Raw genomic sequence first — 72,089 nt, 5'->3', positions numbered from 1 at the left:
GAAAGGGCACTAGTTAATAGGATCATAGATTTAGGGAATAAGAGGTATCTTAGGTGCTATTCAATCAAACCTCTACATTTTATAGGTGAGGAAACTGAATCTCAGAGCTGTTGACTGAAAGTCACACAAGTAGTAAATATCTAAAGTTGATTTGAACTCAGAGCTTCTTATTTTTAAAGAAATTTTAGTTTTTTCCCAAATTATATGTTAAGACAATTTTAAAACATTTTTAAAAGTTTTGAGTTCCAAATGTCTCTCTCTCTCTCTCTCTGAAGGTAAGCAATCAGATATAGGTTTCCATATTAGTCATTTAGCACAAGATGTATCAAATAAATTTAAAAAATGAAAGTGAAAAATAGGCATGCTTTAGTCTGTACTCATGTTTCATCATTAGTTCTCTGGGATTGTCTGAAATTGATGTATTGTTGAGAATAGCCAAGTCATTCATAGGTCTTCATTGTATAATATTCTTATTACTGTGTAAAACATTCTCTTGCTTCTGCTTATTTCACTTTGCATCAGTTCATGAATGTCTTTCCAGGCTTTTCTGAAATTATTCTGCTTATCATTCCATCAAAATCATATACCACAGTCTGTTTAGTCATTTCTTGATTGATGGGCATTCTCTCAATTTCTAATTCTTACTATCACAAAAAGAGGCAATAAATATTTTTGTACAAATATGTCCTTTTCCCCTTTTTGGATGTCTTTTGGATATAGACCCAGCAGTGATATTTCTGGATCAAAGGATATTCATAGTTTCATAGCCCTTTAGGGATGAACTTAGTCTACTTGACTCCAAGTCAAGTGGTAGAAGTATGAGGGCACTGGGCACCTGGGAGCTTCCCACAAAAAGAGAACACTTTTCCAAAGAGTTCTTTCCATTGTGAGGTGAGGGAGAGCAAAGACAGATTTTGACTGTTTTATAAATTAGCCTAGGGCTAGCCCTGCTGTGGATAACATATACTATATTAAAAATAGCCAACAGCCCTCAGCACTGATCTGCAAAGCTATATACACTAACTACTTTAATCAGATTGTACTTGTTTATGTCTCTACATTATCAACAACATTTACTGAGTTTTTGTTGTGTGCAGATAACTGGGTACCAAGAAGAGATACACTGGAAAAAAGAAGCTACATTTCTTGGTTCAGGAATTTATAATTTATGGTGGGTTTATGAATGTGTCATTTTTCCCCCCTAATACTTTAAATTCCTCAAAATCAGAGATCAATATCTTCCTTTAAGACATTTCCCTGTGGTGCCTATATATCTATAGTGGGCACTCAGTTCTTGATAGACTATCTGACAGCATGGTGCACTGGAAATATCACTGAATTTGGAGCGTAACCCAGAATTACTTTCCCAAATCATAAACTACCTTGTGTATATGAAGATTAAAAGACCCCTTGCTAGAGAGATTTTCAAGTGGACTATAGATGATAAACCTGTTCAAGTATGAGTGGACCCTGTAGTCTCATTCATCTTTGAGAATCTGTGACATATTGTAAACCAGGGTATGGATATGACAGCAATAGTTTTCTCTTGATTCCTTGGAATCCCTAGAGAACCCACCTGCATGGTATTTTGGAGAATCTATCCTCAGATTCTAGCGTGTGGGTGGATGATTGAAAGCAGTTAATGTTGGTTGGCTGACTGGGTGTGTCTCAGACAGCAAAGGGCACTACTAGGTTGGGGTGGGTGATGGGGTCCAATTCCAACCCCCTTCTGAAGTCCTCTTCTTAGCCCTTTACAATAAGAGGATAAGAATCCTGTTTCCATGACAACCAGGATTTTGTTCCTAGTGATGATAAGGTGTATTCAGACCCAGCAGCCAGCCATGTTCCCATGGCAATAGAAGACCCCAGTATGTTGCCATGGGAACAAGAGCTGGCTTTGAAAAGGGATAAAAGTGAGTTGGTTTCACATTGGGATGACAGCAAAAGTTAAAGTCAGAGAGGTAGGAGAATGCAAAGGAGCAAATGAGGGCATCAGTTGAACCAGTGGGAACCAGGATAGTGCCCTTTAAATTGGATCCATGAATCTCTTAAGCCAGGGCAAGCATTTTGATATTTTGACTCCCATGGTAAATGATTATTTTTATTATTTTGACATTTACTTATTTTCCTCTCCTTCCTCTTAAATGATTGGAAGTCTTTTGGTGGATTTTTGGGGGAGGTAGGACAAAGAGGACAAAAGCAATGCAAGAATTTGTATAAGAGTAGGGTCAGAGCCCTGTGATGATGGCCATGAGTCTTCTGTTCAGGATCTGGCTCTGGTATTTGTATGCACTCAGCCCAGGTATGCCAGAATTAGAGACCTACCCATTGAAAGTGGCTGCTATGTGCTATGTGCTCATCATCTGTACCAGGTGCTGCGGGAGATATGAAATAATAAAAAATAGCAATAAAGTTTACATTTACTTAGTGCCTTACAATTCTCAAAGTTTTTTCACATCCATTACCTCACCAAATCTTTACAATGACTCAATGAAGTAGATAGGACACTAGTTGTAGAGAGATTTCCTCATTACACAGGTTAGAGAAATGAGACTTAGGTTATATAGGTCATATACGCAGTATATATATATATATATATATATATATATATATATATATATATTCCTTTAGGGCTGGTCTCAGGCTTAAAGGTCACCTTTGATATTTACCAGCTGGGTGATCATGGACAAGTCATTTAATTTTCGAAAACTCAGTTCCTTCTTTTATGAAATGAAGACATCTTTACTGCCTATCCCATAAGGCTGTTGTGAGGTTCATAACATTAAAAATATGCTATTACCATTATGTGCCCAAGATTACATAGCTAGTAAGCAGCAGATCCTGTATTTGAGCTCAAGCCCCAAAGATTCCAAATCTACTACAAAAGGTAGACCTAGATCTCAATGAACTCATAAAGAGATAGAAAGGATAGGGGCAGAAAGAATAGAAAATTCAAATTTATTGTTTATTTTCTTTTCTAGCTCTAGGCATTATAACCTCTATGAAAAACGAATCAGCATTAATGTATCAATGAGAAAGGACTAGAGTCTCCTTCCCTCCCTCATAGTTAATATGAGTGCATTTAACAATTACCTTTAGTAGAATGGGAGAAAGAGGAGATAAAATGGACAGTTTTGATTATTTAAATTAAAACTTTTTGTACAAACAAATCTTATGTAGTAAAAGGTACAAGGGGACAAGGATAGCATAATTAGGAACATTTTTCAACTTTCTCTGATAAAGACTTCATTTTCAAATATATACATACATGTATACATGCATATGTATATAAATATATAACTATACACATATATAAAGAATGTTAATTCAAATTTATAAGATTAAGTAATTCTAATAGAAAAATAAGAAAAGGGTATTAACAGGTAGTTTTCAAAGGAAGGAATACAAGCTAACAGTAATTACATGAAAAAAATCTTCTAAATCACTTGAAATTTTAGAAATAAACCTTGATGGTTCACATCATACCTATAAAACTAGTAAAGATGACAAAAGAACAAAACGATAAATGTTAGATGGACTAAGGGAGAATAAGTAGGATAGCATACTGTTGGGGGAGTTATGAATTGGTCTAGGCTATTCTAGAAAGTATTTGGAACTACGCTCAGAAAGTTATCAAGGTTACCCTTGGATTAGCTCTACTTCTACGAGTTCTATAATCACAAAGAAATCAAAGAAATAAGAATGTATCTATATCTTTTCTTGGTTCAAAAAATTAGAAAGTGAGACATGCCCTCCTATTGGAGAATGGTTAAACAAATTGTAGTATACAAATATAATGAAATATTATTGTGCCATAAGAAATGATGAAATAGACCATTTCTGAGGAAACTGGGAAGAGCTTTATGACCTGTTATAGAGCAAAATGAGCAGAGCTAGAAGAACAATTTATTCAGTAACATTATAGAGAAAAACAACTTTGAAGGATTTTAGAACTCCAATCAAGGCAATGATAAACCATGAATCCAAAAGAATGAAAATTAAATAGCACTCTCCTCCTGACAAAGAAGTAGTGAATTTAAAACGTAGAAAGAGCCAAACATTTTATGGACATGGATTCATGTGAAAATACCTTTTGCTGGACTCTGTAGTTATGAACTAAGAGAATGCTTTTCTGTTGGGTATTTTTTTCTAAATTTCTTCATAGTAGATAGTGGGAAAGACAGATTAATTTTAAATAAATTGTTACTTGAAAAATAAATATGACATTATTTTTAAAACAGAAAAAATAAGACTGCCTCTAACTTTACCCCATAGGAAAGAGTCTAAGTGTAGATATTTCAGACTCAGTAGGATGATTCTATAGAGGACTAATGCAAGTAGTGGTATGGTGAAGGCGAATCCTTACAAGAATCTATAACTCATACCTAAGGTGGATAGCCTATTCTGCCAATGTCAAAAGATAGGTCTTCTAGACCTAGGGTTATAGGACATCATTTTTCCTTTTTTAACATTGTCAAAAATCTAGGTTTTCTTCTTGGCATCAAAGTTTCTTCATATATGGATTTTCTCATGATATACTGACACTGATCTGTAACCTTAGGCAAGTTATATCAGTTTGTTGGAAATTCATTTCTTCATCTGAAAATTACCATCATTTTTAACATCATATCAATTACTCCATGAAAAAGAATGGGGGGGGGGGTAATCCTTAGTTAGACAGCCAGACTAACTCAAAGAATAAGTTGTTAGTTACTTCAAAAAAATTTCTTCAGGTAGATGGGGCAGTGGACTGGAATCAAATCCACCGTCACAAACTTACTGGTTGTCACAACCTCTGCTTGCTTCATTTTCCTCAATGATAAAATGAAAATAATAATAGAGCTGGTATGAGGATCAGATGAGGTAATATTTGTAAAGGTATTAGCACAGGGAACTGGCATAGAATAGGTTCTATATAAACATGTATTTCCTTCTCTTCTTCCCTTTGTTAATGGTACAATGGTAACATGGCAGATCTTTAGTAGAGTGACCTAGGAATCTGTGTTCAGGCCATCACTATTTAACATTTATCAGTGACTTAGATAAAAGCAATAATTCTCAAATTTTCAGGAAGGACAGCTAAAACAAAGGGTGATAATGAGGATCTAAATGGATCTTGAAATCATTGGGTTGAATCCCATAAAATGAAATTCAGAAGGTATAAATGTGAAACATATCTGCAAAAAAATCACCTACAAAAGTTCAAGAGAGGTAGAGCAATCTTAAGTATCTGTTCTGAAAACAATGTGGGGGGATCATAAGTTCACTTATGAGATTTCAGGGTGTTGTAGCAATTAAGAAACAAATGCAATTGTGGATTGTATTAAGAGAGATAGAGCTTCCAAAAATAGAAAAATGACCCATTGCACTGCCCTTATCATGCCTGGTCTGCTGTCTTATATTCTGTTCTACAACCACATTTTCAGAAGCCCATTGTTAAGTCCAGAGTTTATCTCCAAGGATAGTGAAGGAACTTGAATCTGTGTCCTATATGGATCAGTTGAAGGAACTGGAGATATTTGGCCTTGTGATGAGAAAGTTCAGGGAGACATGATAACTATGCTTAAGGTTTTGAAGGGTTAGCACATGGAAAAAGAATTTGTTCTTTTAGACCCCAGAGAGCAGAGTCAAGAGCTAAGTTTCCTTCCAAATCTCAAATTCTGTCATTTGATGACATTTATATAATGTTTAAAGTTTTACAAGAGGCTTTTCTCACCAACTCTGTGAGGCAGTATTATGGGGTGGCCTCAACTCCCCACTTCCCATTGCAATGTCAAAATTAATCACTGCTACATTTTAGTTCTCTCTCTAACTACCCTCTGGGTTAGCAGTTGGTACCTTGTAGCTATTGCAGAATGGGAAAGAGGTAAATGAGTAACCTGACCCCCAAACCCCAATTCCAAACTTGATGTAATAATGTTTACCAAATGGAACTTGAATTGAGAGTGGAAAGTTTCCATTATTCAATAGTATGGGACCCCCTGGATTCAGAAATCTAATCTTATAGAGCAGAGGTGTCTAATATTTTAGTGCTTCTGGGTCACATCACCCAACAAAACCTTATCAAGGGCCCCATATAGAATTTAATATTTATTTATGCCTACAATGTAGTCCATATTACCAATGAGTATAATAGTAAAGTATAATAATTTAACAAAGTATAATAAAATATAATAAAGCAAAATAATAAAATTAGTGTAATAAAACATTTACAATTTAAACAAAAAAATGTGCCTTTTGTCTTTTTTAAATTTTTTTCTTATTTTTCCAATTACATGTATAGTTTTCAACATTCATTTTCTATAAGATTTCAAGTTCAACATTTTTCTTCCTCCCACTCCTCCTTCCCACTATGACAGTGATGAATAGATTATACATGTAAAATCATATTAAACATATTTCCAGATTGTGAAAGAAGAATCAGAACAAAAGGGGAAAAAACCATGAGAGGAAAAAAAAATTAAAGTAAAAAAAAATCATGTTTTGGTCTGCATTCAGATTCCATAGGTCTTTCTCTGAATGTGTATAGCCTCTTCCATCATGTCTTTTAGAACTGTCTTTGATCATTGAATTGCTGAGAAGACCTAAGTCTACCATAGTTGACCATCACACATTGTTGCTGAAGAACATGTCATTTTTAATATGAATACTAAGCTTGCTTTTTCTATACCAGTGCATCTATATCTGGTTTGACAGAAGTTGTAGTGATGCAAAGAATATTTTCAAGAAGCTTGTATGAAATTTTTGTTCTATTTTTACCTTTTATATGCATTATATGAAAAAAAAAAGTTATTTGAAAATATACATACTTCCCAAAAGAGACATCATGAACAGGGCATCTTCATGTAATACTGGATATTCTTTTTTTTAAGAAAGATTTTTATAGGGGGCAGCTAGGTGGCACAGTGGATATAGCACTGGCCTTGGTGTCAGGAGTATCTGGGTTCAAATCGGTCTCAGACACTTAATAATTACCTAGCCATGTGGCCTTGGGCAAGCCACTTAATCCCATTTGCCTCGCAAAAAAAAAATCATTTATTTTGAGTGTTACAAATTTTCCCCCATTCTTGCTTCCCTCCCCCCCACCCCCCACAGAAGGCAGTCTGTTAGTCTTTACATTGGTTCCATGTTATACATTGATCCAAATTGAGTGTGATGAGAGAAAAATCATATCCTTAAGGAAGAAAAATAAAGTATAAAATAGTAACATTACAGAAGATAACTTTTTTCCTAATTTGATGGTCTTTGGTCTTTGTTCAAACTCCACAATTCTTTCTCTGGATACAGATGGTATTCTCCATTGCAGACAGCCCACAATTGTCGCTGGCTTTTGCACTGAAGGGATGAGCAAGTCCATCAAGTTTGATCATCACCCCCATGTTGCTGTTAGGGTGTACAATGTTTTTCTGGTTCTGCTCATCTAGCTCAGCATCAGTTCATGTAAATCCTTCCAGGCTGCCCTGAATTCCCATCCCTCCTGGTTTCTAATAGAACAATAATGTTCCATGACATACATATACACCACAGTTTGTTAAGCCATTCCCCAATTGAAGGACATTCACTTAATTTCCAATTTTTCTTGCTGCCACAAACAGGGCTGCTATAAATATTTTTGTGCAAGTGATATTTTTACCCTTTTTCCTAATCTCTTCAGGGTATAGACCCAATACTGGATATTCTTCTTTAGGCAAGTACAACTTATGAAAGTCTACTAAAGACACTTGAATGTATTTTTCTTTAAGTTACACATCTGATTGGAACTCTATACATTCTATATGCAAGTTTATAGATAACATGTTGATATCAACTGAGTATGGAGTAGCAAACAATACATAAATATCGATTTTTCACTAAAGGAAAATAACAATAAAATCTGTTGAAATTAAGAGTCATATGTTTTAAAATAAAGATACTAAATCCTATATGCATATCTTTTGTAAAAAGACAAAAAACTGTCAGTCTTTAATACTGTACAAAGTTAGTTACATGTAAAGTTGAGTCATGTTAGTTGAGGGTTAAGCTGGACTATGAAGTTGCAACATTGTCATATGTGCTGACCCCTTCCTCTTCTGGTACATGAATGGACTTTTGAGGATCATACTCAATCTCGGACCTTGAATTGGACATACATGTAGACCAGACTGAGGATTTAAATCTTGACTAATATAATGTCATCAGCATCCCTTCCTTACAAATTACTCTGCTGGCAAGGCTGAAAAGCACATCTATAAGACTTGTATCACATCCAAAGAAGTGAGTACTGAGAAATCAATGTAACCAGTAGTATATGAGCTAATTTTACCAGAATCTAGTCAGTCCTCTTTCATTTCACTCTTGAACCCTTTGGCTTTTTGAGTTAAGAGCTTGGTTTCTCCCCTCCTACTCTTCTTTTCTGGCTAAGGATAAGATTGACAGCTCTTGTCGGAGGTCCAGGTCGTCTTTTCCCTCCTAATGATGCAGTGGAGTTCTGAGCCATCTATCCTAGTCTTGATTAATATCCTGGATCTGCTTGGCCTTGGTAGTATAGAGATCTGACTTGGCAGCCTCTTTCTCTCTCTCCCCTTCTCCTCCCCCTCCTCCTCTTACTCTTCCCCTCAGAGTTAAGAAATCCATATGTTCACATCCAAGCAGGCCTCACTAGATTTAGGACATGTATCAATCATAATCCATTGTAATCCTCTCTACAGAAATAATTATGTTCTCATTTAGAATTATTGCTACGGATTCTATTTTCATTATATAGGAGTAATTTCTGATAGATTTGTATATTTATTATTGAACTACAAATCCTTCTACTGCATATTCACTGATGATACTATTAAACACCATTCTCCTCTATCTAGAGCAAAATGGTACAGTTATTTTGTAAAGCACATCTTTACTGGATCACTAAACCCAAAACCAAAATATTCTAGGCATTCTGCCAACCCACCAGATTCGGAAATGCTGCAGACCCAAGAACTAGAAGAGGTTGGAAGGGACTCCCCCTTTTTAGTAGATTCAATCAATAGTACTAGTGGATAGTAAAAGTACTATTGTTCCCCTTTTATGGTTGAAAAAGTTGAGGCTCAAACAGGATAAATGTCTTGTTCATTATCATACAGCTAATAACATTGGCACTGAGATTTGAATTCCAGCTCATTTCATTTTTAATAGCTTTAATTTACTGCCAGAGGCCACCCCTAAAATATATAGTATCCCCAAGAGGAATTTCATAAATCTAAGCAATAAGGGACAAGCTTGTCTCCCATATCAATCCCTAAATTTTACTACACCAAACACCTTAGCAGCCTCATTTTCTTTTGTCCAAATTAACTTTGAATAATGCTGTGATTCATGGTTTCTGTTGGAGTTCCAAAATATATAACTAGGGAATCACTCCTGAGAGGAGTGCTGATTGCTAATACCTTTAATATGCCTACTTCTGACTTGTGAGAGCAGGAAAAAAATATATTTTCATGTCATATGTAGATAGACTTTTTTTTTAAATTGTCATTTCGGCCTTTTTACAAGATTGTCATTTTAAGTGGTGGTTTGGCCTCATTCCAAAACTTGATGCATCAGGGGTCAGGTCGCCTCTAAGGCAACAGTAATTTTTATGCTGAGCTCCCCTAATGTAATTGTTTAGGCTGGGAGATTCACATCCCATTTCAGAGGTCCAGGAAGAGTGGTTCTCAATGAAAAGGGCACAGCATTTAAGAGGAAAGTCTTCTCCAGTGCTGAGACAAAAAAGAGCTAGAGAGGTTATTTCTTCTGTTCCACTTGAATGATTGTTTAAAGAAGAATCTCAGGAAATACACTTGGGGCAACACCAGGCAAAGGCTTCATGGGACCCAATTGATGGGATTGGAAGATGAATATAAGCAGACTAGGGTGATCAGTGAATTTTGATCATTTATAGAGGTCATTCTGGAGTTTAGGAATGGGATATTATGGGATAGAAGCTAAAGGGCCTTCCTTCACAGTTATGAGCAAAGCCCAAAGAGAGTAGAAAGGCCATCTACTCAATGCTCCACCTTTTTTATGGAAGTCTGGTCTGATTGGTGGCAGAGCTGGATTCTCATGCCCCCTATTTAATACCTTAACTTGGGACCTAACACAAACACACCTGAAAGCAAAAAGAGAAGGGAGAAAATTAGTTACACCAACAGCAGCACAGCTGGCAAACTGAAACCAGGGCCTGGGGGAAACAGCAACTGGTAAGAAAGGAAAGCCAAGAAAGAACTGTTCTGGTTGTTCCCCACCTCTGGTGACTCCCTATACCTGAGACATTCCCTGAGGATTAACTCAATTACTTTGAGATTGAATTGCTTATGGACACTCTAGATCAAAGCTTCTTGACTCCAAGAATAGATAGACACTACTCCCTTACACTGTCTCTCAAGTACAAGTATTATTGTCTCCATTATACAGATGAGAACATTGAACTTCAGAGAGGTAAAATGACTTGCTCAGTCATCCAACTAGTAAATTGTGTCTGTCTCTTTCCTCACTTAAATCTGTATTGCACAAGCAGTAAAATTAACCTTCCTAATAGTAGATGCTCTGATCATGTCTCCCCTACTCTTTTAGTGACCCTCTTTGACTAATATCAGAACTAGAACTCAAACTCAGTTGTCCACTAATAAATTTATAAAAATAAGTTTGTAGCCTTCAGGGGACTCTGGATAGCTGTTGCTTTTACCACGGGATCTTTCATTCCAAATTGAACCAACAGAGAAATTATTAGTAAAAGAAAGGGACCAGGAAATCTCTTTGGAAAAGATCTTATAAAATCTATGTGCTCAAGTTTTTCCTTTGGTGGAATAATCCCTAACAAGCCACAGCTGCAAAAGTCCAACTAAGCAAATGATTGTAGGGGAGAAATATGTAAATATTCGTAATTATTGTCTCTGGCATTCATTTTCACTGGTGCAATTCAAATGAACTGCTTTTAATTGAAAAGAAGCCTTCCAATGGGAAGCCTAGTTTCCCCATCCAGTCCTTAAGAACCCAAGTTGAAAATGTTGTCTATATCCATTTGATGGGTCTTCAACTCAGAGTTTGCATGGATGGCTGTTGTAGTAGCAGTAGGGTAGGAGGGTCCCAAGGGGAGAATTATAAGGATGCTGAAAAGTCTGGACTCCACACCCTGGCAAGAGTATTTGTTTACATTAGGAGACAAGAAGGAAAGTTTAAATAGTGACTTTCAAATCCCTGAAGAGCCATTAGACTCCAAATGCTATCCAGCTGTTCTCCAGCTCCCCTCAGATCCCCATCTGTGGCCTGTTTTAGGTGGTATCTAACTGACAGGACAACTTGGTTGGCAAATGTCTGGAGAGTTTGGTGCTCAGGATCTCCTTAATGTATAGTCAGAGATGGAGCTACCAAAACCTGGTCCTTTCAGTGTGCATCTGGAGTCTAATCAGGAAACATAATCAGGAAACATCTGGATCGTGGGGTTCTGCCCGGCTGACCCCTAAAAAGCCTGAGCCAAGTTGTGGAATGAATTGGTCTCCTGGGAGGAAGACTTCTACCCTGCCTAGACTGAAGATCAGAAGCATTTCCCCATAGTCCCTAGAGGGCTGTTAAATTATGATGAAGACTGACCAATTGGAAGGCAACAAGAGATATGTGGTCAGTGACCTTGGACATCAAAGAATGAGTGAAAGACCATATCCTAGATAGAAACAGCAACATTTGTGCTATTGGATGCTCAATTTGCTCATTCATTTGACAAATATTTGTGGAGGATCTACTACATTAAAAGCATGTGTGACAAATTTCTGGTCCATATATTACAATTGCCATTTAGCTATTTAGTGACCCTACATAGCAAGCATAGTATTTTTTTAAAAAAGTTTAAGTTTTTTAATCTGATAGACTTAGAAGAATCTCATCCCTTGCTCTTTCCATTTGTTATTTCCCCCTTTGGGTTTACAAACCTTGGGTTTCACTAAGAATCTTATCTAGATGATTTGGACCCTGGATGACCAATACCTTACACTGATGAAGCTCCAAATCCTGGAAATGAATATCAGTCATCCTCTGACCCTGAAGTCATAACAAGCCAGATATTGATTCTATTTTAGATTTTTAAAGTATCCATCTGAAATTCTGATACCAAGTGTTGCTGTGTCAGAAGAATGGGAAGAGGAAGGAAAGACATATTTGCAACTTAAATCCTGTACTTTCCCAAGGATTCTATTACCTTTACCAAATGTTTTATTGAAAAATTCATGTAGCTAATTCCATATTTGGTGAATAAAGACAGAAATTTTAGGAATTGTGTTTTTTGGGTTTTCATATAAACCAGCTAGATACTGTATTTGAGAATTCTGACCTTGGAGAGAAGGAAGACCTGATTTTTGACTCTTGATTTAAGTTCTTACTAGGTATTTGAGCTGGGGGGAAAAAAAAATCTCTTAATCTCTCTATGTCAATTCCCTCAATCCCTACAATTTCCTCACTTAAGATGCAACAATAATAATATCACTTACCTCATAGGATTATTGTAAAATTCAAGCAACACATACAATATGATACTTTTTTTGGTATATAATTATTATATTATTATCCTTTAGAACCCAACTTGTATATTAAAATTCTACATCAATCAATTCTAATTATTTCATTGTTCTTTTCTTTTCTTTTTATTAAAGATTTTATTTGAGTTTTACAATTTTTCTCCCAATCGTACTTCCCTCCCCCCACACCCCCACCCCACGGAAAGCAATCTGTCAGTCTTTATTTCGTTTCCATGTTGTACATTGATCCAAATTGAGTGTGATGAGAGAGAAATCACATCCTTAAGGAAGAAGCAAAAAGTATAAGAGATAACAAGATCAGACAATAAGATATCTGTTTTTTCCTAAATTACAGGGAATAATCCTTGAGCTTTGTTCAAACTCCACGGCTTTTTATCTGGATACAGATGGTATTCTCCATTGCAGACAGCCCAAAATTGTCCCTGATTGTTGCACTGATGGAACAAGCAAGTTCATCAAGGTTGAACATCACCCCCATGTTGCTGTTAAGGTATACAGTGTTTTTCTGGTTCTGTTCATCTCACTCAGCATCAGTTCATGCAAATCCCTCCAAGCTTCCCTGAATTCCCATCCCTCCTGGTTTCTAATAGAACAATAGTGTTCCATGACATACACATACCACAGTTTGCTAAGTCATTCCCCAATTGAAGGACATTTACTTGATTTCCAATTCTTTGCCACCACAAACAGAGTTGCTATGAATATTTTTGTACAAGTGATGGTTTTACCCTTTTTCATCATCTCTTCAGGGTATAGACCCAGTAGTGGTATTGCTGAAATAAAGGGTATGTATGCCTTTGGGCGTAGTTCCAGATTTCTCTCCAGAAAGGTTGGATGAGTTCACAGCTCCACCAACAGTGTAATAGTGTCCCAGATTTCCCACAACCCTTTTCAACAATGATCATTATCCTTTCTGGTCATATTGACCAGTCTAAGAGGTGTGAGGTGGTACCTCAGAGAAGCTTTAATTTGCATTTCTCTAATACTTAATGATTTAGAACAATTTTTCATATGGCTATGGATTGCTTTGATCTCCTCCTCTGTAAATTGCCTTTGCATATCCTTGGACCATTTGTCAATTGGGGAATATCTTTTTTTAAATTATGACTCAGTTCTCTGTATATTTTAGAAATGAGTCCTTTGTCAGAATCATTAGTTGTAAAGATTGTTTCCCAATTTACTACATTTCTTTTGATCTTGGTTACAGTGGTTTTATCTCTCCAAAAGCTTTTTAATTTAATGAAATGAAAATCATCTAGTCTGTTTTGGTGATGTTCTCCATCTCTTCCTTAGTCATGAACTGCTTTCCTTTCCATAGATCTGACAGGTAAACCAGTCCTTGATCTTTTAATTTACTTATAGTATTGCTGTTTTTATGTCTAAATCCTGTAGCCATTTGGATCTTATCTTGGTAAAGGGTGTGAGGTATTAGTCTAATCTAAGCTTCTTCCATACTAACTTCCAATTTTCCCAGCTCTTTTTATCAAAGAGAGAGTTTTTTATCCCAATAGCTAGACTCTTTGGGTTTATCAAGCAGCAGATTACAATAATCCTCTCCTGCTTTTGCACCTAGTCTATTCCACTAGTCCACCACTCTGTTTCTTGCCAATACCAAACAGTTTTGACTGATGCTTTATAATATAATTTGAGATCAGGTAGGGCTAAGCCCCCTTCTTTTGTACTTTTTTTCATTAAATTCCTGAAAATTCTCAATTTTTTTATTTCTCCATATGAATTTACTTATAACTTTTTCTAACTCATTAAAGTAATTTTTTTGGAGTTTTGATTGGTAGGACACTGAACAGGTAGTTTAGTTTTGGTAGAATTGTCATTTTTATTATATTAGTTCTATCTATCTATGAGCAGTTGATATTTGCCCAGTTATTTAAATCTGATTTAATTTGTGTGAGAGGTGTTTTATAATTGTTTTCAAAAAGTTTCTGAGTCTGTCTTGGCAAATACACTCCAAGATATCTTATATTGTCTGAGGTTCCTTTGAATGGGATTTCTCTTTCTAGCTCTTCCTGCTGTATCTTGCTAGACATATATAGAAAAGTTGAGGATTCATGAGGGTTTATTTTATAACCTGCAACTTTGCTAAAATTGCTAATTGTTTCCAGTAGTTTTTTGGATTATTTCTTGGGATTCTCCAGGTAGACCATCATGTCATCTGCAAAGAGTGAGAGTTTTGTCTCTTCCTTCCCAATTCTAATTCCTTCAATTTCTTTTTCTTCTTTAATTGCTGAAGCTAACATTTCTAAATGATATTGAATAGTAGTGGTGATAATGGGCACCCTTGTTTCACCCCTGATCTTATTGGGAATGCCTCTAACCTCTCCCCATTGAATATAGTGCTACAATATGATACTTGCAAACTTGTATTCTATAAATATGAGCAATTGTTTTTCACTGTTGATGTCCTGAGAATTGACTTCTTATTTTCACTACATATCCAGGACATAAAGCCAGAAGGTAAATTGAAATCAACTATTCCAATGACCAATCATATGTATTTAGAGTCAAAAAGGAACTTAAAGGTCCTATATTCTAACCTCTACATTCTATAATTGAGGAAACTGAAATCTAGAGGCATGAAGGGATTTGCCCAAGATCAGGTTAGGAGCAGTTCTGGGATTCAAACTCAGCTCTCAAAAACAGTTTCATTCCCATTAGTCCATACTTTCTCACCTCAGTGCCTGGAAATATAATTGCTCTACTTAGGCACAAGATCTAATTTCACAAATAGCTGTCTGTTGATTCCCTAGGGGTTGGTAAGGATTCATATCAGGCAAGCAGTAAAGATATTCACATCATTCATTTTCATCTGTAGAGAGGCTTCTGTAACTCAATAAACTATGAGTCAAGTCATTCAAAGTTATCCAAAATGGACAGGTCATAGTGAGGAATTTTGACAAAAAGTGAACTACTGGAGAAGGAAATGGCAAATCACTTTAGTATCTTTACCAAGAAAACCCCATAAACTATATAAAAATAATAAAAGATATGATACCAGAGAGTGTCCAAAATTCTACTGGATAAGACCTGAAGACAATTATAAGCTCTAGTACTAGTGAAGTGGTGGGTCAAAGCTGAATAGAACTCAACTGTGGATGTCTGGTGATCAAAGGAAAAATCTGATGCTATAAAGATCAATACTGAATGGGCACCTAGAAGGTAAGGACTACGAAAGAAGGTAAGCTAGATGTGGTCAAAGAGGAAATGGAAAGATTAAATATTGACATCTTGAGTGTCAGTGAACTTGAGTGAACCAGAATGGTGAACTTAATTCAGGTTACCATTCCATATACTATTGTAGGTAATAATTCCTTAGTAGAAATGAAGTAGGCCTCATAGTTAATAGAAAGAAGAGAGAAGTAAAAATCTGTTGGAAGGTAAGCCAATGAACATCACAGTAATACAAATTCATGTTTACAATAACTGATTCTGAAAAGATCAAAATTGATCATCTATGAAGACTTAAAACACTAAAAAGGGGGACTGTAGTGGTAAAATAAAAAATCAGAAGATTGGAATAATAGGTAAGTTTTGCATTGGAGTACAAAATAAATCAGAGCAGACACTAATTGATTTTTTTTCCAATGTAATTCTCTGATGGTAACAAATATTCTTTTTCACAACCCAAAAGATGACCCTACATGGCTATCACCATATAGTCAGTATTAAATTAGACTGATTAGCTACTTTAAAATCAAAGGTGGACAAGCTCTATACAATTAGTTAAGTACTAGATCTGACAGTGATTACAATCATGAGTTTCTTGTTGCAGTGTTCAGGCTTAAAGAAAAAAGATGGGGGAAACCATCAGTTTGAATAAGTATGACCTGTAAAACATTCTTTATTAACATGAAATGGAAGTGTTGCATAGTTTTAAAAGATTAGAGTTGGTAGATGGAATGCCTGAAGTTCTACGAATTATGCTCTGCAAACTGCAAAGTGCTATTTAAATGTAAGCTAATATGTTTGCAACATTGCACAAGGGGCAGCAACAAAAAGTATTCCAAAGCAAAAGAACAAGAAATCAAAATGGCTGTCTGATGAGGCTTTTCAAATGAATGAGGAATGAAGAAAAGCAAAAGAAAAAGAAGAAAAAGATATACCCAACTGAATATAGATTCCCAAAGAACATCAAGGAGAGATGAAGATTTCTTGAGTTAGCAATACAAAGAAATAGAAGAAAACAATAGAATTGGAAAGATAGGAAATTTCTTCAAAAAAGAATTATAAGGCAAAATTGAGCATGATAAAAAAGAGAGAAGCAGAAGAGATTAAAAAGAGGTGGCAAGAACATAAAGAAGAACTACACAAGAAAGATCGTAATATCACCAATTACTGATAATCACTGATGTGGTTATTAATCTAGCCCCAAACATTTTGATAAATAAATCAAATGGACCTTAGGAAGCATTGCTAACAATAAGGCTAGTGGAAGTGATGGAATTCCAGTTGAGTTATTTAAAATCCAAAAGAGATGCTGCTGCTAAAATGCTGCATGCAATATGCCAACAAATTTGGAAAACTCAATAGTGGCCACTGAATTGGAAAAGATCATTGTACATCCAATCCTAAAGAAGGGCAATGCCAATGAATGTTCAAATGACTGAATAATTGCACTCATTTCACATACTAGCAAGATTGTACTTAAGATTCTGCGACAAGATTTCAGCAACAGGTGAACAAAGAATTACCAAAAGTGCAGGTTGGTTTTCAAAGAGGGAGAGGAACAAGAGACCAAATTGCCAATGGAGTTCACTAGATTATAGAAAAATCAAGGGAATTCCAGAAAAAAAAATCTTTCTTTTTCTGCTTCATTGAGTGAACTATATTCTTTAACTGTGTGGATCACAACAAAATGTGGCAAGTCTTCAAAGACATGAAAGTACCAGATCGTCTTATCTCCTAAGGAATTTGGTTCAAGAAGCAACATTTATAACAACTGATTGGTTTAAGATTAGAAAAGGAGTGTGATAAGGCTAAATACTGTCACATTATTTAATTTATATGTGAAATATCAGGCTTATTGGATCAAAAGACATAATTAAGGTTGCTGGGAGAAATATTGACAGTCTCAGATATGTAGATGATACCACTGTAATGGCAGAAAGTAAAGAAGAATTAAGAAGCCTCTTGATGAAGTTCAGCAAGGTGAATTTAAGAGCTGTCCTGAAGTTTAATATAAAAATTAAAAAAAATAAGATCTTGACAACTGGTCCCATCATTCCAGCAAATAGAGGGAAAAAAAACAGCAGCAATGTCAAACTTTAGCCTCTGGGGCTCAAAGATTAATTAAAAAACATAGAAATTGCCATAGTGACAAAGATTTATATTGTTAAAGTCATGATTTTTCCAGTAGCAATGTGTGGCTATGAGAGTTGAACTATAAGGAAAGCTGAGTGTGCAGAATCTATGTTTTCAAATTGTGGTGCTGGAGAAGACTTTTGAAAATCCCTTGAACATCATGGAGATCAAATCAATGAATACTTAAAGAAATTAATCGAGACTATTCACTGAAAGGTCAAATACTGAAGTTGAAGCTTAAATACTTTGATCATATGAGAAGACAGGAGTCATTGGGAAAAAACCCTGATGTTTGGAAAGATTGAAGACAAAAGGCAAAGGGGCAGCAGAGAATGAATTGGATAGATAGTGTCATAGAAACAATGAGCTTGAACTTGGACAGACTTTAAGAGTTTTTGGAAGATAGAAGGGCCTGGTGTACAGGCAATGGAGAAAGGAAAAGTCAGGTGTTACTGAAGGCCTGAACAACTGAATAACAACAATGTGTGTCCTACCACAACTGAGATATATATATATGGTAAGCACCATCAAATGATAGAACAAGGAGGTACTTTTGATATAACCTAATACTATCACCATATTTTGTAACTGAGGAAACTGAGGCTCCTAGAGGATAAAATGACTAAAATAGGATTCGACAAATAGTTTGTGGCAGAACCAGGAGGTAGAACCTCAGGTTCCTTATCTGTAAAATAAGAGGGCTGGAATTCACAGGGAGAGATGGTAGAAAAAGTATTTCTTAAGATTTTTCCTCTGAAATTTAAGGGACTTTTCTATGGATTCTTGAGATTGAATTATCAAGATGGCCAGGTTCAGGACTTAGAAGTTCTCCTGCTTATGCCTTATTTTAATAGATCTTTGTGGGCTGGGAAATTATCTGGGTCAATATCTAGATTTATGGCCTCCCTGTTTGCCTTCTCAGTGGATGTCAGAGGGAATAGACAGAGGGAGAGATTTTGGAATTCAAAAAAAAGAATGTTAAAAATACATAAATAGGTTTATGATTTCTTAATGGTCAGATCTCCTAATTACATTGTCTGCAAATTCATTGGGTGGCTTATTTTAAAGATTACTCTAAAAATACTTTTGTAAACCAAACCAAATTGAAAAAGCCTACCAAGATGCAATTTTAAAGTATTCTTCCATGACATAGTATAGTAAGTTTGTTGATAATTCTCTTGGTTCCATAAAGAATCATTATTAGCCTCCAAACTTATGGTGGGCATTTGGATCCTTTTTATCTCGACAATAGCCATGTCTAGTATCACAAAGATCAGATGATCATAGATAAAAACTGGAGGTGATCTTAGACACCATTAAGTACAACAACCCCTTCATTTTGCATATGAGATTTTGCATATGATCAAGGTCATATATATAGTAAGTGCCAGTCAGGGTTGGAACCCCATTGTCCTCTAGCACTCAGTCTGACAAGTTGTCTTTTGCCCTGCTGCCCCTGTCCACTGCTAGTCAATCTTCAGTGATAGGGAGATTGAGGTCAATTATGAAGGTTCAGATATACAATAATCAGGTCTTAACTGCTGAACAGATTACTGCTCAGATCCTTTTTTGGGTAGATTTTGCAGCCTGGCTTTGAAGGAATTCAAACCTATATGTTAACTACATACTGCATGAGAGTAAATATAGGCACATGCATACACACACACACACACACACACACACACACACACACACACACACGCAGCCCTGCCCTGCCTGTTTTACCTAAAGGTACAAAAATCACGACCCTATAAAACAATATTTGAAGGAGACAAGAAAACCCACAACTGCAATTCAATCATTCTTAGCTTCTTGAAAGTCTGCCTGGCCACTCATTTTTCCATTCTCCCTCAGTGTACTGTAACTCTTGCAAAAACTGGGCTGGTCTGACAGTGTTACACACCACAGCACTGTGGAGTCCTGGAAGTCCATCTGTAATGTGTGACCTCAGTTGCACACCTCCAACTTTGTAACTCTCACTATGGTCACAGTTAGACTAGCAAGAAGCCAAGAGTTCAACTGAAACTCATCATTTCCTTCTGATCTTGTAGGTCTCTTGACTCTAGAGGAAATCCACACAAATTAAAAAAAATTACTCCCCAAAAAATCCTTACCTTATGCTCTCTCCCTATGCTCCTCACCCTTCTCCTCATCTAGCATATACCCTTGTGCCCAATGGACCAATCTCACCCTGTAGGCAAGCCCATTCCCTCCCTTCCTGCCTCCCTTTTTTCAGTAATATGTTCATATCTCATCTGCCTTAGCATTTTGCTTTCTCAAGCCTCTTAATCCATCATAATTGAATATATATTTTATGCTTATGAGTAGTACTGTTAATCATGCCTTTGGGCAATGCCTGAAGGGACTTTTTATTTCATTCTTTCCTGGGCCTCATGCCAATTTAGTGCCCCCCCCCACATGCACACACATACTTCCATCTCTGAGGGATGGGCTTTGTCCAATAGGGTTAAATTCAAATTAGAGGTAAAGAAAAACTACCTGACCATCAGAGTTGAGAGACCCTCCAATGGAATGACTGGAGAAGATGATTAGATAATAATAGCTTACATTTATTCTGCACTTGACACAGTACTTTCCTAAGAGATAAATAGTGTAATCATCACCATTTGTTGTTGTTCAGATGGTGCCAATTCTTTGTGACCCCTGAATATTGTCCATGGGGTTTTCTTGGCAAAGATACTAGAGTAATTTGACACTTACTTCTTCAGATCATTTTACAGATAAAACATTTTAAAATGAAGCAAGTAAGGTTAAATGACTTGCCCAGATCCCACAGGTAGTAAGTGTCTGAGATAGAATTTGAACTCAGATCTTCCCAACTCCAAACCCAGTGCTCTAGCCATTGTACCACCAAGCCACCCACAAAACATTATCATACTCATCTTTTAAATAAGAAACCTAATATTGAGTAAGATTTTGTGATTTCTCCAAAACTATTGATATAGTCAGGACTTGAATCCAGGTCTTCTGATTTTTAAATCTAAAATTTGTTTTCTACTACATGCTTCCTCTTCTCTAGAGATTTTGAAAAAGAAGAATAACACGGGGGTGGCTAGGTGGCATAGTGGATAAAGCACCGGCCCTGGAGTCAGGAGCGCCTAGGTTCAAATCCAGTTTCAGACACTTAATAATTACCTAGCTGTGTGGCCTTGGGCAAGCCACTTAACCTCGTTTGCCTTGCAAAAAAAAAAACCCTAAAAAAAAGGAATATATATATACATATACTATATCAGCCAAGATCAGGGAGGTCTTCACCTTTTTGTGTGTCATGGACCCCCTTTGATAGAGTCATAAAGTCAATGAACCCCTTTTAACAATTATATTTTGTTATCTATTTTATAACAGAAGGAAATGATAAATTTGAGTCAATAGTGAAAGATATAGGTATATACATTTTTCAGTACTATTCACAGACCCCTCAAAATCTTTCTACAAACTGTTTTAAGCTCTGTTAACCTCAGGTGAGGAACTCTTGGTCTAAATGATTTTTCATGGCTCTAAAGGATGGATAAGACTAAATGATAAGACCCTTTCCTACCTGGGGCGTTCATGCCTCATCCCGAAGAGTTGGGTTCCAACTTCTATTTCATATGCACTTCCAGGAAAGACTTTAAAAAGAAAGGGAGAAACCCAAAAAAATCTACCACCTGTTTAGAATACCAAAGAAACCCTGACAAAGACAGAATGAATATCATAAAAAAATAAAGGGTCAAAAGACTGGATTACCTGCAAAGCTACCATTGACCCAACTCCATGAAGGTTTTACTAGAGGCTGCATTGCCCTGCAATAAACATTGTTTACCCCCAACTTCAAAGCTGGGATTTCGTTAAATTAAAAATGCATAAAGCCACAACCTTGTTTTCTTTCAATTTTAGTGTTCACAGAACTAGAAAGGATTGATATGCCAGTAATAGCAGATGAGAGGGAGAAGAATTTATGACCCCAGAAGTGCTGAGGCAAAAGCAATAGAAAGAAGCATTTAAGTCTTTCTATTAAAGTAACTCATATTAAAAAGTAATAGAAGATGGGGTGGTGGAGGCCTTACTTATTTCATCAGTGATGCCAACAGGCAGCAATTTGTCATAGCTGGAGAGCAGGAAACAATTGTCTTGCCCCTAAATGGGCTAACACTCAGGGGTGGCATGCAAACAGAATGTCGTTCAGAAACAGAGGTGAGTGGGCTTAGGGTGGCAGCATCTCCTAGGACAATCGTGACAGTTTGGTTGGAGCATAGTCAAGATACTTAGATTCAGTCAATGAACCAGAGACCAGCTAAAGCTGCTGCTGTTACTTCTAAGATATACCCTCTGTAGACAAAATTATTCATAGCAGCCCTGTTTGTGGTGGCAAAGAATTGGAAATGAAGTAAATGTCCTTCATTTGGGGAATGGCTTAGCAAAATGTGGTATATGTATATCATGGAACACTATTGTTCTATTAGAAACCAGGAGGGATGGGAATTCAGAAAAGCCTGGAAGGATTTGCATGAACTTATGCTGAGCAAGATGAGAAGAAACAGAAAAACATTGTACACCCTAAGAGCAACATGGGGGTGATGATCAACCCTGACGGACTTGCTCATTCCATCAGTGCAATAATCAGGGACAATTTGGGGCTATTGGCGATGGAGAATACCATCTGTATCCAGAGAACGAACTGTGGAGTTGGAACAAAGATCAAGGACTATTACCTTTAATTTATTTTATTTTATTTTAATTTTTTTGGTTTTTGTAAGGCAATGGGTTTAAGTGACTTGCCCAAGGTCACACAGCTAGGTACTTATTAAGTGTCTGAGGCTGGATTTGAACTCAGGTACTCCTGACTCCAAGGCCAATGCTCTATCCACTGCATATTACCTTTAATTTAGAAAAAAAAAAGATATCTTATTGTCTGATCTGATCTTGCTATCTCTTTTACTTTATGGTTCTTCCTTAAAGATATGATTTCTCTCTCATCACATTCAATTTGGATCAATGTATACCATGGAAACTGGCAAATTGTCTTCTGTGGGGAGTGGGGGGGGAAGGAAGTAAGATTAGGGGAAAAATTGTAAAACTCAAAATAAATAAAATCTTTAAATGAAACCACCAATTTTCAGAGTTGGAAGGGCCTCAGAGGACAAGTAGTCAAATTCCATACTAAAATAATAGCCAAAAAACATTTATTAGGTAACTACTTTGTGCCAGATACTATGTGAGGCACAGTCCCTGACCTCAGGGAGTTTACAATCTAAAAGGGAAGACTAAACACTCACGCAAAAATAGCTTAAAATGAAGCAAGGAAGCAGAAAATAAGGTACTTGCTGCCACAGAGCAGTGGAAAAGTCACTTAGAGAAGTTCAAAAGCTTATAGACAGATGAGAAATGAGAAGTTATCTGAGTTACATTCTATCATTGTAATGAAAGGTTTGATGGTATGGTCCCATCTTTCAATCAGAGAGGCAGTGTTGCCTTGAGGTAGAGTACCAGGGTTTATAAGATTGTGACCATGATGTGTAGTACTGGGACTGATAAGATTGTTTCAGTTTTTTGTTGTTGTTAATGAATAGTTCAATCTTGTCTAACTCTCTATGACCCCATTTAGGTTTTTGGGTGGGGTTGTTTTGCTTTGCTTTTTTTTGGCAAAGATGCCAGAGTTTTCTTCCATTTTCATCTCTAACTAATTTTACAGATGAAGAAATTGAACCAAACAGATTTAAGTGACTTGCCCAGAGTTAGGGCCAGTAAGTGCCCAGGGCCATATTTAAACTCAGAAGGATATGTCTTCCTGGCTCCAGACCTAGCACTCAATCTATGGAGTCCAGCTGCCCTGATTATCTCAATATTGAGTTTAAAAAATCATGAACTAACAGGGGCAGCTAGGTGGATGCAGTGGACAGAGCACTGGCCATGGAGTCATGATGACCTGAGTTCAAATCCGACCTCAGACACTTAATAATAATTGCCTAGCTATGTGACCTTGGGCAAGTCACTAAGTCACTTAATCCCATTGCCTTGCAAAAAAAAAAAAAACAACCAAAATAAATGAGCTAACAAAAATATCGTTTATAAGTTGGCAACAAATAGTCATCTATCATCCACTCAAACACCTCTTGGGGTGTTTGGTGGGTGAGAATTCACTCCCTTCCAAAGAATTCCATGACATTTTTGATTATCTCTAATTGATTTGAAGTGGGGGGGGGTTTCATAGAGATATACTATACTTTGATTTCCACTCTGAATTCAGTCCTCTCATCAAACAGAATTTTTCTAATCGCTCTTCCATATGATAGATCCTCAAGGTTCTCTCCTCCAGACATAAGAAACATCCTTTTTTCCTCCTGTGGGATATTCCTTCAAAATCTTTGCACTCTTTTCTGAGTAAATTCTAGTTTGAATTTAGTCCTCATTCTTAAATGAAATAAATATGTATAATACTCTAGATGTGTGGTACAACTATTACTTCTATTCTCATTACTTCTCTTTAACCATACATAATAATGTGACATAATCACATTAACCCTACACTGAATTTGCAATCTGCTGAGACCCACTGATTCCTATAACATTTATTTTCTTTTTTTTGTTCTTTTAGAATATGGATTGCTATCAGTTAGTTCTTTTTTTGGGTCAGTGTTAATTTCCCAACCTATAAGTTGATTGAGGACAAAATAGGTTCATCTTATGTTTTTTTTCTGAGTGAGTGACTTGGGAAGAAACAAACAGTGTGGCCATGACTTTGCTCCCAATCTCCTCTACAGAATACCCAAGTCTCCCACCCCCGCCCCACCCCATAAAAAAGATTCATTGAAAATATATTTTTTCTTGACAAAAAGCACCATAAAAGGGGCGGCTAGGTGGCACAGTGAATAGAGCACTGGCCTTGGAGTCAGGAGTACCTGAGTTCAAATCCGGCCTCAGACAATAATTACCTAGTCATGTGGCCTTGGGCAAGCCACTTAACCCCATTGCCTTGCAAAAACTAAAGGAAAAAAAGCACCATGAAAAGCAAGATATGATCATATATATGAAGAAGGCTACCAAAGATTTGGAAAAAAAACATACCACACCTGAACAAAAGGCAGGAAGGAAGCCTAGCAATACTAGATGTCAAATTAAATCTCAAACAAAGGAGTAGTCATCAAAAGAATTTGGTAAAGGTTAAAAAAAAATAGACTGATCAGTAGAGCGGCTAGGTTCACACCATATCAAAGCAAACAAACCTATTAGCCTATTATTTGGTATACCTTCAAACATCAGCTACTGTGGTAAAGACTCAAAATCTAACAAAAACCAAAAACAAAAATAAAAACTGCTGGGAAAACTGGTTATCAGCCTGGAAGAAATTAGGCTTATACCAACACCTCATGGCATATGGTAATGTAACTTCTAAATTGATACATGATCTAGAAATAAAAGGTCACATCATAAACAGATTAGAAGAATAAGGAAGAAATTACCCATCAGCTCTATGGAGAAAGAATTCATGGCTAAACAATGAAAAGAGAAAATAACAGAAATACATCAGACAATTTTCATTACATAAAATTGAAAAGTTATGGTGCAAAGTTATCCATGCAACTGAGATGAGAAGGAAAACAGTAAAGAAAAAGAAAAAAAAACTTTGATGAAAATCTCTTTGATAAAGGTCTTTTGTCCAAAATATAAAAAGAACTGATTCAAATTTATAAGAACAAGAATCATCCCCCACTTGAAAAAAAAGAGTTTATGAATAGACAGTTCTCAAGGGAAATTTCCTGTGTCCCTAATATCATAATTTAGATAATTTCCCACACAATCTTGGACTTGGGAGGATGCTAATTGCAGTCAATTGTATTTGATAAGTGTGGGGGTACATACCATGGTTGGGGACTCAGTGCAGACAGGTTTGGAGGGAGGGAAGAAGGCAGCCTTAAGGTGCATCTGTTATCAATAGACATATGAAAAAATAATTTCAATTTGATATCAATTAAAAAATAGATATCAAAGCAAATTTGAGGTTCTACCTCACACCCATCAGATTAGCCAAATTTAAAAGGAAAAAGACAATAGTTGGCAAAGCTGTTGCAAAAGATGCATGTTAAGGAACTATTGATGTAGCTATGAATTGTTCCAGCAATTTTGGAAAACATTTAAGAACTGTGACCCCAAAGTTATTAAATTGTGCATACCCTTTGACACAGCAACATGTCTCAAAACAAGGCCTATCCCCTAAAGGGATCAAAGAAAGAGAAAATTGTATTATATGTACAAAATATTTATGACGGTTCTTTTTGTGAAGTCGTAGAGCAGGAAGTTGAAGATTGGCTGAACAAATTATGGCATAGGAATATTATTGCATTGTAAGAATCAGAGAGAGATAGAGAGAGAGATTATTTTCAATTACAATATTTTTAATTCAAACAATTCTTTGTTTGCAAGAAGCCTGGGAAGATTTTCATGGGCTGATGCAGAGCAAAGAGAGAAAAACCAAATAAGCAAGTTATGTCATAATATCAACATTGTAAAAATGAACAATTTTGAAAGAAATGATTCTGATTAATGCAATAATTAATCATTATTACAGAAGATTGATGTTGAATGCTACTAACTTCCTGACAGAGAAGTGATAGACTAATGTGCAGAATGAGACATATTTTGTACATGATCAATATGGAAATTTGTTTTGGGTGAATATGTTTATTTGTTATTAGGGGTTTGGTTTTCTTCTCTCCCTCCACCTTTTGCCTCACCCTTGCCCATGGGGATAGTGTGAGGAAGGAGAGAGAAGAAAATGCTTAATTTTTATGTTGTTCTTCATTTCTGTTCTTGTCCAATCTTACTGATTTCATTTAGGGTTTTCTTGCCAAAGATAATGGAGCAGTTTTCCATTTCTTTCCTACAGATTAGGAAACTGAGGCAAACAAGGTTAAATGACTTATCCAAGTTTATGCAGCTAGTAAGCATCTGAGGCCAGATTTGAACTCAAAAAAGATGACTCTGACTCCAGGCTTGGTACTCTGTGCCAACTAGCTACACTTGGTAGTTTAAAAAATTTAGGGGCATGTAGGTGGCACAGTGGATAGAGCACCAGCCCTGGAGTCAGGAAGACCTGAGTTTAAATTCAGCCTCAGATACTTAATTGTCTAGCTGTGTGACCTTCGGCAAGTCATTTAACCCCATTGCCTTAAATAAATAAAAAAAAATTTTTAAATTAAATGATATTATTTAAATTTAATAATAAGTATTCTGTCTTATCTAATTTATGTTGAGGAATAGAACAGATAAAGTATTCTCTGTTTGGAGATCAGAGGGGAGTGTTTATCTCTAAGTCACTGAGTTTTTACAAAAATCTAGGCATAAGCTTCTCAAGTCATAAGCATGTCCCATCTGACATTTACAGTGATAAGACAAAGTATACAAACTCATCAGATGCCAGTCACTTCCTGGTTGTCTTCAGTAGATCTCAAAGAATAGGTATGTTCCAGAGTCAATTCTTTGAGATTTGTGATTTTTCAGAACTTGGTGTTCAGAGTATAGAGACATACCCCCTGCAATAATAAGCTACTATCAGGAAATCAACAAGTGTTATAATTTATAAGTAGACTTTCTGACTTACAGATGCACCTTAAGGCTGCCTTCGTCCCTCCCTCCAAACCTGTCTGCACCAAGTCCCCAGCCATGGTATGTACCCCTACACTTATCAAACACAATTGACTGCAATTAGCATCCTCGCAAGTCCAAGACTGTGTGGGAAACAATATAAATTATATTAGGGACACAGGAAATTTCCCCTTTCTTTAAAATCTCTTCCACATGCCTATCCTCAACTGTTCTCTTATGTCACTAATTGGGGATAAAACCTTCTGTTCCCTATTTAGAAAGAAACCTTAAAAAGCAAATAGCCCTAGGGAGTGTAAAGAGGGAGCGGGGAAGAGAAAGAGAAAACAGAGGGGAAGAAAAAAGAAAAAAAAAGCTATGGGAAGGAAAGGTAAGGAGGGAGGGAGAAAAGGAGAAGAAATTCATTTTATTTTATTGATAGATATCAAGATATCAGACCTTTCCTGGACACAGGTTTTGACTTGGAAACAGAAAATAGGATTGGAGGAAAAGGGTGTGGAGAATAAGGAATAAGCAAAGGGCAACAGCAGATAATGTGGCAAGGAAAGGTCCCAAAAAAGGAGGTTAGTGGCCAGAAGAGAAGTATTTGTCTTAGGGTCAGTCCAATCAATATAATAATTTGAATCCACAAGTATTTATTATGAACCTGTAATACGTCAACCCCTATTTGGGATCAGGGATAAAAAAACAAACAAAAACAAACATAGAAACAAAAATGGTTCTTGCTTTCAAGGACCTTGCATTGTATTAGGTAGTTTACACAGGTAAATTACAAACTATATACAAAGTTACAAAGTAAATATACTTAGACAAAGACAAAATAATTTCAAGAGACAGGATACTCATAAATGGGGGAAGGGGATGGGAAAGGAGGAGAGAGAGAACATCTCTCTCCTCAGGAGTCTGAATCCTGAAGCAATAGGATATTTAGTCTCACCTGGAGTCAACATCCAAGAATGTAGTCCTCTTCTTTAACAGTGTGATGCTCCTCAGTTTAGGGCCAATGACATTGATGATATTGTTGTTGGTGATGATGATAATGATGATAATAATTGTGTTTAGTTGTTTTAGTCATATTCAACTCTTTCTGGAAACCCATTCAGGGTTTTCTTTGTTAAGATACTAAAGTGATTTTTCCATTTCCTTTTATAGCTCATTTTAAAACTGAGGAAACTGAGGCAAACACAACTAAGTAACTTGTGGAGGGCCACAAAGCTAATAGGCTTCTGAAGATATATTTGAACTCCCAGATAGGTCTTCCTGACTCCCTATCCATTGTGCCACCTAGCTGCCCCATTGATAACGACAGTTAGCATTTTGAAGTTTCAAAGTACTTACTAAAATTATCCCTTTCGACCCTCACACCAACTCAGTGAAGTAGTTGCTATCATTATAACCATTTTATATATATATATATATATAATCCTGGAATTCCAGGATTTACGTAAGACATTCCTCATTGCTAGAGAAAGATTACTCAATGCTCCATGCCTATATGAGAGGGGGTGAGAGCTTTGGAGAGGAGAGAACTTAGTTCTTCTGCCTTACAACTTCAAGAGAAGGCAAACAGGATCCTGACTTTCTTCAGGGAGGTATCCCCAGATGGAAAGAAAGACTGATAAGAAGCTGACATATAAAAAAAGTCAGCATCTTGACTTCCTTCCCAGTTCCTTGTTCCTTCCCAACTTGTCCAATCCTCAGAACTTTGGGGAGTTTCCTCTTGAGTGAGAAATGCTCTACATGTCACCTTCTTCCCTGAAGAGAATGGAAACTATTAATGTCCTCTTTGGAAGTTGGAAGACTAAGAAACTAGTACCTGTCCCATGCCAAGCTCTCATCATTTCATCTCTTACACAGATAGTATATTCAGCAGTCATTTCTCACCAATGAGGTTTCATATGGATTAGAAAACTGAAACAGATAGAGGTTATGTAATTTTCCTATTGTAATTAATAAGTATCTGAAGGAGGATTTGAGCTCAAGTCTCCCAGGTTCTATTCATTCCATCTAACTGATCCTAACTCTTTACAGCCTTCAGGGCTGTTCAGACTTCTTCCATCATTGCTGGTCCTGTCCCACCACAGAATGAAGGGTGTAAGGCTAGCTGTGCTGCTCACCAAGTACATAATCTTTTTTAAAAGTCCTTTTACTTCTTCACCTCTAAAATAAATGGTTCAGTCAAGATTCTAAGGTTTTTTTCAATTCTGATATCCTGGACTCCAGGATACCCTAGGGGAAGTGGAAAGGATCTACTGATGCAGGGACAAGAAATAAGTCTAACCCATGAGGTCCCTTCCAAGTTGCTCTCTGTCTGACAGGGAGGAGGGATGGAAGGGCAACAGGAGAGAAGATGACTGAGACCCTCCCTTGCAGTTCTGGAACAGGCTGTTGACAGACCTGGCAGCCAGCCTGGTACTCTGTAGCCAGGGCCCCTCTGGTCAGAGACAGGGCCAGATGATATAGTGATTTTCATACACTGGATAAACATCCAATCCAACTAGCTGGAGGCCCCCAGACTCGTATTACTGTTGACATGAAGCAGATCTCTTTTCTCTAAACCACTGTTTACATTTTAGCCAAGTGTCCTACATAAATCTCAAGCCCAACCAACAGCATACAGTATCAGACCATAGCAAAATTGCACAACTGAAAATGACCTAATAAGGTATTTGCTCCAGAAACCAGGGGCATTCCCATGGGTGCAGCTGCCCAGGGGCACTACAGGGCTCCTCTGCCCTCATTAGAGGGTGCAGGAAAAGCCAGTTCAAGGGAACTGGGTCAAACAATAGGAGGTGTTTTTTTTTAAGTGCATCTGAACTAGACTGATTCAAACTAAATTAAAGTGATTTGGTTCAGAGATGATTAGGGGAAGCTTTGATGCTCTGGGTCAAGATTCTGATGTCCTGAGTCCAAAATACAAAATGCCAAGCATCTAGGAGTCAAGAAAATAGATGGTCTCAGTTTCAATTCAAATTAGTTTGCTAGATGCCTTTTCTGACAAGAGAAAGAGAGGGGAAGAAATCAGCCTGAAACAAACACAATCTAAAACACTTTGGCTCTGTCTGGCATTGTGGGAAGTTGACACTTGGGTTTGATTCCAGGATCAGCCCCAAGCAAGCTGTTCACCATGGTTTGAGGCTCCCGGTTCAGTTCAAGTTCAGGGTCAATTTCTCAAGGGATCCAAGGGACTGGGAAAAGAAGGACCCCTTTCTCTGCTTTGACATTAATAGCACAGGCTGCTTCAGCTTGATGAAGTTGAGGATGTAAAATGTTTGAAATTAAATTCAAAATGAAAATTTTAAAAATCCCTTTTGCCTGGAGTCTCAGCCCCTGAGTTTAAATCTTTCTCCCTTTCCTTCTCTCTGGCTCCACATTCAGCCTTTTGTTTGCAGTAAATAGATCCAGAATGTTTAGGGTTATTGTTGTTGTTGGGTTGTTGTTGCTATTGTGTTGAATTAGTAATGTAAAATGAAAGGGGCAGAGGAGAATCCCCTGTGGGGAATGCTAAGGGGAGAGGGCATTCTTATGTTAGATGCATTGGATCTGATTAAAAAAAACAGCAAGCTGGCTTCCCTATTGGGCCTCCTGTTAGTTAGAGCTGGGCCTGGTCTTGGGCATGACTAAAAGACTACTGCCATCTAGTGGCTTTGGAGGCCTTTATGTGTCCAGGGCCAGATGGAGTAGTGGGAGATTCTTTTCTTTGATAGTTAAAAGCTATGCATCCTGCACAAATGGGGGAAATGGACTATCAATCCCTTTGGGACTGCCCCAGACTAAAGTTCTGCTTTTCTCATCTAAAAGCTTGAACTCATCATCTTCCTTCCACCCCAACCTGGTATTTCCTCATTTCTATGCATGGCTTCACCATATCTTCCTAGTTAGTTAATAATGCTAGAAACCATAGGATCCTATCTGTGATCCTCTCCTTTTCTTCTCTCAAATACCAAATCCTATTAATATTTTCTTCTTGATATCTTTTGAATCCATTTTCTCTTCTATACATCCATTCACACACCAACCTCCTTAATTCAGTACTCATCACCCCTTGCCCTGACTATTGTTCTAGACTCCTGAATAGTCTATTGCAGTCTCACCTGACCATTTCTCTTCCAAAGTCATCTTCCTAATATCCAGTCCTGATCATTGATCACTTGTTTGCACATAGACCTTCAATGGATTCCTTTAGTACCTATAGGAAAAACATTCTTCCATTTTCTATCCAAGTTCAGTTCAATTAAATGAATATTTATTAAGAGATTTTCATGAATAGAACCTTTGATTATGCCAATGTTTAAGGAATAAAAAGAAGATGAAAAGCCAGAAAGAGACTGAAGGGGCAATCAGGGAAGCTGGAGACACAAAAGCATGTAGCCTCACAGAAGCCAAGAGAGAGTACCAAGAAAAAAAGTCTTAAACAGTATCTAACACTATAGAGATTAAGGACTGAAAAAGGGACTATTGCATTTGTCATTTACATATAAATATGTGTGTGTTTGTGAGTATGTATGTATGTATGTACACATATATGCATATAAGATCTTTATAATACTTGGAAAGGGCAGTCTTCGTAACATGATAGGGATGAAAACCATATTGTAATGAGTTGAGGACTGGATAGTGAGAAAGTGGTAGTAGTAAGTGGTAAGTAGTAAGTAATAAGCATAGACTATGATTTATAGAAGTTTGGCCCTGAAAAGTAGGGGGAGAAATCAAATAACCGTCTGAGAAGGAAGCATTAATTATATTAGGAGATCAAAGCTCTTTGATTTGTGTTATGGGAACTCCCTCCAGCAGTACAGATTGTACAGAGAGTTTGTGATTAGCTTATTCATACACTTAGTAAGGGTCCAGGGAAAATTTGTACCCTGGTACTCTGACTTCAAGACCAGTACTACATTCATTCTGCTGTGATGTATCTCCAGTTAGAGCAAAGGGAGGATATTTTTAGAAACATATTTTCAATCTGAAGAAAAGGGAAAGATTAAAAAACACTGGGAGAATAAGGAATAGTAGGATAAGGAGTTAAGAGTATAGGTAGAAGAATTAGATTTGGCAGAGAGGAATGTTTTATTGGAGAATAAATGTTTGGCTTGGAAAATAGATAAAAAGGGAGAAAGATGGATGAGGACATAAAGGAATTTGGAGGAGTAGAAAAAAGAAATCAAGTCATTTGACAATGTATAGCTTCATTCTTCCATAAATAGGAGAGAGGGTCATATGTTGAAAGGAAATGGAGGAGGCTTGAAAAAGTGTTGTGAAGAGTTTGAGAGTCAACAAGAGACAAATTAATGGATTTAACGGAATAGGAATGGCTTGGTTGAGATTGGATAGAATAAATTTGTAGTGGACTTGGGAATTCTCATGATTTTCTTGGGCAAAGTTCCACTGCCTGGAGGAGGAGAAAAGAAGATAGATGATGAGAATTACCTAGAATTGGGGATTAGCAGAATGGTAATGGAGAAAGGTCAAGGGGGCAAGAGAGTGGAAAGAAAAGAAAAGAGCAAAGTTGAAATAGCTCATTATAGGATCAAGACTGCTTAGGAAGGGAAACAAGGTCAGAATATAATTGGTGAATTGGAAGAATATGGAGGAATCAAGGCATTTTACAGTAAGGCTCCAGACTATCTTTCTGGTCTTCTTTCATTCTATTTCTGCTTTTCAGACTTTAAATTCTAACAAGACTAAACTATAAACGGTTCTCTGATTTCACTCTGCCCTCTCACACCACTGAATACTTGCTCATATTTTCTCCATGTCTGCTGAAATTTTCTTTCCTTCATGCCCCAGTTCAAGTACTATCTCCTCTGTAAAGCCTTTTCTAACATATACCCTAAAAATTATTCTCTCATCTTTGAATTTCTCATGCTATTTCATTTTTTTTTAGGTTTTTGCAAGGCAAACAGGGTTAAGTGGCTTGCCCAAGTCCACACAGCTAGGCAATTATTAAGTGTCTGAGACGGATTTTGAACCCAGGTACTCCTGACTCCAGGGCTGGTGTTTTATCCAATACGCCACCTAGCTGCCCCATGCTATTTCATTTGATCTGTTTTATGTACTTTTCATAATTTAAATTGTGATCCTAAACCGTACAGGTTCCTTCATGATTCTGGGAAACCTCACTTTTTTCCCCTGATTCACTATGTTGTATTAGGGTACCAATGATGCAAAACAAGATCTAAGCTTCACTAATGGCATCTCTATGCCACTAAAGATACTTGAATCCAAAAGCACAGAAATATTCAGAGAGATTAAGAAGGTTTAACAAAAGGAAAGTGAATCAGGGGAGTTATGACTGAAATATCTATTCGATCCTGTTTACTGCAGCAAAAAAAACAAAACTAAAACAAATAAACCAACAAACCAACAAAAAAAAAGGTCCATTCAGAATCATTAACCTAGGATAAAAGTGGTTATCCGGTGCTATATGACTATTAGTCTGTTTCTCTACAGTATCATGAGAAGCTGTGAATTTTAGTCATTATAAAGCTAGCATTAAAGTCAAGAAGAGCACAGTTCAAGTCTTCTCTCTCTGGCACATTCTGATATGACCCCGGGCAAGTCTCATAATGTTCAAGATAAGCCTCTAAAAGTACAAATTATTGGGGATTTTTCTTAAGTTAAGTTTACACTTATAGAAGCCAATCCTGAAATCAGATAAAATAAACTCTAGGAGTCTTACCACCCAATGAGCTTTTCCCACATCATAATTTTGAGTAAAGTGAAACTGAGTTGCCACAAATGTTTTCTCCTATTAGACTATAAGCTCTTTGCTGGCACACAGATGCTGAGTTAGTTATCTTACTATTATTGATATCAGAATCCTGCATCTAGAATTCAATGCAATTTGACAAACATTTATTAAATGGCCATGCTGTGGATAACATAAGCACGATGTGGATACATCAACAGAAGATAAAAAGATGGAAATTGAGGTTGTAGAAGATTAAGTGACTTGCTTCCAAGGTCACAAAACGAAGAAATTGTCTGAGGAAAGATCAGAATTCCTGTCATCTTAACTATATTATTAAATGTGCCAAATTAAAAGATAGCTCACCTGGTGTTTCTGATAATTAAGTCATACCTATTGCCTAGATAAGTCACTAATTGAATAGAAACTGGTTACTGAAGGAGATGGGAAAACCAAGTAGTAGTTGGTCAAGTTGATTCAGTGGCCTTGTAAAAACCCAATCAAAATCCTTAAGCTTGGGGTGTGAGCTGAAATTATTTTGTTGTGGTTTCATATTCTAGAATTCTTCCCCTCTCTCCTCTCAGTCCCCAGTTCTACTCTGGAAATAAGCCAACATTTATTTGGGAGGCAACCTTGGGCAGCAGTGAGCTCTCCAGCACTGAAAGTCTTCAAGTAGAAGTTAAATGGATATTTGTCAGATGGGATTCCTGTTCCAGAATAGATGGGACCAGATGTCTTCAGAGGTGCCTTTCACCCCAGATACCCTATGATTTTGTGATTCTGTAGACTTACGGGTCTTGGATTTTTCATATATCAAATTAGGGGATTGGACTTAATTATTTCTAAGTTCCCTTCTACCTCTAAACTTCTGTGATTCTATAATTAGATCATGATATTTTTTCAATATAATTTAAAATCCTTCATGACAAGAACTCTATCATTTTCATCTTCATAGCCCAGGATACCTGGAAGGCACTCAATAAATGTTTATTGATTTGAACTTTAATTTACTGTTTTTGTTCTGAGTTTACTTGAATTTGGAGTAAGTTTGCCAAAGTTTGGGGTAGAAAATCACTAGCTCAGTAAACTTTTGCCTCTCCCTAGAAATGTTTCTCTAAGTATGTTTTATTTGATCCAGAAGGGCACAGTTTGAGGAACCATCCTGTGATATACTTGATATCCATATAATTGGAAAGGACTTTGTGATAAAGGTCAGGATACATGGGTTATAGATTTGGTCTACCATAATCTATGTCACCCAAGTCAGGGTACTCAGTCTTTCTGTACCTCAGTTTCCCTATGAATGAATAAGATACTTTGCTGATTACTAGGGTCACAATTTGAAAAGCAAGATGACCTCCACTTTAAGGATCTCATTTTCAAATGGGGGAGACAACACATATAGGAGGTTGAAACTGAAAGATGGAAAGACTCAATAGTCCTTTGGATGAAGTAGAAACCAGTTGGTCATGTATTTTCTTTAATGTCATTTCCTTTGACAAATCATATCTATTTATGATGGTTCACTTTTTGGCAGGGTTTAGGACTTTGGTGGTATAAATTTTCTTTCCTAAGTTTGCAATAGCTATGGCTATTGAGAAGGTGGATATAACAACTAAAGAAAAAGTTGAGAAATCTATGCACCTGGATAATAACAGTATGGGTGGGATTGGTAACTAGGGCTGGTCACATTGTAGGTGAGGAGAACATTATAATTCCTGGGCTCTCGTGCTTCACTTTCCATAAGTGGTGCTTATTAGAAATGTCAGGAATGATGGTTGCCTTCTCCACTAGGGTTTCAGATGGCTATGGACTAGGGGACTGGAACCAGGATAATACTGAAAGGGATGGAAATTCCTAGAAATTTTGAACCCTGAGTCCCAGAAAACTTCAACAAGGGTTCAAGGGGAGGTAATAAGCTGAGGTGATGCTAGTAATTTGTCACATCTGTAATCGCCACCTGTCATTGAGAAATGTTGTAAGACTCAAAGGAGATAATAGCTGCAAAAATAGTTTGAAAATGCTTTGCATATACAAAGTACTGCTAATCTCTTTAGATAGATTAATAACTTTTTAATTTGTAAACTTATTTCAAAAATAGCAGTAGGTCTTCCTTCCTTCTCTTAACCCCCAACTTCCACCTCAACATCTCACCAAGTTTAAAACTAGCTATGCTAAAGAAAGGAAGGCTGAGGGCAATTGACGTTTTTTTGGTTTTTTTTTTAGGTTTTTGCAAGGCAAATGGGGTTAAGTGGCTTGCCCAAGGCTACACAGCTAGGTAATTACTAAGTGTCTGAGGCCGGATTTAAACCCAGGTACTCCTGACTCCAAGGCTGGTGCTTTATCCACTAGGCCACCTTACCACCCCGGCAATTGAATTTTTAACAACAATGAAAATTCTTAATATGGTTCTGCCTTTCTCTAGACCCTCCTGGTGTCTTTTTGCTAACTATCAGATTCTTGTTGGCTGGGTCTGGGAGATAGACTGTAATCTACCTACAAAAATATTTTAACCCATCAAAAGTAGAAGAATGACAGCAGGACCTTCCAGCTCTCAGCTGGAAGGTGTTCTGTCTTCTCTGGGCCTTTCTTTCCAAATATCTCCACGACAGAGCACAGAACTTGAAACCTGCACGATGTGATTCATAATTGTCAATAACATTTGTGTCGGTTTGATGCTCTAACTCTATTACATTAATTGCTTTCCTCTCTACACTTTATTTTAAGGTGAACATTAATTGATTCCCAACTGTAATCACAATTATGATGCGTTATCCTGATTAATGGAAGAAGTGATTAATAGGTAGGAAGGAGCAACTGCTTTTCTTTTCCAGGGAAAAGATGAAATATATATTTTTATAGCTCAGCTGCAGGGTTCCTTTTACCAGAGAATATGCAGCTAATGCATAGCCATCCATCACCCATTTCCATTTTTCCCCTGAAGTGACTTGTCACAACTTCCAGATGCTGTGACTTGGCTTTTCTCCTATGGATCTCTGTGTTGTCCTGGTCAAACCCATTTCCATCAGGTCCCCTTGGTTTTCATTATGAACAAGAGGGACTAAGTGTTTCTGAGGTGATGCTGTCCAGTGCTGACACCAAATAGGATGGTGACCACAAAGTCTAGTGATATTTGCAGTTATTAAAATTCATAGTTCATACAAATATGTATTAAATACTACTAAGTGTAAGATTGTTCCATTATTGAGGATGTAAGAACAAAAAAATAAAATAGTACTAGCCTTCAATAGAATTTACATTCTATTAGTGGAAATGGGAAGATGAAGGATATGTGTCTTCCAGACAAGCCTAGGCAGTAACTTATAAGACAGGTAAATGTCTGTTAGGATTGATTTACATTTGATATCCATTGATGTTCACCCCATTCTCCATGACTGTGATACAAATGGGCAATCATCTACTTTTGGATGCCCAGGACTCACTTCTAATGGATCTTACCTAGGTCTGACTTCCTGCAGAGCATGTCAAAACTCACTTTTATCTTCCTCATCATCCGCAATATTCAATGTCCATTATCTTGCATTCCAGTTCCACTGAACTGTATTCATCTTTTAGACTAAGATTAAGGCATTAATAGCTCATAAGGGATTAATATGTTACTCCTCCCAGATAAATGTATATCCTAATAGGAGTTGTCAGTTCTTTAGCTCAAATAAAGGAAATAAAGTATTGGGACAGTCTTATTTTTTGAGAAAAAAAAGTCTTTTGATGCCACCTAATTACTATCCTAGATGCCTGAGCTCTCATGAAAATTCATATTTTTCAATAATGTCCTAATATCAAGATCCATAGCCTTCACATGCAGAAAAATTGAAAAAAGATTCTTCTATGAATCACATATGCGACTTCTCCAGATATTGCACCCAGGTCAAAATTATAGCCATTTCCATTTATATGGTAGGTGGTTGTTGTTGTTCCTTCATTTTCAAAGAGGACCAATGACAGTGAGGTGAAGTAGTCATTTGCGCATGAATTGGACTTAAATGAGGTAGAATTGCAGTCATCAGTGTAATTCTTATTTCCATAGTGATTAAAATCTAGTAGCTAGAAAACTGGCAATGACCTGAGAAACAGTGAATGTCCTTGGCATCTTTGATGGGAAGCAAATACCTACTTCAGTTGCCTTGATGGTCATTGGGAGAGATTATTCTCATCTACCCATTCCTCTAGAATAAATCTTCACATGTTTGGGATAGACATCCCTTTAACTCATCAATGGGCATGAGTTCTGTCAGTTATCCTCAGTTTGGGTAAGCCCAAAATAGTTTTTCTGGTTAGCAGAGGTGCTAGTCTTCCCCGAAAACCCTATATACCCCTTAGGAGGTTGTATTTTTGTATGATCTATAACTCAACTCTTTGGTTAGCTATGTGGTTTTGTTCTTCATCTATTTTATAAAATTGTTCAGAATTCTCTAGACAGAAGACAAAGTGAAATTCTAATGGATAGAAAATAGATGGGTTTGTACAGTGACATGTAAATTAATCAATCTCAGAAGCACATCTGTGTTGGTACATCTTAAGTTTAAAATCTGCTGCACTTATATTTGAAGCCCACCTCAACAGATCAGGGACTTGCCCTCAAAAAGGGGATACTTTGGGTATTCATGAAAGGTAAAGTGTCCAATTCATTTCAATAGATATTTATTGAGTATCACTTTATGTCTGGGCCTAAAATAAGTGAAAATATTTTAATTGGTGCTGAATACAAAATGCTCTAAAGCCATATGATTTGTGTTAGAAAGGATAAAGGGAAGAATAAATTCAGGCCTTTGAAAATGTTAAAAATTACTTTAAATGTCTTTCTACTTCTGACTGGAACAAGTATAAAGAGACAGAATAAATGTTAGAGAATTTTGTGGGTACTGAGCTATGATTTCATTCCTGTAGAACTTCCTTCTATCCATGTAGATTTAAATAATTTATCATTTTAGAAAGCTGTCGAGGTTATTCAGTAGTTCAGTGACTTGCTCAGTCATACAACCATTACCATTATGTGTCAGAGGCAAGATTTAAACTCATGTCTTTCTTATTCTGAAGCTGACCCTCTATTCACTAGGCCATATAGCCTTTGCATGGTCTTTGGATAATAGGTTTCATCCTTACAATTACAACTGGGAAGTAGTTAGTAATAATATTGTCCCTGGTTTTTACTAAAGAAACAAACTTAGAAGAATTACAAGGTATGAATCCAACCAAATCACAAAGACAGCATTTGACAGAACATGGATTTAAACTCCAGATCCAATGTTCAGTTCATTAAAAATTGCTAACTGAAAGGAGAGGTATTCAATCTTCTTTTTGTAGGTTTCTCCAATAATAGAATGTTATTCAAACTCAAAAGGAGAATTTATTTGCCTATGAAAGACACTTTTGTTCAAAGTACCAGAGATAAAAATCAAAACAAAAAATAGTCCCTGCCCTCAAGGAAGGCAGCTAGGTGGAATGCTGCATAGAGCACTGGACTTAGAATCTAGAAGACTCACCTTCCTGAGTTCAAATCTGGCCTCAGGCACTTATTAGCTCTGTGACATTGGACAAGTCACTTAATCCTGTTTGACTCAATTTTCTCATCTATAAAATGAGCCAGAGAAGGAAATGGCCAACCACTCCAGTATCTCTACCAAGAAAACCCCAAATGGAGTCACAAAGATGACTGAAATGACTGAATAATACCTCAAGGATCTTATATTTTATTAGAGAAACCTACATTCTTATAATAAAAACTTTCATTTTCATAGCATTATAGAGTTTACAATTTTTTTATCTCACAATCCAAATACTGTTTGCAGTTGCTTTTCTCTTCAGTACATCCTCCACACAACTGTCAAAGTAATCTTGCTAAAACACACATGTCATGTCAGTATTCTGCTCAAAAATCTTTAGGTGCTACCTATTACTTCTAGGAAAAATGCAAATTCTTCAGTTAGACACTTCAAACTTTTGCAATCTAGCTCCAACCTGTATTTCTCATTATTTCTCCTTGGTGCACTTTACCTTCTAGACAAACTGGCTTACTATTCCTAGAGTATCTAGGATGCTCTGTGCTTTTGAATAGCTTTTCTCCCTTCCACTCTAGAGCCCTTTACTTCAATTAAGGCTGATGACTTTCTTCATCTTCCTAGTTAATACACCTTTTAAAAATTTATTACATTTATTACGAATTTAAGTTTCATTTACCTCTCTGAAATAGAATTTGAGCTCCTTGAGGACAGGAACCATTTTTAAGGTTTCCTGTATTATTCTCAGTTTACTGCTCTTTCCTCTTTCCACTTTCCACTAGAAATCTGGTCAATGACTGAGGATGGTGATGTACTCCTTTAATCTCTTCTACTTAGAAGGTTGAGTTAGATTGCTTGTCCTTCTATCTCTAGCCTTCATAATTGCATCTCTAATGCCTGGCTTGTGCTAACTCCTCACTTCCATCTTTTCAAAATATATTTCTTCCTTTAGAGATGCTATAGTCTTAGAAAAAGCCCAATGGATGGTCCAAAGACCAACAGACAATTAGTACATGCCAGCAAACTGAAGAATGTTACCAATACAGAAGATCCAATAAGGACACTGGGCAACTCACTTAATCTGTGTTTGCCTCAGTTTCCTTAACTATAAAATGGTGATAATAATTGTACCTAATCAAAGGGTTATTGTAAGTCTAAACATGAGATGTTTGTCAAAAGTGGCACATCTGTGCTGTATGAATATTTATTTACTTCTATTCCTTAGGAAAGAGAAGTGAAATTTTAGAGAAAATGTGGGAACACAAAAGCATGTACCAATATGTGGTGAGAATAACTCAAGAAATGGGTGGCCCAAATGATACATTATTATCTCCAAACTATTAAAAATGGAAAAAAGACCTTCAGTATGTGAAATGGATTTTCTTTGGAAATGTGAAGGAGAATTGAATAGGATGAGATAGCATTGATGATGTGTAAGATATGATCAGTGGAAATTACATCAGAAATATTATGGATCCATCAAAGTACCAAATCATAAAGCTTTTCTTTCTCCCTCATCCTGTATCACTCCCCCTCACCTGCCCACCCTCCAACATATTATTATGAAGAGAATTTGATAAACGAATGGTCTGACTGATTTCCCAAGTTTCCCTCTGAAATGTCAAACTCCCCAAACCACTGCATTTGGAATTCTAGACACAGTCATACCCGTCAGGAAAATATTAAGTGTTGTGAGCTGTGGACCCTGCTGACCAGCCCACTAGAATTATAAACAGAAGCATAGAAGGAAAACATCTTCACTTCCTTAGTTTAATACTAAGGGAGGAAGTCTGACCTAGATTGAATGGGGCTTACAGTTTTTAAATAAAATATCAAGTCTTGGAGACCTGTGTTTAAGTGCCTTGGGCCTTTAAGGAAATCTTCTCTAAGAGGCTGACAAAGGTGTTTTCTTTGCCTTATTTGTTGGGATTTTATTTGAAGTGAAAACAGAGGCCAATATACAAGATCCATGTGTTCTGGACTCCCTTGATTGGTGGGGTCATTTTCAATCAGGGACGTTCTTTTGTAGTTTTTTTCCCCCCACAAGTGCATCACTGACAAATTGATGAGTGCTAAGAGACAGAGGGAGTCAACTGCTTCCACCATGTCCAATTAGTGGGGCTGATGGCATATTGTCATCCCATCATGTGGGAATCTAGTACAGAAAATCAATATGCAAAAGCCCAGAAACTTAAAAGCAACTAATAAGGATAGTGCATTAACCCAGAGGTCAAGAAGATGCTTTTGTGTAACTGAAAATCATGAATGCAATAACAATAATTGATATAACTAACATATAGTATTTTATAGTTTGCAATACACTCCAAATGTATTATCTTGTTTGATCATCCCCAAAACCCTGTGAGATAGGCAACATTATTATCATCTCCAAGAGACAGTAATTAGACCAAAGCTAACATAACTAGTCAGTGTCTGGGGTAGGATTTGAACTCAGATCTTCCTTGATTCTAGACCTGACGTTCTATCCTCTGAAGTCCCTAGGGAGAGATAAGCTGGCTTACTGATAATCATACTAAATTATATAAATGTCTCATTCTGTACCATAATCCATTAAGAATCTCTGTAAATGGACAGTAGATTCCATCATTGGTCTGCTGTCATTGGTAGGATGACAATAACTGCCTTTCCTATATAATAAAATAATCAAAAAATCTATAATAAAAATTAAAAACTACATCAGTTTACTTATTCAGTAGCATACTAATCAATCAAATCTCTAAAAGATTATCTTATAGAATTAAAAAATATAATAATGAAATTCATATGGAGGGCAGAATAAGGTCAAGAATCTCAAGAGAAATACTGAGAATTCTTTTACAATACCTCTTAAATTCATACTGTTCTTTCCATTCTGTCCTATAGGATTTGAGTCAACAGATAATTGTCTATTCAATTCTCCTCTACATTCTTCCATAAACCTTCCATAGAAAATCCATCTCACTGAAGATCTTCCTTCCATTTTTTAATAGTCTGGGGATAACAATGTATCATCTGGATCACCCATTTCTTAGCTTATTCTCAACACACATTAGTCCTTCCTTTTTTGCTTCTACATGTTTTCAAAAATTCTGCTTCTCCTTTCTAAGGAAGGGAGATGAATAAATATTCATATAGCACATCATGAGCCACTTTTACAAAAAATATTTCTTTTTATTCTCACAAAATCCTGTAAATAAGGTACTATAATTATCTCCATTTTTCAGTTGAAGAAATTGAGGCAAACATAGGTTAAGTGACTTGCCCAGAGACTTTATTGAACTTTTCTGTCCAGAACACATTCACCCTAAGACATTTAAACATAAACAAATGGGCTTGGGAAGAGGCCTATTTTTTTGGTTAATCAGTAAAAGCCAGAGTGATTTCAGTCATAGTCAAGTGACTCTTTTTGCCTACATAGGGAATCATACCCTTGCATGAGGATGCTCTGCCCAAAGGCAGTGAGGACAAACTTGGATGCATAAGAAACTCTCCCTTGCCCTCATACAATTGACAGTCCAGTAGAAGAGGCAATCTGTCTGGAATCTAGAGGTTGAGGGATTCAACTGCAACAATAGCTCCCTTTTCTTCAGTTCTTTTAAGATTTAGGAAACACTTTCCACAACTCTAAGGTGGGTAGTTCTAGCATCATTAGTCACATTTTACAGGTGAGGAGACAGAAACTCAGAAAGGTTGCTACTACTCTATGGCTATTTGCTTTATTCAAGCCAAGGCTCCAATCTCATTCTCATGACTCTGAGGGCAGAGATTTTTATACAACATGTTGCCTTTTCAGAGGTTCACTCTTCCTTGTGCAAACTATAAAATGCTAGATAAATGTTAGGTACTATTATTAAAAACTTGAAATTCTTTGTGCATATTTGTCAGTTACTATGGCTTTTAGGAATACTGTAGCTTCTCTCTGGTCTCTGCATAATGCCCTCAAAATTTTCTAGGACATAACCATGGATTTGGAGCTAGAATGAACCTCATCCTGAATGATTCCCAGTTTACTGCCCTTTCCACTAAACTATGTTGTCATTAGAAATTTATTTATTCCATCTCCATAACTTTACAGATAAGGAAACTGAGGTCTAGGGAGACTAATGATTTACTCAAGGTCACAGAGGTGGTATGCATCAGAGGCAGTATCTGAACCAAAGGTTACTAATACCAGAGCTAATGCTCTTTCCTCAAACCTATGATATTTGTGATTAAACTATGGAGGCATTAATACTATACTATAATGTCATTAAACTAACATTTTGGGGTCAGGAAAACCTGAGTTCAAATCTTTCCTTAGACACTAAATAGCTATACAACCCTAGGCAAGCCCTTAACCTTCCTCATCTGTAAAATAAACATAACAGTAGCACCTACTTCACAGAGTTGTTCCAAGGATCACCTGAGATGCCTTATCTGAAGAACTTATCCAGTCCAACACTTAGGAGAAAGTTCATTTGAGTTGAAGTTGGAAAGGGAGATAGAGAACTTCAAATAGATTGTGTTATGACTCCCTAGATTGGACAGAACATGAACAATCTGCCCATCCCCCAGCACACTGAGTGCAATTCTGCTTGGCAAGACAAGGTTTCAATTAATGATGGGATCAGGGGAGAGTGGAGACCCAGGGCAGGTGGTTGGAAGACAAGAAGCAATTCATTTCTATAGGTATCTTCCACGCCGCAAGAGTCCTGGCATGAGGGGCAGCTAGGTGGCCCAGTGGATAGAGCATTCGGCTCTGGAGTCAGGAGTATTTGATTTCAAATCAGACACTTAATAATTCCCTAGCTGTGTGGCCTTGGGCAATCCACTTAACCTCATTGGCTTGTCAAAACCTAAAAAATAAAAAGAGTCCTGGCATGGCCTAACCTGCCATGATTGTCACAGAAAGGATGGGCATCCTCATATTGATACCAGTTAGGAAAGTTCTAACTGCTCCTCCTGATTAAGGTTTTGTGCATTGCCCCTTTGTCTGATCATTTCATACCAATCTATACTTCTTTTGATAAATTATACCAGCTGCCTTTCCCTAACTTTATCTGAATGATGAAACCAGTTCTTTAAAAATCTTATTTAAATTACATTCAAAATGTTCTGTTCTATGTAAAGGATACATTCCTTTTCAGATATTTTTCTGAGTCTCTGAGTCATTATCTCACAGTAATGATAGTAACAGGCCAAGAAGAAGTAAGAAAGTATTGCAATGCAAATCAAATTATACCTAGGTGAAGTCTTCTTCCTTTACTCCACCCCCCACCCCCTATCCTGAATAGGATTGATTAGTACTTGAAGGAGTCTGCCTTGTGCTGACATCCCCACCAAAGGTATAATCAAATGAAAAGACACTGCACCATAAATGCAGAGAACTGCAAATGCACCTAAGAAATCATATGATCTAATCCTTTCATGATATAAAGGAGTACATGCAATGCCAGAGAGAGTGCCAGTAACTTGTCTGAGATCAGGGGGAAAAATCAGGGCCAAGACTGATACCTATGCTTACTAAATTATTTCCACTAACTCACATCAGGAACCATAGTTAGAAGTCTCTTCTTGTATAGCTCTTCAGTGTCCAAAAGAATCCTGAAGAGGAAAGAGAATGAAAGACAGAGGGATGCTCAAGAAGGTCTCTCATCTGCTAAGAACTTTTTCTTCCCATTTCTCTCTGAAGAGTGGGGGAGAGGAAGATACCCATGTGGGCACAAGCCTGCTGGTGAGAAGGTGAGTTGAACTATAATTAGGAAATATTTAGCACTTCTTATGACTTATTGATCTGTACATGTTTGTACTGTATATGACTTTTAATTTAAAAAATTTATAAAATGGGTTTGCTTTGCTAATATTCATAGCCTTTAATTCCTCCAGGACCAAATATTATTTATTCTATTTCTGCAATATATTTCTTTCAACTGGACCCTCATCTGTATTTCTACTGGTGCCAGCCACCTCAGGAGACATTCTAACTGTACTATTACTCACAGCCTTCTAAAAGGTGTTCTTAGTTTTTTCTTATATATTATGATCTGGTCTGGTCACTCATCTGCTCAAAACCCTTCAAAGGATCCCTATTAATTCTGGTGTAAATGTCAAATTCCTTAACTTGATACTTAAGGTACAAATACAAGAAAGGAAAACAGAGATTGAATAAACATATGAATGTTAGCAGGGATGGTAGTATTTATGGCTAAAAGGGAAACTGCTAATAAATAAATAGTTTTGGGCATATTGTTTCTTAGGTTTAAGAGCAAACCACCAAGAAAGGCCTTAAATTTTCTACTGAAATTCAAAGTATTTTAATAAAGGGGAAAATTAAGGACTAGTAAGGAAAGTACCAATGACTGACTATTTATTAAAAAGAAGCTTAATTTAATATAACATCTAATTCAAAGCAAATTAACAAGGACTTATTTGTTCAAAAACAATTCTAGTGACTCTTTGTGTGGTGACAAAGAATTGGAGATTGAGGAAATGTCCATTAATTGGGGAATGGCTGGACATGTTGTGGTATACAATTACGATGTAATACTATTGTGTTATAAGAAATGATGAGCAGGATGGTTTCAGAAAAACCTGTGAAGTCTTATATGAACTGATGCAAGGTAAAGTGAGCAAAACCAGGAAAACATTATATATATATAATATATACATATATATGTATATATATATATATATATAAACAGGAATATCATAATAATGATTAACTTAAAAAATTTAACTACTCTGATAAAGACAATGGTCTTAAGAGAATTCCAAAGGTTCAATGATGAAAAAATGCTATCTACCTCCAAAGAGAGAACTGATGAACTAGGAATGCGGATTGAAACATACTGTTTTTACTTTATTTTTATTAGAGCTTTTAATGTGTTTTCTTTTGTAAATGGCTAATATTAAAAATATGTGTTACATTATTTTGCATTTATAATCAATATCATATTTTTTACCTTCTCAAGGAGCAATGGAGTAGTAGAAGGGAGGGAAAGAATTTGGACATCAATTTTTTTTTTTAGTTTTTGCAAGGCAATGGGGTTAAGTGGCTTGCCAAGGCCACACAGTTAGGTAATTATTAAATGTCTGAGGCCAGGGGTGGCTAGGTGGCGCAGTGGATAAAGCACTGGCCCTGGAGTCATGAGTACCTGGGTTCAAATCTGATCTCAGACACTTAATAATTACCTACCTGTGTGGCCTTGGGCAAGCCACTTAAACCCATTTGCCTTACAAAAAAACCTAAAAAAAAAGTGTCTGAGGTCCGATTTGAACTCAGGTACTCCTGCCTCCAGGGCGGGTTCTCTATCTACTGCACCACCTAGCTGTCCCAGGACATCAAAATTTTTAAAATAATGTTTGCAAAAAAGTGTTAATGTATTTGGGAGATATTTAGCAGAATAAATAAAAATAAAATCCATTTCTACTAAGGTTAATTGAACTTAGTTATATTGATAGCTACTTTAACTATAAGAGATGATCAATTTTGCTAATATATTAGTCCAATATGCCTAAGATGTATTCCTTCTATTTAGATTCCTTAGACCACCTGGTGGCATTTACTTAAAATAGCATTTTTTAAAGTGATGGAATAGAATATTTTTGATAGTTGTATGTACAAAGTTTAAGCAAATCTGAGTAATTCCAAAACTAATGCTTTTCACACACTATGTCTTCTACGGCTATGAAAGACAAACTGGCATCCATATGGGAAACATACATAATCAAAGAATTACTAAGCCTTGTACCTTATGTTGAAAACATCTTTTCCTAAAACTTGATAGGTCTGTAAACCAGTGTTTGCTTTAATCTGAGTAACCTTTGAATGATGCTCACCTCTTCTTTTAGTATAGCAAACTAGAAACAAATAAATGAACACCCCCAAGAGGTATAATTGGAGTACTGATTCTAAAGATTTTAGAGATTATTGTAATGGTGTTAAGCTTGTTTAATTCTGGTGCCAGCTATACATGATGCTTTTCTGGTTGATAGACAGAGAATCCTGAATTTCACAGATTAAGTCATGGTAGCTAAAAGTCATAGCAGCCAGTCAGAGGCTAAACATACAATCAGGGCTTCAAAACTGCAAAAGCTTTGAGTGGTCATCTTGTCTAATCCCCTCATTTTTTATTTGAGATCAATTAACTGTAGTCATACAGGTAGTAAGCATTTGAACTCAGATACTGTGAGTTCTAATATACTGTGAGTTCTAAGAGCCATGATTTCTTGGAGGAGAGTTAGGGGAAAATATTCAGAAGTAATACTGTTCCAACCACAGGATCAGGAGTCCACATTTCTGTTTTCTGTTTTAAGGAGTCTCCCTACAGAAATATACCTGGAATTCAACCCCATATACATACATATCTATATCTATATATATATATCTATATATATATCTATCTATCTATATATAGATATATATATATAGATATATAATGTATCTGTGTGTGTGTTTAACCAAGTCCTATCAAGACATTAAGATTTCAAGCATTGATTTGGTGAAGGACTATTACATTTGTTATCTGAAGACCAGACTAACAAAGGATGTTGTTCAGTTACAGCTCTCAAAGTCTTCCTATTAATGGATAGAGGGATCAGTATGAAGTTATAGAGCAAGTACCACACCAATGAAACCAACTATGAAAAAGCATAATTAAAACAACAATTTAAGAGAGAAGAAAGCCAGGAGAGAAAGTGGAGGGAATCATGTCATTTCCACCTGACTGGATTCATGACCAACTGGAAACAGAATAATGCAGAATGAATGGTACTTGATCCATATTGGCTAGAAGACCAAGACAGAAGAGGGACATGTAGACAGAAACAACTAGAATTACTGATAAATTCATAGGTACGGCTCTTGACACTAGGGGTATTCTACTAATCTTTATATTTATTTTATTCTAACCTGCTCCCACAATAAATTTGTGGGTTGTGAAGGTTTATTTATTCAAGGATAATATGATCTTTTAATAATTAGCATACTTTAAACCTCTCTCTCTTTGAGACCTCTCAAGTACATATAGTTCCCTCTCTGTTTTAGGGAGTTTATTTGAAAAAATAGGACAATCATTTGGAAGCCCCCACTGAGAAAAATTCTTAATATTTATAATTTAATTTAATTTACACTTAAATTTCTTCTAACTAGCTTCCACCCTTTTGCACTTGAGGCAAAATTCAAGTTAACAGAAATATTTGAGTAAAAAAGCTATGGAGTATATTCTAATGTCTGTTGATTGACGGGTACCTGGAGAGGAAGTTGGGAGGGGAAAATAAACCTTTTCTTGGAACTTCTCTCAGTCCTTGAGGAGGCAGATAAACTGGTAGGTAGAATCAGTCTGAGACTTCTGTTCTGAGATGGACTAATGGTCTTGGATTGTTCCCTTTCTTCTGACAGCTTATTCATACTTGCCCTTTCTCCTTTGACTGATTGTTCCTTTGATACCAATTCCTTTCTGGCCTGACCCTTGATTGCCTCACTACTTTCTCTCCCTTGCCAGATCCTCAAAATCTCTCTAGTTCAAAGACAATTTTTAGATTTATACAAATTTCTCAGGGTTTGAACAAGTCCTTTGCCCAATCTAAACAGACTTTCTGTTGTACCTAATTGAATTGTGACTGATTATTTCCAGCAGGTGTACAAGTCTTGTTCATAACTAGTTCAGATTGATTCAATCAAAAAAGTTCTTAGCGAACAAAGGTAATTACTTTTAAGTGAGGTAGGGTAATCAATGAACCTCCATGTTTACACTAAAATGGTACATTTGTAAAAGGCTACAGCTCCCTTTGTCTACTTCTTGAGTTGTATAAAATAACACTCTCCCTGTGAATCACCTTGTATCCTTGGGCAGAACCAGTTTCTGGGGTTATGAATAACTTCATTTCTCAGGACCAGAAAAAACCTGAGGGATGAGGGAAGCAATAAAAAGTAGGAGGTATCTCTATGTATGCTTTTTGTGTGTGGGTATATTCCACAGATGGCTTGTGGTTAGTGTGGCTGTTTCTTTTCTTTAAGACCCTGCACAAAACTGATATGATGCCAAAAAGAACATTCTATAAAATCATAGAATAACAATTATGATAATTCATAGTTTTTGAGTACTTTAAGACTTGCAAAGAGCTTTTCCCACCACAAACTTGTGAGGTAGGTTATACAAATATCATTGTCCTCATTTTAAGATGAGAAAATTAAAGGACAGAGAAGCAAATGGAATTTTCTAAGGGTACCCTGGGAGGAGGTATCAGAGTTGGAGAGAGATAGATGAATTAAGACATTCTTACTCCAAGAATTGGATTTGTTCCACTATACAAATGTTGTATCTAATATGCCCAAACCCATTTTAAAGATAAGAAAAGAGAAACACAAAGGACCTAAATAATTTGATCAAAAACATGCAATTAGTTAATAGCAGAACAAGGACTAAAGCATACAACAAGCATAGCATCTCAGAACTGGAAGGTCCCTCAGCAGCTGTCTAATCCAATGACATCTAATCAAGCATCTTTTACATCCTTGGCAAATTCTCATCCAGATTCTGAATGAAGATTTACAGTGAAGGAAAACCTATTACATCTTAAGGCAGTCCATTACAAGGAAATCTGATGGTCCAACAGGAGCCAGTGCCATGGAGAACCAAGAAAGACCTTTGTCTGTCCCTAAATTCTAACAGACAATCCAAGAACCTAACAATAGACCTTTCTCCTCTTCTAACTTCCATGCCTGTGGATGCTGAATTCCCATGTCTATCCACAAAGGAACTGACACATAGAAGCTAATCTACCCTGGTTCTCTAGTCTACTACTCTCTTGCCATTAGTCATTTGTTGGGGACATTGCTACTTACTCTATTTAATGCTGTGGATTTGAGTATTGAGCCTGAAGTCAGGAAGTCTCATCTTAATGTTCTAGTTACTATACAATGGTAAAATTATGCTTCTGAGAAAACACTGTGTTGATGAAAATGCTTGTTGTTTTCTCCCATTTTTGCCCAACTGATTATCAGATTCAGAGAGACTGAGAGATCTAAAGTACAGTTTTTAAATTGATTCCAGATATATTTTACTGTAAAGTACCAAAAAGCTAACACTGCACCTCAACCAAGACATGGAACATCAGCAGAAACTTGTTTGTAAAGTGGTCTTTGGCTAGTAATTGATCCAATGAGGATAACTGTAAACAATAAAAAAGTAATATTCTTTTTGTGACTAAATGACTTAACTTCTTAATTAAGAAAGACCTCTTCTAGCCAGGGAAACCCTGAATTATGACAATGTCCAGTCTTAAATGTAGTTTGAAAGGATTGTTCCTCCATTTTATGCCAAACATTGGTTGGGGTCACAATTTAATTGATACATTTACCCCCTTTATGTTTTCCCTACACTGGTCATTATACTAATGAGCACAGAGGAGTGAATAGTAATGTGCATGAACCTCCTTAAGCATGAACTAAGGATAAGACCATAGACCCTAGGTCAATACCTGACAAGTTGAAGCTAAGTTTACAGCCTCATCCCCAGTAAGGCAACTTTATATCTGGTGAGGGGGCTTTTTAAGTTTAATGGTTTATTTATTTATTTTTACATTATTACAATAATCTTATTGTGAAAGTAAATGTAAACTCCTCTTCCCCTAAAAAAAGATAAAGAAACCTCAAGAGAAATGAAGTGAGAGGAAACAAAAGTATACTTCAGTCTGTGTTCAGATACCATCAATTCTGTCTTTGGGATGGGTTGCATTCTTTATCATAAGTCCCTCAGAGAAGTTGCTTCAATATTTTTTTCCCATGGTTGCTATTGTTAACTGTGTTTTTATTCCTACCCACTCACATTTATTCTATTTTCTCTCTCCTTTTAGCCTGTCCCTCCTCAGACTTGTATTGTATCTGACCACTCTCTCCCACGATCTTCCCTCTCTTCTATAACCTACAATTCCCCCTCCCCTCCCCTTGTCCCACTTCTTGCATCCCTTTCCTCACATTTTTCCTTTAGGGTAAGATAGACTTCTATACTCTATTGAGTGTGCATGTTATTTCCTCTCTGAGCCAATTCTGATGAAAATGAAGACTGACTCATTACCCTTCATCTTCCCCCATTCCATTCTATTGCAAAGCTTTTTCTTGACTCTTTTATTTGAAATATTTTAGCCCATTCTCCCTCTCCTTTCCTGTTCTCCCAGTACTTTCCTTTATCACCCATTTACTCCATCTTTATACTATATTATGCCATTATATTCAGCTCCCTCCTATGCCTTGTCTACATGTGTTCCTTTTAACTGCTCTTATAAATTAGAAGGTTCATATAAGTTACCAGTATCTTCTTCCCATGCAAGAATACTTGCTGTTCAACATCATTAAATCCCTCATTATTAGTCCTTCCCATCCACTCTCTCCATGCTTCAACTGGGTCCTGTACTTGGAGATAAATTTTCTGTTCAGCTCTGGTTCTTTCAACAGTAAAGTCCCCTGTTTCATTGAATGCCTTTAAGGTAGACACTGCCAAATTCTGTGTAATCTTGACTGTAGCACCATGATATTTGAATTGTTTCTTTCCGACTGCTTGTAATATTTTCTCTTTGACTTGAAAGTTTTGGAATTTAGCTATAATATTCCTAGGAGGTTTTCTGGGCAATCTCCTTCAGAAGGTGATCCATGGATTCCCTTAATTTCTATTTTACCCTCTGGATCTCAGGGCAATTTTGCTGGATTATTTCTTGAAAAAAATGAAGTCTAGATTCTTTTACTAGTCATGACATTCAGGTAGCTCAATAATTTTTCAATTATGTCTTCTAGGTCTGTTTTCCAGGTCAGTTGTTTTTCCAATGAGATATTTCTCATTTCCTTCTAGTTTTTCATTCATTTAGTTTTGTTTAATTGTTTCTTGATTTCTCACAGAGTCCTCAGGTTCCATTAGTTCCATTCAACATTTGAAAAAGTAATTTTCTTCATAGAACATTTTCATTTCCTTTCTAACTGGCCATTTCTGCTTTTTAAGGCATTCTTCTCTTCATTTGTCTTTTGGACTGTTTTTTCCATTTGACCTAAATTAGTTTTAAATGTTATTTTCTTCAGTATTCTTTGTATCTCCTTCACCAAGCTGCTGACTTGGTTTTCATGATTTTCCTGCATTGCTCTCATTTCCTCTTCCCAATTTTTCCTCTCTCTCCTCAACTTGTTTTTCAAAGTCTCTTTTGAGCTCTTCCATAGCCTGAGACCACTTCCTATTTCTCTTAGAGGCATTGGTTATAGAAGCTTTGACTTTGTTATCTTCTGAGTGTTTATTTTCATCCTCCATGGGACCAAAGTAATTTTCTATAGTCAGATTCTTCCTTTTCTATTGTTTGTTCATTTCCTCAGACCATGATTGATTTCCTCCATTTACAAAGCTTTTGTGGGTTTTTGGTGACACCCTCCAAAGCCCCCAATTCCTTCAAAGTTTTATGTGAGGCTCTGACTGCTCTACTGACCTGTGCTCTGGTCTGCAGATGACCAAAAGCACTCCCCTCTGTGCTAGAACTGTGAGGATGGTCCCTGATCCTCTATGGTAGAATGGGATCCCCAACTGTGACCTAGACCTGAGTATGGGCAAAGCAGCAAATTTCTGCCCCAGGGATAGCAGAAAGACCTCTGTAATCTCTCCCCACCACCTTACCATCTGTGGACTGAGTACTCTAGGAGCTGCTGGCTGGCTCTTTAGGTTCCTGCAGTTACCCTGAGGCCAGCACTCACCTGGGCTCCACACTCACTATGGTGTGGCAGAGTTCTCCCACTGACCTTCCAAGCTGTCCCTTGCAATCCCCAGGCCAAGAGGTCTGGAAACTACTCCCACTGCCACAGACCCAGGTACGCAGGCATCCCACAGGTTGTTCCTGGAAAACTAGAGTTGATTTGTTCTGGCCCAGTCTGTGTCTGGGCTGTACTGAGGCTTTTTCCAACTGGAACAGAGCTTTTCCATGAATCTACTAAGTTGTCTTGGACTGGGAAATTGTTTTACTCAGTCTTTCTGTGGGTTCTGCCCCCTCTAATATTTGGTTATAGTAATGATTTTACAGCTTTTGGAGCTTTTGGAGGAAGAGTTTCTGGAAATTCCTGCCTTCATGCCACCATCTTGGTCCACCTCTGGGAAAAATAGTAATATTCTAATTAAAAAAAGACCAACTCTTACTAGTGGTATGACCCTGGACAAATCACTTATCCCTTTTAACTCAGGTTCTCATCTATAAAATGAACTGAAAAAGGAAATAGCAAATTACTCCAGTATCTTTGCCAAGAGAAGGCTCCCAAATGGAGTCAGACACAACTAAAAAAATGACTGAGCAACAATTACTTAAAAGTGCAGGAAGCCACAATCTGTAATTCTTCTGGTAAGGTCATTGTTTCTACACCCTTCATCATTGAACTAGACACATAAGAAATAAATAAACAGTTTTTCATTCATTCATTCATTCAATTTTTGAACATTTCAATTATATAGAATTTTCTTTATCTCAACAAACTATACATCTCCATGACTTTTAATCATATTTCCTAGTTTTGTCACCTGTAGCCAAAAAATCCACATTAACTTCTTGAATTCATGTCTTCCCTAAGCCTTCCTATTTCTCAAAACTGTTTCCTTCAAATGATCTGTTAAAGGATGGGTTCCAGTTCTGTCATAATCCTAGTCATTCTCATCTACATATACCTAGATGATCCATTTCTTAACCAAAATGTAATGCACAGAATTGAAAACAGTAATGAATGTGTAGTTTGACCCATAGGGTTCAATTAATCAACAGTAATTTACTAAGCAACTGCTATATCTGGCACTGTGTTAGAAGCTGTGGTTACAAGTTCAAAAAATAAAAAAAATTCCTTCTCTAAAAGATGTTTTGTCCTTCATTTTTGAAGAAGACCATGATATTAGGAAGGTGATGTCTTGACATGCAGATGAATTGGATTTGAGCCTCACTTTCTTCTCAACACCTGGGATCTAATGATCAGATATGAATCAGTACAACTAGAGACAGCCCAGGATGTGACAATCAGGCTTAAGTGATTTGCCCATGGTCACATTGCTAATAAGTACCTGTGGTCACATTTGAATTCAAGTCCTCTTGACTTCAGGGCTAGTGCTCCATCCACTATACCATCAAATTTCTCCTCTCATAAGGAACTTACATTCTAAAGGGGCAAAGCAAGATAGTTGTGGGAAGAGCATTAGTATTTATAGGCAATTGGTAGAAGACTGGAACTTGAATTGTGCCTTGAAGGAAGTAAAGTGTTTTGGGGGCAGAAGTGAGGAGGAACTATTTTCTAGGGATTGGGAATGATCATTTTAAAGGCTTGTAGATAGAGACAAAGTCCATTATGAGGACAGAGAGAAGACTGATTTGACTCAATTATAGTAGGCATGTGCTAGGAGCGGGGAGGAAGGTAATGTCCATTGAGGCTGGAAAGATAGGTTGGAGCTAGATTGTTAAAACCTAATCAGAAGAGTCTGTAGTAACCTGACTTAGTAAGGGAATGATATGTTTAAATCTTCATATAAGGAAATTTGCTTTGACAATAGTGTGGAAGATGGGTTGAAATAAGGAGAGATATGAGCATGGAGACCAATTAGGAACCTGTTACACTAATCTAGCCAAGAGAAGATGAGAGCCTGAACTAAGCTGGTAACTTCATGAATGGAGAAAAAGGGTCAAAAGTGAATGGTATTGTAGAGAAACAGCAAGATTTGTCAACTGAATGAATATATGGTAGAGTGAGGAGTCAAGGATAATGTTGAGATTAGAAACCTGAGTGACTGGGAAAAAATAGTGCTTTAGAAGAAAATAAGGAAGTTGAGAAGAGGGAGAGTTGGGGGGGGTTGATTATGAATTCAGTTTTGCATATGCTGAGTTGTAGATATCTCTGGGATATTCAATTTGAAATTTTCTATAGGGAACTGATTATAAGGTACTGAAATTCAAGAGAGAAACTGAGTCTAAATATAAAAATTCATAGAAGCTAGTAAAGATTACCAGAAAGAGTATATATATGAAAAGAAGGTTTAGGATAGATCCTTGGGGAACATCCATAGTTAGGGAATATAATGTGGATGATGAACTAGGAACAGGAGAGTAGTCAGACAGGAAAGAGAACCAAGAGAAAGGAGTATCCGGACATCCCAGAGAGTAGGTAATATCAAGGAGGAAAGGGAGGAATCAGTCAGTCATTAAATAGTGCTTGAACTATAGTAAAAGATTAATAAAGATTTGTTGATGACTTAGTTGGATGATTGATGATCTCATTCATTCCCATATCATCTCTATTCAGAAGACTCCCCAATCTATATATTCAGCCTTCATATCTCTCCTAAACTCCAAATCTGCCTCTACCTGTCTACCAGATACCTCCAATTAGAGATGTCACGGGCATCCCAATCTCAATATGGCTGAATACAAGCTCTTTTATCTTTTCTCCTAAGCTAATCCCGTTTCCAGTCTCAGATACACAGAGAGATAGATATATCATGTATGTGTGTGTTTGTGTGTGTATATATAAATCATACATGTATATATTTATATATGTACATGCACATGTATGTATGTGTATATACATATATATGTATATACATATATAAAAACCATATTATTCTTCCAGTCAAAGCTTAGAGATCTACCTCAGCTCTTCACTCTTGTTCTCATATGCAATAATTTGGCAACTTTTGTTGTTACTACTTCATCATCTCTCATATCTGTCTCCTTTTTCTCTTACCCCAGGTATGGACCCTCATCATCTCTTGATGGAACTATTACAACAGCCTCAAATTGGTCTTCCTGGATCTTCTCTTTCCCTTTTGCAACCCATCCTCAATATACTGCCAAATCAGGATTCCTAAATCTCAAATCTGGCCACATCACACCCTTGAAAACTTAAGGGATTTCAGTGACACCTTCCTAACTCTAAGCTAATCAGTCAACATTCAAGTCCCTTTATAATCTCCAGTCCATCTTTTCAGTTTGATTATACAATTTATTCACTTGACTCACCTATGTTTGAACAAAATGACCTTGCAGTTTCCCCCCTCATATCTTAGCGCAAGTTGCATCCTATGTTTAGAAGACTCTTTATCTCTTCTTCAAATCTCTTCTGCCTCAGTTTTTTCAATTACAAAATGGGGCTAAGAATAGCACTTACCCCCTAAGGTTGTTGTAAGGATAAAATGAGATATTATTTGTAAATATTGAGCACACAGAGGTATTTGATAAATATTTGCTCCCTTCTACCTTCTAGAGTTGATCTGTTCAATCTTTGAGTATGGAACTTTATAGTTATTCTTATTAAAGTTCATCATGTTTTATTTGGTCCACTGTTTTAGCTTATCCAGGTCTTTTTAGACCCTGATCCTATCATCTAACATGTTAGTAATACCTCACAGTTTATATGCCCTAAATAAATTGAACAAGAATACCTTCTACAGCTTTATACAAGTTCATTGAAAATGTAGGCCAGTGTAGGGACAAGGATAAATCCATAGAAACTCCACTAAATGACTTAATGACTACTATTCAATTATTATCATTAAACCAATACCTGTCCATCTTATCTATATGGAGACTGTTATATCTATATGGAGACTGTTACAGAGACTTGCTGATATTTAAGTATTCTGTGTCTATAGAACTTTCTTGTTCTAATTTAATAACTCTCTCAAAAAAGTAAATGAGGTGAATATGATATAACTTGTTCTTGGATTTCCCTATCACTTCCCTTTAGTTTATTTATTTTAGAATGTTTCCAAGAAGAGAAGTCAAAATCAATGTCCTTAGTAGTTTTGTTATCATTTGCCCTTCGCTATTCCTTTAGAATGTCTTCCACTTTGAAATATCTTTCAAAATTCACCAAAAATGAATTTGCATTCAAATTAATATTTTTTTCAGTGCCATAAGGCGCAGTCCATTTGGGCCTGGTCATTTTGAACTCACTGGGAGCAGCTGAATGCTGTCTTAGATATGTTACTTTGTCTAATTTTCTGGTCCCTGCTATGTTTGTTCTACCCTCTCTAGTCCAAAACCCACTCTTCTGGGGTGAAAACAAAGAAGTAAATTAGAGCCAAGGGGCTGTCTTTATACTGTTCATGTTCATTATAATCATTCCAGTTGGTCAATCAGTCAATAAAGCATTAATTAAGTACTTTCTCGGGACTAGGCAAATACTTTGAAATCCATTGTTTCGAAATCTGGGATGTACAGCATCCCAGACTAAGCCTGGCTTGCCTGGGGCCTATCAGGACCTTTGGGTTGGAATGGTCCCTTGTCTATAGTGTCCTTTCATTTTCATTTCATCAAACCATTTATGATTCTGCTCAGAACCAGGTCTGGAATTCCCCTTGTTGCTTCCATCACCTTTCGAAGGGTGAAATTGCAATGAATACAGGCCAACAATTTATTAGCTATTCTGCTTTTGGCACAGTGAGAAAGCTCTAGCAGATGTCTGTGTAGCTCAAGTCTCTCATCACTACTGTACCATGTTTCCATACAAGGTTTGTGATCTGATTCCCAAATTCCTCCTGCCTTTTTCTTGGTAGTCTGTAGTATATTCCCACAATAATAGTATGACCCCTTCTTTCTCTGTTGCTTCCTATTCAAATGCTCTCTACCATATTTACCCCGAGTTTCTGGGTTTCCTCATATGACTATGTATTTATCTTCTTGACATACAGTGATAACCTACTATTTCATCTGTCTTTTCCCTTTGAAATAAAGTTATAAACCTATTACATTGTCCAATTTCAGTAATGGAAATCCTACCTGCCCTCAGTTATAGCTCTAGTGTCAAATTTGAGTCTTTGAGGGACTTTTTAATTTTTTCTTTGTTTTATATTCCCAGGACTTATTTTCTTGTAGCCAATATCTAGTCAATAAATGGTTTCTGAATTCAATTTGTTTAATTATTGCCCATATTATTCATATTTATTTATTGCCATCTGAGGTCATTGGTTTTATTGCTTACTCTTTTAAAAATGTTATTCATTACAGATTATTGGTCCTGTCTTCTGCAATAGGCTATATACCAGCTCCTCACTCCAAATTCAATGTTTTACCCACTATTATAATCAACTGAAAATCATTAAACATTTTCTATATCTATATGCTATATAAATCAAGAAGATTATAAAGTGCTACAAAATAGCCCCAGTCTCCAAGTGTTTATAGTATTGTTGAGAAAACACAGCATCAACTCATGGAATGTCTTCTTTATGTAAGATAGATCCAGAGAATGAGGGGATATCTCTAAGGATATATTTGCAAAACAAAATAGGTCCCTTAAACATACATATGAGGCTCAGATAAATATTTGAGATTTATTTACTATCCCTCATCCTTATACTTTATTTCCCCTGGAAAATAATCTATCTCTTGTCTATCATGCCATCTACCTTTCCTGAAAGGTACTCTTTCCTCACATGTCTCAAGACTAAACTAAGCAGATGCTTCCTATGGAAGAACTTTCTTTAGTCTCTCAGTTTTTAGTATCTTCCACCATACTCAAAGCTTCCAAACTTAGGGGTTTTCTCCATCCTCTTCCTTTAGTTTTAAATTCTCTTGGCAGGGTTTGCAAGAATTCAAGAAAATACATATTTTACTAGCTTTTGTCAGATATACCCCACCCTTGACCAAGAACCAATAATGATTGGTTATATATTTATTATAAACCATGTCCAGAAGTCCTATTTCCCTTCTCAAGATGCCATTGTTTTAGTTAACTATTTCCTCTCCAGATCATTTTCTTTAGATTCTACACCTTCACCTGACTATAGATATGAAAATATCTTTTTGCCTCCAATAAAGTCTTTAGTTTTTAGTACTTCATAATGCTTTGCAACATTTTCTAAGATCTTCCTACCTGTAGCATAGATTTATAAATGAATCATCAGGTGTGATTGATTATTGTTAGACTTGACAAGTCTCAAGAGGCCATTTGTCAGGAAAGTATATTCGAGGAGGAAAGAATCTTATTAAATGGATATCGAACTGCACCGTGATTTCTGATCAGGGAGTCACCCTATTCACTTCTTCTGATCATTATAGAATACCCTCTTGCCTAATGGCATCTGTGAATCTATGCTTTGGAGCAAAAGATACTGCTAAGAGAACCAAGCCTTCCACAGGAAAAGTGCCCTGGCTTTCAATATTTAATGGATCTTTTTTCTTTTTTTTTCTATCACATTCTCCCACACTCCTATAGGATTTTCATCTGTCTTCTCACAAGCATTGTATTTTTTCCTTTCCTTCTTGAAATACTTCCTACTGCCTTCTATTCATTCCAAGAACAATTCATTCTCCCCCAAACTAAAGAACAGAAAAATGTTCCTCCAACTATATCACTTTCTCCTCAAGGACAGAGATTGACTTAAGTTTGATTTATACATAAGAACTACTTGGTAGTTGGTTGTTGTCCTTTTTTCTCAAAGAAGATAAAATGACATCATTATGTTGGAGTCAAGGTACAGTCAAGGTACAGTCTCAACTGTGGCCAATTAAATGAATACACACTTAGAAGGCTCTACCACAGGTTGTCTACATGAATATTTGGTGTGGAGAATCACTAAATTTGCAAATCTCATGGTTTTTTGGTTGTTTTTTTTTATGCTGCAATTTTGCTTTGCTCATAAAACATGGCACCTTATTTGATCCAAGCATACCGTGATGGACTGTTTCAATGTATTTGCCAGTGTCTTAATGCATTTCAGAGGTCTTCAGAGAGACCCTGAGAGTGTCCTTGTATCACTTCTTCTGACCTCTATGTAAGCACTTACATTGTGTCAGTATTCCATAAAATAGTCTTTTAAGCAAATGTTTGGCATTTTGAACAACACAGCCAACCTATCAGAGTTTTACTCCCTTCAGTAGAGTTTAGATACTTAGCAATTCAGCTTCAAAACTCAGTATTCAGTACCTTATCTTGCCAGGTAATCTTCAGAATCTTCCTAAGACAATTCAATTGGAAGCAGTTCAGTTTTATGCCATGGTACTTATATATCTATAACTGTATCTATATCTATATATCTATATCTATATAGCTATATACCATACATATTCCAGTTTCACAGGCATACAACAATGAAGTCAACACAATGTAGACCTTTGCTAGACAGTCTTCTCTCCCACTTTCCTTCAAAGTCTTCCAAACATATAGATAGCTCTGGAAACGTGTGTGTCAACCTCATCATTTAGGTGTGTATCTCTGGAAAATATACTGCCGAAGTAAGTGAACTGATTCAAAATTTCTCCATTTGCTGTAATCAGTGGTTCCATGTATGGATAAAGTGGTGCTGGCTGGTGGAGTACTTCTGTTTTCTTAATGTTGTTAGACCATAATTAGCACCAGCAGCAGAAAAATGATCCATTTCATTACATTTCAGCCTTAAATGCTACATTGAGTACACAATCATCTAAAGAATGATCCCAAATATGCATTCGCCAGAGGTCCCTGACCAATTCTCTGTTCCCTCCATCATGGCTTGAAAAAATATTCTTAGTCTTTTCTTCTTACTAGTGACTCTCTTCCTAACTCTTAGTTAGGATTTACTTTCCGTTTCTTCTTAGTGCATTGTAGGCTTTCATTGATTTGTTACTGGCTTCTTTTTCTGTAATAAAACAATTGTTATCTGCTCAGTTACTTTTAACTGACAAAATGCACATCCTAATCATTGTAGTCATTTGCTCTTTATAATCACATGCACCATGGACAATATAATCCATATTGTCCATGGCATTTTCTTGGCAAAGATTCTGGAATGATTTGCTATTTCCTTCTCCAGAAGACTCCAGCTATACCCCACGTCAAATGGAAATTACTCTTTAAGGAGAGATATAACTATATAATTGGATTAAATTATTGACTTTGTATCTTATATGTCTTTTTAGACTTCCCTCGCTGCTTGGTTCATGGCCATGTTTCCTGATTTCATTTTTCTGTCTATTCCATCATTGGTCTTAAATTCAAATAGAAACTGGGTCATTCAACTGGCCAGTAAGAATGACTGGAATATCAGATGTTAAAATATGTTCTATTGTATTTTTGATTAAATATTTCCTAATCACATCCTAAATTGGTTCAGGCCAAACTTGACACTGTTTTTAGATCCTCAGACCAGTGTTCAGCATTACACAATACACCACAATGGGGGCTAACAACTATTCTATGACAGCAAACACAATTTTGACTGAGCATGGGTGAACACCACAGTCTTTAATGATACATTATAGTATACCATTGTGTGTGTGCTAATGTCTTATCTCCTCTTTACCCACTAGAATGTAAATACCTTGATAATATACACTTTTAAAATTCATTTTATAACTCACAAATTACAATACATTCATTACTTATAGTAAGTGACTAAAAACAAAAAAGTTAGCTAGTCAACATTTAATGACACATATAATTTTTATTGTGCCTCACTGAATTAATTACACAAATTAATTACTCTTTCACAGAATTACAGATTTTCACAGTTGGAAGAGACAGTGGTCATCTAGGTTAACTCATACATAAAGGAATTACCATTAGTACATAGCCAACAAGTGGTCATCTAGAGGGCAAACTCACCATCTATAATGATCCATTCCATTTTACTTAGGTTCTAGGCAGCTAGGTGTCATTGTAGATAGAGTGATGGGCTTACAGTCAGAATTGGGGAAGATTTTTCTAATATTAAGTTACAGTTTACCTCTTTGCAACTACCCTCCATTGAACCTTATTCGGCTTTGTGATGTCAAAAATAACAATCCAACCCTTCCTACAAATAACAACTCTTTAAATATTTGAAGAAAACTATCATCTCCCCAAAGCCTTCGTTTTTCCATCTAATCCTCATATAACAGTTACTTCATTCAACATTGAACTCAATTCTCAAAAAACAACAAAAATTCTTTTTGAAATGCTTACTCTGTTCTAGGCTTTGTGGAAAAAAGACCAAAAATAAATCCATTCCTATCAATCAATCATTTATTAAGTACCCACTGTGTGCCCCCCTCAAAGACTTTAAATTCAACTGAATTATATTTAACATCTATTATAAGCACGGTACAGTGCTACAGGAACTAATTAGTGACACTGACTAATTAGTGACTAATTAGTATGCTTTTCTAGAATCATTTAGGAAATGGAAAAGAAAAATAGAGAAAGCATAAAGATGTCTTGAAGCCCCTCCAAAGATCCATGGGCCTACAATTTAAAGATTTCCAGGCTAGTAGACTTCTCCAGATCTCCAGCAAGAAGGGACTATAGCCTTACAGTTTTTGACATCTAGGTCACTTCCTCCTCTGTCCTCTCAATACTTCCTCTAGCCCTTTTTCCTGACCCTGAGAGAGGTGAACCACTGGTCTCCTTCTTCTCCCTTACTATTCCCCAACTATTTGTTTGGATTCTGAGTCCTAAGTATTTTAATCTCTAATTCCATCCTAGAGTTGACCCCAATCTCTGCTTCTTTCCATAGAATGATTCCTTTATTTACTGCTCCTGTCCTAAATTCTTAGCCTCAGACCCCCATTCTCTTATTGCCTGTTCTCTACATAACTGCTTCTATTTAATTAACCAGTAGTAAAGACACTAGCTCAACTTTATATGAGGTATCCCAAAAGTTTTCATTTTAGACCATTAAAGCTTATTAAATCTTAAAACTGACTTAAGACTTTTGGGAAACCCTGTAGAACATTTTGAGGTTTATGAAATACTTCCTTGGAATATCTGCATGAGTTAAGTAGATAAATATAAATATATTTATATTTAAAGAGGCAGCAAAATTGCTTCTTGAGATCAGAGATCTATACTTGGAAGAGACCTAATCCCTCATTTTATGGAAGGGAACCAGGGCCCAAAGTAAAGATTTGAACCCAGATCCTCTGACACCAGAGCTGGTCTACTTTACTCTGTTCCATAGTGCCATCCAAATTTTTCGGATCCCCAAATCTATCATCTAACTAACTAGATATCCTTCTTAATTTTTCATCTGAAAATGTACTTTGACTTGTGGTCACAGTGCTAAGAGATATCAGAATCACTCTTTTAACTCCAAATCCAGTAGAATCAACCAAAGGGTAGATAGAGATACATGACATGGCCCTTCCCTTCTCAGTTTCCAATATTGTTAGGAGAACTCAAAACAAATGCATGGAATATCTTCATTTCACAAATTAGAACAACAGATGCCACAGTGGGTAGAGCATTGACCCTAAAGTCAGGAAGATGTGAGCTCAAATCCAGTATCAGACACTTGCTAGCTTGTGTGACTTCGGGCAAGTCACTTAATCCTGATTGAGTTGAATCCAGGATCACCTCCTCATCCTGATCTATATCTGGTCACAGATGACTCCAGAGGAGAAAGTGAGGCTGGTGATTTAACACAGCAGCTTGTTATGGCATCACCTCCCTGATACCATGGGCTTCTTCAAGAAATGGCAAACATCGCTATCAGTCAGCATCATATATGCAGGGTGTTGCATGTCCCATGAAAGCATGTACAGAAGAAGATAGCAATTTCACATTGTTCCTCCTCACATTCTTTTGCTTAGGTACCTCATTCTACCTCATTCCGTCTCTTGCCTCCATATCTTTACAAATGCTTCCTCCCTTACCTGAAACATTTTCTTCTCTTATCCATCACTTGTAATCACTAGCTTCTTTCTAGACTCAGCTCAAGTTACCTCCTACATCAGACTTTTCTGTATCCTCCCATTTGTTAGTCATCTCCATACACCTACAGTTATTTTGTATTTATTTTGCATATATTTTGCATTTATTTACAGTGTATATTATTTTCCCATAATAGAATATGAATTCCTTGAGGATGAAATTGTTTCAAATTTTTTTATCCTTATTTCTTATCACATGTGCTTTGTCAAATTGAATTGAATTCTTTTTTTTTTTTAGATTTTTCAAGGCAATGGGGGTTAAGTGGCTTGCCAAGGCCACACATGGATTGAATTCCTTCAGATCTCATTGGATCAAACAAATCTTAAAGGAAAGTCTTAAAGGGAAATCATTAATTAATCACCTTGACCAAAAATTGATAGGACTATGGCAACATGGCAGGGAAGGTGTACAGCTGACCATGCTGCTAATGTCCATTTGAAGCCCTTGCTGTAAGGCAAAGTTCCTCTGTGTAGAGTACCAAGTCTTGGGCAGGAGAGCTGTGTGCCCATGCAGGATAATGGGTTACACAGCTGTGCAACTACTGTGATCCCCCAATTACCACTATATTAAGAAAAGTGATTGGAAAGAATTCCCCATCCCCTACCATAAAGTGGGAAATGCTTTAGCTAATTTACCTGATGATCCATTTATGATACTTGCTCACTGATCCTCTTTCACAAACCTCTTTTAACTGGCTGTCTGTGCAGAGAGACTGGTCTTCAACAAACCAACTTTATTTCATTATGGTTTATTATTGTATTTTGTTCAGGGAGTGTGTGCAAATGAGAAAGCAGTCTACAAAACTCCCTCATCTTGGGAGTAATTACTGCCTCGGTGCCTGGAAAGAAAGAAAAACAAATAGTAATCTTTGCTAATTGAAACAGTAAAATATGTGCAGCTCCAAATTATTCTGTGCAAAATCTTAAGAAGGGGGGGGTGGAGCTCTAGCCCTCCCCACCCCCTAAACCAGGGATTAAAAATCTGCCCTGATGTGCACTCCCTTTCTTGCCTGCTCATCTATCTTCTACAGTACTTGGATGTGTTTTTGAAGATCACAGTACTGGTATTAATTATTTTCAAGATTTTGTGGAAAATTGTTCTATAATTAAATCCATTTCCCATGGGAAACCTTACATGGCTTGATTTTGTTTCCTATGCTCCTTTTGCAAAATGAGATGTGAAAGGAAAGTATTTCCTTTGTTCTAAGATGTTCTGCTTTCACTTTTTTTTTTCTTTGCTTCCTTCAACTTTTTCAACCTCAGGGAAGATTCCAATCTGGAGCTGAGCTCAGGGTAGTTGCTGGTTTTATTTGTTGCATCATGCTGTGCTCTCTCTCTCTCTCTCTCTCTCTCTCTCTCTCTCTCTCTCTCCCCCTCTCTCTCTCATATTCTCTATTCTTTGGCAGTACCAGCCCCACCCCTTCAAGTTCAGTCCATATACAAAAAACAAACTGACAGTCAAATATGCATGCTATTGAGAGGGCAATGGAAATAGACAATTAGTGTGGAAGTGATCAGATCACCTCCCAAAAAATGAACTTATTTCAGTTATTAAGAACTTCAGTTCATTGTTTGTTTAATTTGGAGCCAGAATTGAGTTGAGCACCTGGTTAGCAAGGATCATTAGGCAAGTTTTTTCTGTGGTAGAACCACAGAAGAGATCCTCCAATCATCAGCCTTGTCTGGTTGCCCCATAGGCAAGAATGACTTTTCCAAACATATACTCCAGTGTTCCAGGGTTCCAGCCTTTCCTCTTTCCTTACTACTGAACACAGTTGTCCATCTTCTATTTCACTCATCACCTATTCAACTGAAAAAGATAAATTTGTCTAAAAATATTTATTTGAGTACCTATCTCATGCTGCTTATACTGCAAACATTAAATGTTATAACTGATTGCTAGTTATGCCTCTTGTTTGAGAGCCCCAATTTCCCCAATAACTGAATTTCTATTATTCATTCATTCATTTATTGTGCAAAAGTGAGGAAAAATAATCAATTTACATATTAGAAAAGCTAAGATTTTCAATTTCCCCAATAACTGAATTTCTATTATTCATTCATTTTGCAAAAGTGAGGAAAAATTATTAACTACATATTAGAAAAGCTAGGACTATGTGTATAAAGGTACAAAAATTGTCAGACTAGCTCAGACCCATTGTACATTCTGCTCAGTATTTTCTCTGAAAGTAGCAGGAAGGTGCATGCTATTATAATACTGGGCTATTGGTGTCTGATTCACTTAATTGACTGACTGAACAATACTGCCTTTCAGACATTCTTGGGATTTTATTATTATTATTATGGATTTATTAACCAATAATGTTGTTGCTGTTAAGTCAGTTTAGGTATATCTGTATCTTTATGACACTATTTGGGGTTTTCTTGGAAAAGATAGTGGAATTGGAACACTGGAAGAAATGGTTTGCCATTTCCTTTTCCAGTTCATTTTATAGATGAGGAAACTGAGACAAATAATGCTAAATTACTTGCCCAGGATCACACAACTAGTAAGTGTCTAAGGCTGGATTTGAACTCAGGTCTTCCTGATTATAGCATTCTATCCACAGTGTTATCTAGCTGACCCTGACCTTGTTCACAATAGGCTCTTAATACCTATTTGTTTACATCCAAACTGTTTTCACAGTCAAATATTTATAATACCAATGTCAGGAAGATATAGCCAAATCATGAATCAAATTCCTGTTTATGTGTCTATATGGTCAATTTTAACCATTTGTTTGATTGAACCAACTTCTGCCTTGTGAAGAAGAAATTCCTACCTTCATTAAAAAGGACATAGTTGAATCTCTTCATGCATGTATAATATTTGACATATCCTTCATTTCAGAATAGGTACCAAAACTTTTGTGGTATTTTCTCATTATATTGTGGAAAATTGAGGCCATCTTACTTCCAGGACTGTTTCAGTTTTGTCTTTGCATCCTCATCCTCAATCATATAACACAGTACTCAGCATTTAATAGGTATTTAATAAATTGAATTCTAAGTATATTTCTTTAAAATGTTTTTGCTCATCTGTGCTTTCTTTATAAATTCAGACTTTTAGTAGAAATTGGAATTGACTACACAGGTGATTTCTTTGGTATAGACTGCCAGATGTGAATCTTACCTAATGGAACATCCTAGAGTTGCCAGACAGTTGCCTACATCACTGAGAAGATTAAATGACTTGCCCAAGGTCACACAACCAGTATGTATCAAAGGAGAGACTTGAATCTATGTCTTCCTGTCTCCACCCAGCTTTCTTTCTGAAAGAAAAGCTCATGTGGTCTGTAGATGCTAAAGAGAATTTCTGGAAGAGAAAAGGATGCTGGGGGAGTGGCAGCAGTTTGACCTTCAGAGGATAGCTGAATATTGGATTTTAACTGAGGAAGGAACTCAGAGATTTCCATATTTTTAGAAAGAAATATGGATCCTGGACTTTTGCCTTGGGGCAGACCCCAGCTTTGAGCTGAGTCTGGGAAAGCCCAATGAGCAGAAGTCAACAATGACACAATCCTGGGTTCTTTGGGATGGCCCTTTTTTGCAGACCTTTCCCTAAAATGGAAGAGATTGAGGATGGATTTATTTTTTCCCCTTGGTGGTGTTTGTAGTGTCACTTACCATTTATCATGGCCTGTCAGACAGGCCATTATAACATTTGCTTAAGTATTTAAGTGGCGTTTGTTCTCTCCTTTAAGCCAGGGGTAGCTGAGCCTTAATTAAAGCATATTTGCATACATTAATAGGACTGAGCTTCTCTCCATTTTTAACTGTACTTTTGCATTCAAAACATGATATTTCAATAACAATAGTTGTCAGTGCTGGGGTCCTCATTTATACCACAATTACAGGTCCTCTTAATTACAGTTCTGGCTGGCTTCTCTCAGCTCCTGACAGACTCTGCCTGTGCTCACTAAGGCTGCCTCTTCCAAGGCTTGCACATAGCATGCAAAGGGCAGGGAAGATCAGCACCCAGGTGAGGCCTCTTTATCTCCAGCTCCTTCTAAGTCCTGGGCCTGGGGAATCCAGAAGGCGACTTCCCCAGTTTCTTTCACACCAGAGGAGATTGGGGCTGCCAGCATCTGGCTGCTATAAATGACCAATATAATCTATTTAAAGCTCAGAACCATCTTGAGCTCAGTTCTAGATCTGAATCTTTCCTGAGGTTTAAAAAGTTGAATAAAGGAAAGAAAATAATCGTGCTTAAGGTCATGGACAGTGTGGAATGGGGAAGCTTTTGTCCTCAGTTCCAAAATCTGCCTTGTCTTCCTGTATAGGCTTCATACTTTGGTCCTAATATGTTCACTGAAACAAAACAGAACCAGTCTAATCCCCCACCCCATCAATCATGCTTCCCTGCCCAAGCTAAATATCCTTATTCCTTTCATCATTTCTCTCTTATGGCTTGATTTTCAGATCCTTGGTTGTCTCATTTGCCCTCCTCTGGAAACATTTTGTCATTGTCTCTTAAAAAGCCACACTAATAAGGAAATACAAGATTCTAGAATGTACCACCAGTCCCCAGCACAATGCAATGGTCCTGAATACACATCAAGTTTCACATTAGTCTATTACTGAATTGAAACTTCTCCCACCTTGGTATTCACTTAGGATAGAATGTCCTTCATTCCATTCACTATGGCAAATAGTCATCTATGGTTAATTTTCATTACAAAGCTTGTTGTGTTTTTTTTTTAATTAACTTTTCAGAAAGATGGTAAACAACAATTCCTGAACTATACTCAGGGGAGTCGTCCTATCCTTGGTCCATGCCAGTGCCTGCAGAGCTGAGAAGGCCAAGGGCTCTTCCACTCCCTATCTTGCCACCTAACAATGCCCACTTCTGGTTGAGGTCTTACCTTTGCTCTTCTCCAACAGTCTCCACCTCATCTTTCTTCCCTGAGCTTGTGGCTATAATGTTTAAGAGGGCAACTAGATGGTACAATGGATAGAACACTGGTCTTTGAGTCAGGAGGACTGGAGTTCAAATCCTGCCTCAGACACTAGGTGTGTGACCTTGGGCAAGTCACTTAACCCTGACTTCCATGCATCTAGGGCTATCTCCTGTTGTCCTGATTCATATCTGGCCACTGGATCCAGATGCTCTGGAGGAGAAAGTGAGGCTGGTGACTTAGCACAGCACCCCCTCACTCAAATCCAATTCATGTACTTGTCATGGTATCACCTCCCTGATGACATGGTCCTTTTCAAGAATGATGGCCAAGGGAGTGGCTAGGTGGTGTAGTGGTGTCAGGAGGACTTAAGTTCAAATGACTTCAGAACCTTAATTATCTAGCTGTGAGACTTTGGGCAAGTCACTTAACCCCATTGCCTAAAAAAAAAAGAAAGAAAATAATGAAGGCCAAAAAAAGAATCATGTTGCTTAGGAACCAAGAGAATAAAGGTCATGTGATGCAGAAACATTTGAGAAGTGAAAGACTTTTCCAAAAAATATACTTTATGGTCAGAGAAATACTTCTAAGAAGGGTGGTGACCTAGCCAAACACAGCCTGGAGCAACAAGTAGCACCCTCAGCAGCCAGGCCCTGTTTGGGGTGCTTGGGTTCCTATCTAAGTATGTCTCCCTAAGCTCTAGCTTACCCATGTCCAGCTAAAGGCTCATAATATCCATGAACTGTCCTTGACTCCAGGGACCTTAGGCAGAGACTTAGGGCCAAGAAATGCCACAGAAAGTTATTTTGGGCCAGAATGTAACAGAGGTTAAAGGATGCAACAGATAGACTTGTTTTGGTACACCATTTGTGAGGAGATGAGAATACTATCTGTTTCATAGAATGTAAAGATTAGAAAAGTTCTTTAGATTTTTTGACATGAGAAAGGGATACAATTCTGTTAGTAAATAAATTAAAATGTTGGGAAAACACCTACACTCCAGAAACTTTCCAATTTGCTGAGAGTGAGCCTAATATTTTAGAAAGGACCATTAGTCTTAATCCAGTGAAACCAAAAAAAGAAAACCTCTTATAAGTGGAATGGTTATGAAGACATTGTTTTTCTTAACCTAGAGCCCTAAGGAACCAGAGTCTTTTTAGAGGAAACAAAAGGTCAACCAAGACCCAGTAAATTATAGCTGGAAACTACAGTTTAAGAAACCGCCAAACATTTAGACTAAAATAAGAAATTTTCTTTTTTTTCACACTTCTAATTATATTATCCTGCTGTGTTATTTCCAAACTCTTACATTCTCTTTTCTTGTGAAAAACAAACCCTAGAAAATGCAACCTTATATACTGTGGTATACAGGTTAGGAAAGAAAAAAAAAGAATTAGCTACAAGATTAGGAAAACCTAACAGTAATAATAAGACAACTAGGTGGATCAGAGGATCGAGAGCCCAGCCCCAAAGTCAGGAAGACTTGAGTTCAAATCTGACCTCAGACATATACTACTACTGTTTGACTCTAGGCAAGTCACTTTAATCCTGTTTAACTTCAGTTTCTTATCTGGAAAATGCATTAGAAAAGAAAATGGTGTACCATTCCAGTTTCTTGGTCAAGAAAAGTCCAAATGGAGTGAGAAAGAGGACAACACAACTGAACAACAACAGCAGCAAGAATGGAAGATGGTTTAGTAAAGGTAGTTTGAAATAGGATATGGCATCTAGCTGAGTCCAGAGAGCAAACCAGAAACTAAGACCTAGATAGGTAAAACAACTTAGAGCACAGGGACCAGGGATCACTTAATTCTGTGATATGGAAACACAGGGAAAAAAACAACCAAATAAAAACCACCTAATGTGCTTTGAGAGACAGTGTCCGGAACAAAAGAAGTGATAGTCCCAGATTAAGTCATAGCTATAATAGTATGTTCATTTCTGGGGACTTTGGTTTTAGAATACTGGCAACCAGAACATGTGCAAAAGAAAGTAATCAAAAAGGCAAGTGAAGTGGCAAACTATGGCACATGAAGATTAGTTGAAGGAACTAGGGGAATTTAGCCTTGAGAAAAAAAAGGAACACCGAAGATCTATCTTAAAACAAGTGAAAAGCAGTTTATTTTATTTTGTTTTATTAAATAGGATTTGTGGAACTTCCAGGTCATATGAGCAATAAAAAGAACTAGACATTTTCCAAAAGAGAACTTATGTGTCAAAGAGAAAGCAACTTTAACTTTCTTCATGGTCTAGGACCCAAAATCCAAAGGAAAGCTAAACAACAACTTCTACAACCACAAAACCATAAACTGAAATTCACTGACTCTAAACTCACTCAGCACCCTTCCCTGATACAGATAATACAGATTCAAGGACTAATACATGGACTTCCAACAAAATCCAACCTCACATTCTGGTAGCCCCTCTTTTCTTCCCAGGACCCTCTAGGCTACAAAATTTTTCTTGGACTGTGACAGCCAGCATGGCAACAAATCCTTTAGGAACAAAAGTCTGCTAGTCTAGGATTAGCACTATGAACCACTGTTGCTGGGTCAGAAAACTGAGTAACAGAGGAAGTAGGTTGGAACACTATTTGTTTAGGTCATGGGGAAGGGAGGTAGTGAAAGAGCATAGCAACAAAAAGGGACAGTTTTGACCACCCAAAAGTCATTTGAGGCAGAAATTTAGCCTGGTGAATCATGAATTGTCCCAGATGGGTGGAGACTGAGACTCTGGGATGCAGTCCCAAAGGAACCACTATCAGATGGGACAAAAAATTTTACTAAGTTCTATATCAATCAATCAATAAACATTTATAAATTGCTTCCTATGTGCCAGACACTGTGCTAAACACTGGTGATACAAAAAGAGGCAGAAGACAGTCCTTGCCCTCAAGGAGCTT

The sequence above is a fragment of the Macrotis lagotis genome, chromosome 1, assembly GCF_037893015.1.
Source record: "Macrotis lagotis isolate mMagLag1 chromosome 1, bilby.v1.9.chrom.fasta, whole genome shotgun sequence".
NCBI lineage: Eukaryota > Metazoa > Chordata > Mammalia > Peramelemorphia > Peramelidae > Macrotis > Macrotis lagotis.
This window is presented reverse-complemented; position numbering follows the sequence as displayed.